The 61,556-nt window shown below is 29.6% G+C and overlaps 3 protein-coding genes across 4 annotated transcripts in view; 2 read left to right on the forward strand and 1 right to left on the reverse strand.

Annotated features, from left to right (window-relative positions):
* Positions 1-3,225, forward strand: part of LOC107451692 (signal sequence receptor subunit 1 l(1)G0320) — a 24,094-nt gene extending 20,869 nt beyond the window's left edge. For both annotated transcript variants that reach the window (XM_016067866.4, XM_071179435.1), the window contains one exon: positions 3,001-3,225. In XM_016067866.4, the coding sequence (XP_015923352.1) occupies positions 3,001-3,134 (134 nt within the window). In that variant the 3' untranslated portion in view covers positions 3,135-3,225. The remainder of the gene's footprint in view (positions 1-3,000) is intronic.
* An 11,649-nt stretch (positions 3,226-14,874) lies between these two features.
* Positions 14,875-29,439, reverse strand: LOC107451690 (gamma-soluble NSF attachment protein). The gene is made up of 10 exons (XM_016067859.2): positions 29,283-29,439; positions 26,725-26,792; positions 25,268-25,352; positions 23,323-23,340; positions 23,110-23,250; positions 22,058-22,124; positions 20,835-20,905; positions 18,963-19,121; positions 16,275-16,395; positions 14,875-15,182 (listed from the first exon to the last, which is right to left on the reverse strand). Exons 1-10 carry the CDS (start codon positions 29,342-29,344, stop codon positions 15,051-15,053), a joined length of 924 nt encoding a protein of 307 aa, XP_015923345.1. The 5' UTR covers positions 29,345-29,439; the 3' UTR covers positions 14,875-15,050.
* A 180-nt stretch (positions 29,440-29,619) lies between these two features.
* Positions 29,620-42,730, forward strand: LOC107451689 (uncharacterized). Its single transcript, XM_071179436.1, has 6 exons — positions 29,620-29,861; positions 31,888-32,070; positions 33,298-33,459; positions 34,145-34,352; positions 35,367-35,562; positions 39,968-42,730. Exons 2-6 carry the CDS (start codon positions 31,897-31,899, stop codon positions 40,152-40,154), a joined length of 927 nt encoding a protein of 308 aa, XP_071035537.1. The 5' UTR covers positions 29,620-29,861; positions 31,888-31,896; the 3' UTR covers positions 40,155-42,730.
* The last annotated feature ends 18,826 nt before the right edge of the window (positions 42,731-61,556 follow it).

Raw genomic sequence — 61,556 nt, forward strand, 5'->3', positions numbered from 1 at the left:
AATAGCAATTTGTTCATACTTAATCATTAGGAAACATCAACCTTAAACGCTAATTACTGAAACAAAATAATAATTTAGGTTCATAATGACATTAGAAATTTTACAATTGTTTATAGATATTTAAATTTACGATGATACAATTTATAGATATTTAAATTTAAGACAATATAATTTTTTAAAAAAATCATAAATATTTAGAATAACTACATTAAAAAATATGTTATGAAATTAGGAGAATTCCAACTATATACAATGTATTTTATTTATACTTTTTATTTACATTTTAATTTTCTTTGACTTTATCCATTTTTAAATTTTTTTTCACCTGCCTTTTTTTTGAAGTAACGAGGCGGCTTCTATTTAGATAATGAATTTTTATAAAAGTTCTTAACGACAGAATAAACGTATTGCTGTTTTATATTAACTGTGTCATTTTAGAATCCATTCTTTACGTAGCTGTTCATTTACTTTAGGGAACATGCGGAAAATTATATTTTTTATTTTTGTTTTTCTATCAAAATTTTTTCAAGTTGCAATCGCGCAAACTGGCATTTCGATAATAGTTTCAAATTCTTGTAAATTCACTGCAAAAACTGAGGAAAGTCATTATAGAAAATAACAAATGTCTTAGAATATCTCGCAAAAAGAAATGCTCCAATATTAGTTAGAGCTACTAACGCCGAACGCTCCGTTCTTGAAGTAAAAGCGCGAGCTTTGCGCCAAAGTGACGTCACCAGAGAAAATCGGAGGATTGGCTCGGCGAGAGCTACTTCAAAGGAGTGAACCAACCCTTCTATTCTCGTTAGCCCTGGGTACGCGGGTACCTGAACAGTTTAGCGGGGATATGCGTTCTTATGCAAAATATCTTGCAACAAACGAAAATTTCTTTAAAAACAAAGCTAGCCATGAAAATTTATGATTGCGTATTTTTCTGTTTGCTATTCTTTGCAGACTTAACAATTAATATTGAGCCGTGTCAACAGCTAGTTGTGATTTTTAACTTTTGTGCAATTTTTTTATATTAAAAAATGCATTCATTTTTTTATTGGTGGTGCACAGCATTAAGAAAAATTTAGAAAGGGTACACTAAAGTCAGAAGTTTGGGAAACACTGCTGTAGTGCATTCAAAAGAACATGTTTTAGTGTACGCACTTTACCCTATAGTGGAGATAGTTTTAAAATTAATGTATATTTCATTAAAAAAACACTTGTAAATATTGTTTTTGAAATAAATGTATTTTGGTTATATGTAAAGAAAGACAATTGCTAAAAAATGTTTTTTTTTTCCCTTCATATTTTTAAATAGAGATAATGTTTATGGCTATCAAAATTAGGCTTCACTTAGGATGCAGTACATTTTTCTGAAATCAACTAAATTTCATGGAATTGCAAAAAAAAGTGTGATAGTTTTTGGTATATTTGAAATATAAATGAGAGAGTAAAAATAAATATCTATAGTGGTAATTTAAAGTGTTTTTATTATTTAGGTGCTGATTTGTATTTTTATTCGATTTAATTAAATTGTTTTTAGTGTTAAAACTACCATATAGCGTCAGAAGATTATTTTTCAGCTATTTCATTATAAAATATAAAGCATGAAATACTTACTAAAGCTAACACAGAAGTAAGATATATGTATAATCGCACAACACTTAGCTAAGCCAAACCATACACTCACATTACCCCACCTTAGAAAATAAATCATAAGTGGAATTTTGTAGTTTATTCTTAATTTTCTGTGTAGGAGTCTGTTCTTTAGATGTCCCTCTACCAGTTTCAACTAAAATTAATAGTTTTTGCCAGTTTTAATAATATGAAAAGAAAGTTTATCAGCAGTTTAGACTGATATACTGTATAAGTTGATCCTGAACAGATAGTTTGTAAACATTAAACTTTTTATCAGTTACAAAAACTAAGTATAAAATGCTTGCCACAATGTCTCTAAATATAATGAATGAAAAGTATTTAATATTGATTTAATTTATGGAAATATTTAATAGGACTGAAATAACGAGACTACTGATCTAAATGCGATTGAATATAAGCCAAAACCACAATTTTAGATTTTAAAAAAAATCTGCAAATTTACAATAACTGCTTTCATTCAGAAGGTAATTTATAAATTCAAATTATTATCACATTGATTTCTGCGATCATATATATTATACGAACTTATAAATGCTATTTAAGTTCACAGATTTATGTTTTAAGGTTGAGTGTTGAAATGAAAATTCATATTTGAATAATATAAATTTAAAAAACACAATTGTGGCAAGGAATAAGGTGTTGAACGACAATGTTGTGAAATGAGCGATATTGTTGTGTTGATTCTCCAAAATATCAGGACAAATTAAGATTCCTGAAACCTGTTTATTTTGATGTAATCAGACGTAAAAGTATTGAAATTTTAAGAAACTAAATAAGTGACCTATTTGTTACTATAAAAAAAATCCATTTACGTGTGTGTTTCTCATTATATTATTATTATTTTTTAAAATTAATTTCTTTTCGTGTATTTCAACAGGGTTGCCACTCCACAGGGAAAACCTGGAAAATACAGGGAATTCAAAAATTTCCTAAAATAACACGGAAAATGCAGGAAATTTTTATTTTTTCTTTACTGGGAAAATACAGGGAATTTTGTTTCTTATTTTTGTCTTTTAAAAAATTGGGACCACTCAAAGCGTCATCTACGGGATATTTAAGGAAGATGTTTCAGCTATACTTAACTCTTTCATTTACTATAGCATTATTTAAGTATGTCGTGCTTTTTTCCAGTAATTAAAACTAATTAAAATAGTTACCCCAATATGGCTCACAGTAGAGCACAGTAATTGTTGTTTCCGCTTAATATATTGCGTATAATTTTCTACAGGGAATTTTTTTCCTAGGTCTGAGTGGCAACCCTGTTCAAATTAATTTTAATAATTAGTTTTTTTTATTTTTTAAAAAATAAAAAAAAAAATTAAATGCTGATTTTACTTAATATTTTCTTTTTAGACAAGTCTCCGCGCCGATCTGAAAGGTTGTCGCCCAGGAAGTCTAAGGCTCAGGGAAAGAATGCTCAAGTATCGCCACAACTACCCAAACAAGCTACACAGCGAAAAGTGAAGCGTGGTGCGAGAGATGAATGAACAGTTAGTTTTGTTTAAAATATGAAAGAATGTTGTAATGATAAGTTGTGATGTGATTAAAGAGTGGACCATGGGCGTGGTTTTTTATAAATGTGTCTCTTTTTCATTTACTTCGACATTCACTATCATCATTTGTTTAAAATATCAATGTGACTTTCCAACTAATAAGATCTTGATTTCCACGTGTTTAAAGTTAATTTTGTTATAGAATTATACATGCTAGAATTTTGTAACATAGTATTCAGGGATGAGATTTTCCTGCTTTTTAGTGGATTGCCGCCTTTTCCGTTTTTCTCTAGATTTTCAGCCTTTTTATCAAAAACTCCAATTCTCTCAAGGTTTCTCTTCTTTTTTTTTTTTTTNTTTTTTTTTTTTTTTTTTTTTTTTTTTTTTTTTTTTTTTTTTTTTTTTTTTTGAAAAATATTCCGCTTTTCTTAAAAAATTCAACCGTTGAAATAAAATAATTAATTTATTTCCGATTTTCAAATCTAAACAGAAAATTCAAACTACGTAGCTGGTTCCGCATTTTTTATTACTTTAGCTACTTTCTCTTTTACACGCAGAAAATAAGATTTTCGCATTTTTACCCGCCCGCCCGCCAGATCGCTCGCATTTTCGTAATTCAGATGTCGCGGCTTTTATGTTGTAATTAAGTGGCTGATTTGCGGTAAAAAATGCTTATTATAGCTAAATAAACAAAAACATACAAATAAGCCTTTAAAAAAATCTAAGCCCAGAATCGGCTAATATGTCGATTCTTATTCACGCGATTTTAATATCAAACATGGATTTTCGTTTTTACCTGATTTAAAAAGTGAGCGTTGCGATTCTTATACAAGCGATTTAAATATCGTACATTGCGATTCTTATTTACGAGATTCATAAATCCAACATAGCGATTCGTATTCACGCGAGTTTAAAATCCGATGTGATTCGTTTATGCGATTGTAATGTCAAGCATCGATTTTCGTATTTATACGTGATTCGCATTTTTGAAATCCAATATCGAGTTTCATATTAACGGGGGGAAAAAATGTTGCTAAAAGACAAAGAGCAGGGTTCCCACGGTCCTTGAATTTTTTTTTTGCTAAATTTAGGTCCTTGAAAGTGCTTGAAAAACATCTTAGGTCCTTGAAAAACTTGATAGGTCCTTGAATTTGGCCAATACTGCCGACGGCCCTTTTTATAAAACACCCGCGGTTCTTTCTGTTTTGTTCCCGAGCTCTCTCACGTGGTTTTTAACGCCACCGTTTCTAACCGGGCCTAGCGTCTTGGTGTCTGCCAAGCGCGCGGAGCACAGCAGACAATCAATGCGTTCGGGGCGAGACTCCACTTCATCTTCTGTCGCATATGCTTAGATCTTCTTTTTTCTTATCGAAACTGGAATACTCTCGAATTTCGTAACAATATGTACCTTGTAGTTTTCAATAAATTTGCCGTTTTACCATCCGCACTTGTCCTTACGTTTGCGTCATTTCAAAACTTTATTGTAAAGCGTATTCGCAAAGGCACGGCTTCGTATTTGTGTTATGTAGTTTAGACTAGTTATGCCTGGGAAGTGCTATTTTAATCCCCAATGGATGGATAATCAAGCTTATAAAGAATGGATTTTATCGATGCCCGAAAAGAAGTTCAGAGCCAAGTGCCGATTATGCATGAAGGAGATCGATATCGCGAAAATGGAAGAATCTGCTCTGAAATCACACATGAAAGAAAGGTAAAACAAAAAAGCAGTCTCATGCCCTGAGTTCTCTTTTTCCAAAGACATCAACATCTAATTCATCTGGTGTAAATACTCCTTCAACATCGTGTGCCCCATGTGAAACAGAAACTTTAGTGGCCGAGGTAACATTGTCTTCTTATCTGGTCAAAAGGAATGTGCTTGATGCTGAAATTCTCTGGAGTCTGAAGTGCATCACTAGTAATTATTCATGTAACTCCTGTGAAGGGATTAGTAAATTGTTCTCCAAAATGTTTGCTGATAGCTGTATAGCGAGACAATTTTTTTGTAGTGCCACAAAGTGAGCCTATTTGGGCTCCTTTGGATTGGCACTATACTTCAAAGGGATTCTTATAAATGAGCTGAAGAATGTTGATTGCTACACTGTACTCTTTGATGAGACGTTAAATCAGTCTCTACAATCTAAGCAGATGGACATTATGGTAAGGAATTGATAATAAAGTTTGCACTAAGTATCTTACCTCCCAATTTATGGGTCATGGAACTGCAGAAAATATTTTGTCCTCTTTTTACAAATGCATGGATGATGGTTAAAAGCTCTCTAAAATACTTCAATTATCCATGGATGGACCCTATGTCAATTGGAAATTCTATTAGAAGCTTCAGTGTGAATTAAAAGAGAAATATTCCCACCAGGTCATATTCATTGGCAGTTGTGGATTACACATAACGAATAATGCTTTTAAACATGGTGAAAATGGGATATGTTCCTTCTAATTTTTATTTTCAGAAAGAATTGTTGCTGCATAACATTTAGAGAAGGTTGTGTAAATTATGGATGAATAATTTCAGAAACGATGTTTAATAGAGGAGAGGAGGGGGTTATGGAATAGTCATGGAATATGGAATACCTAAGATTTAGCTCTGTCTTTCATGCAGCCTTCACATGGAAATACACAGGATTAAAGGATTTCACCATTAACACCTCATTACCATTAGTTATAGATTGTGCTGAAAATGATTTTGTGAATTAATATGTAAAACCAGTAGGGTTGTTTTTAAAAAAATATAAATTTTAGTCCATAATACATATACTCTCTTCTCTCTATATAGGCAAAGCATTTAGGTATTATATTTGAAATTAATTATTGCCACAACAAGCATTGTTGCTTCTAGTAAAATAGAAGAGAATAATTTTTAAAATTGGTCTTAGATTAAGGTCCTTGAAAATTTTGTTGAGGTCCTTGAATTTCAATCTCATCATAGAGTGGGAACCCTGAAGACTCAAATACACCAACAAAAAAAAAATGAGAGTAAAGAGAATAAAATTCTTACTGACAAATCAGAAGCTATTGCATAAGTTTCACCAAAGACCAAAAAAAAAAATTATTAAAAACTTCAAATGGGAACTACTGTTCTACCGTAAAGTACTCGATTTCGCGGGAAAGGTCATCGGGCTACCAAAGCAGAGGTGCATTCCCCTCTGCAGAGAACCAAAATTGCGATGGCTTGAATTCGGATCATCCTCAGGGATCTTTCCCAGATTGTCGCCAATAGTCTGTTACGCAGCTCGAGAATGACGTTAATTACGTATCTTACGATTATTGACTTCGTTAATGGTTTAAAAGATTAGTTTGCGACCTATAAAATATTTTTATTTCATTTCTTAAAAATATTATTCAGTATACATACAGGGCGTGAAATAAAAGAGGAGCTGTTTAAAATCCGTAACGTAAGATACAATCTTAATGGTTCGAGAATCTAACTTGAAATATGTTAACTATTAAGTGCGCTGCCGGGATAGGTAGTAGGGCACTGGGCTCATGTCCAAGTGGTCTTGGGTTCGATCCCCCGTGTGGTAAATGGTCACTGATGCACGTTAAATCTGTCAAAGTCCACCATGTTCCCATAACAAATCATACCTCTGGGGGTACTGATCCAGGAGTTTTCTTCTAGATTGGTTCAAAATTACAAGGCTACAAAGTTGAACATTAGCAGTCGTAAACCCAAAATTGGGTCGGCTGTTGAACGACGGTTATAAAATAAAACTTAAGTGTAAGGGCCCATATCCAAGAGTTCGTGGGTTCGATCCCCTCTGGCCGAAGACTCCCCGTGCAGTAAATGGTGACTGATGCACGTTAAATCTGTCCAGTCGCAAAGTCCTCCATGTTCCCATAACAAATCTATACGTCTGGGGGTACAGATCCAGAAGTTTGGATTGGTTCAAAATACATGGCTACGAAGTTGAACATTAGTAGTAGTAAACCCAAAATTAACCCCTATTAAGTGCGAGCCGCGGTGATGGCTAGGGGAATAGAGCGCTATCCTCGAAATGAGACAACCCAGGTTCGAATTCCCCAGATTACAGATCGATACGAATTCCGCACCGACCATAGTGCGGGCGCTAAATATATTCAGTGGTAGACTGATCATGGGTTAGTTTCCCCCTTGCCTTTAGGCTAACTGTGAGAGGTTTTCCTGTGCTCGTAACGCAAATGCGGGTTAGTTCGATCAAAAAAGTCTCCCCAAGGCAATTTCTCCCAAGACTTGATCCAGGAGCTCCCCTGTCTTCCGGGTTGAGTTCAAAATTGAGAGGCTACGAAGTTGAATATGAGTATTCGTAAACTCAAAATTGGGTCGGTTGTTGAATGATGGTTATAAAATATAACTTAATAAGTACGGAAAAATATTTTAAGCTACAAAATCAGGCACAAAATATTAAACCAATATATATTTTTTCAAACGATTCGCTTTTCTTGACTCTAAAAAAAATATGGGGGTTAACCGCTATCTGGAATAAATAATCTCAATAGTTTAATCTGGTGAGTGGTGGAATATTAAGGATACTTAATATTAATTTCTCTCTCTGCATAATTCGTCTTAACTCTAAAAGGGGGGGGGGGGTTAAGTGCCCATAATTATGAAAGTTGCTTTTCAAATGATAATTTCATGCTAAAAAATATATTATTTTTATAATTATTATAATAATTTATATAATTATTATTTTTAAATTATAAATTTAAGAACGGTTGAAAAACATAACATTATAAGTCATACACATTTTGTATATTATTTTTATAAATACAACTTTATATGTCAAATTTAAACGGAATTAGAGAAATTAAAATTTAAAAATGTATCTTTTTTTTTAAACTTCTTAACTCAGAAACTACCATTTCCTTTTAATTTTACATACATCAAAATTTTTAGACTATCATTAAATTAAAAAGTACTAAAGATTAAATTTTACATTGAATTATTTTTAAATAAATGTGTTTCATAATCATGAGCAAAAATTGTTTGATTTCCTTGAGAGTTTGCAGAGATAAGCTGAAGTGGCAAAAAACAAAATTAACAATAGAGGGTTGAAAGTTTTGGCCACTTTTTTGATTTAACTAGTGGAGCCATATTTTAAAGACCGTAATTGAACCATTAAAATTTAAAAGAGTCTGGATTTGCAGAGATAAGCAGAAGTAACAAAAAACAAAATTAACATTAGAGGGTTGAAAATTTTGGCCACTTTTCTGACTTAACTAGTGGAGCCATATTTTAAAGACCATAATTGAACCAGTAAAATTTAAAAGAGTCTGGATTCAAAATCTATTGTAAGAAAGTTATGTTTAATTTGCAGGAAGTACGTTTTTGCGTCTGATTCTACAACTTAAATTATTTTTAGCACAATTAATTAGATCATGAAACTAATTGCGCGACTTGAAGGCTTTTTAATATATTTTATTATAATCATTTATCTAAAAATAATTTTGCGCACAAAAATATTTAATAATTGTAATTTTTTTTATTTAATCTATTAATGTTCGAAAATTTTTTTAATAATGTATTTTTCAAGTCAAGTTATGCAATTTTAAATAACAACGTACAAAATTTAATCCTAATCAAACCAGTCCTTGAAAAATAAAAAATAAAGTCGTATTTTTAAATTTTTATTTCTTGGAAGGTTTAATTCCATTTTGTTGAAACATTGGATTTTATTTAACATATCAACTTTTTTATACCTTATAATGCAAACAGTTTCGATCTCCCATCATTTCTAAATTAAATAATAAACATTTTATTCAATCGTTTAGAGCAGTGGTCGGCAAAGTGCGGCTCCAGAGCCGCATGTGGCTCTTTGGCTCCTGTGCGGCTCTGGCCTGGCACAAATATCCACGGAAAACGCAATAATATTTTCATTTAAAAAAAACTTGGTAAGAAAAAAATTACATCTTATTTTGATAAATTAATCCGAAGAGCTATTTTGAGATTTTAAGAACAAAGCAGATATTCTGAAGAGAATTAAAGAGGTACCATTGTCTGCCAAAACCATTTAAGAAAGAACAATATCGAAGATCTGAAATTGGTTTCGGCTTTATCAATAACAGTTGACGAGTCTTGTGACATAAATGATACAGTGCAAGTTTCACTTTTAGTAAAATTTATGTCTCATTCAGGCCCTAAAGAAGAACTGTTAGGATTATTGCCACTCAAAGGTCAGACGTGTGGAGAAGATATCGCAAATGCAGTAATTGAGTGTATGGATAAACATCATATTCCCCTCGATAAAATTGTGTCGATTTCAACAGATGGGGTCAAAAGTGTGACCGGAGTAAGAAAAGGGTTTGTTGCTATTTTGAAAGAAAAAATTAATCACCAGATACTTGTTTACCATTGTATCATTCATTAAGAAGCGCTTTGTGCGCAAATATTTCCGGATGAAACTTATAAAGTTATGGAATTAGTGATTACCATTATCAACTCCATTTTAGCTACAGCTCTTAATCATCGTCAATTCAAAGAATTTTTATTTGAAATGGCGAGTGAGTACGCTGATCTTCTGCTTCATAACAAGGTACGTTGGTTATAAGAGGGAACGTTTTAAAACGTTTCGCGTCCCTTTTTCCGGAAATTAAAGCATTTCTCCTTGAGAAATGCTTTAATTTACTATCTAGGACTAACAGACGATCAGTGGATCCAAAGCTTTTGTTTCAGGGTAGACGTTATGTCTCATCTAAATCAGCTTAATCGTAAACTACAAGGGAAAGGAAACTTAATTTTTTCCATGTTAGAAGAAGTAATAACATTCGAAAACTAATTATCCATTTTCGCTCTTGATTTTTGAAAGGGAAACATTGTTTCACTTTCCGAGCCTGCTGAAGCATCTCCAAGAAAATAATTCTTTTATTGATAAACACCATTTTAAAACAATAATTTTAAATGTGAGGGAAGCATTTCTCAGCAGGTTTCAGGAATTTAAAAACAGCAGAGAAACTTTAGCATTTGTCAAAAATCCTCTTAATGCTACGATAACCGAGTTGAAATTTTCTCCTTTTGAAATTGACATTGGTAGCTTCGAAATACAATTGCTGGATTTAAAAAACAAGGAAATATGGCGCTATAAATTCGAACGTCTTTGTGTTGAGTTGGAAATATTGGAGAAGAAAAAATTTGATCTTAGTTCACAACACAAGTGGTCTGCTTTGAATGACCTGGAGAAGGAAGACATGATCATTTTCAAAGCTTGGAATAGTATTCCTGACTCTAACGATTAGCTGAAAAAGCTCGCGTTTGCTGTTCTTTCCCGTTTCGGTTCTACATATATATGCGAACAATCTTTTTCAAGCATGAACATTATCAAGAGTAAACTTAAAAGTCGTCTTATTGATGATAATTTGGAATCATGCATGCCTAAAATTAAAAACAACAACATACAAACTTGACTTATTCAAAAGGAGATGCAAGCACACTGTTCGCATTAATAAATATTTATTAAGTATGAAATTCAGTTTTATTTAGTGTACTACTTATTTAGTGTAATAAAAGTTTATTAAACAAGCAGATTTGGCTCCCAATTTTCTTAAAAAATTCTTGTAATGTTCATATTTTGCTCTTTGGCTAATAAGTTTGCCGACCACTGGTTTAGAGCAATATATTTTAAAACAATGCTTCCTTTTTAATTATAAATCTTGAAAAGTTACTTTCATGTTGGAAACGTAAACAAACACAGAACATTTAATTAAAGAAATGAACAAAGTTGACCATCACACTTTAAAAACTGTTTCAACTTCGAAATAAGTTAATATTACGTTGAGGAGTTATTATGGCGTTTAGGTAGGAGATAGTACTGAAAACTAGCAATAATTTTGCTTTGGGAAGAAAAAAAACAGGGGAAAGTGATGGGCTTATAGGGGGTTCTAAACTTCCTACAATGAGACAAAATAGTGTTTTTGAGAAAATGTAATAAAAATCATCATGGGGGAGAGGAAAGATAAACGCAACTCTTTGAAATTGGAGAATCCAAAGAAAAGAAGATGAGTTTGGGAAGTGGGATGCATTGGACGGTCCTGTTGCAATGAGGGATATTTCTGGATAGATGAGGGTAACTAATGAAAAGAAAAGCAAGGAAAATGTTTAGATGCAAAATATTGAAAATTATTATATTCAGCATCGATTTTTATTTTTTTTCCCCCGTCAAGTTTAAATCTTCTACTACATTGCTCAAAAAATATTTGTGCCCACCCCCTCGAGCTAGCGCCACTGGTGAGAGCCAGCCCTGCCACTACCACGATTCACCACTGATTGTCAAGGCTCTTTTCCTTAGAATTACGCATTCAAATATGTTGGTATAAAAGAAAATGTGAGAAATAATAACGAATTTTAATGAAATAAGAACATTAGCAACTATATAACGGTTTTCGAATTCTACGCTTATGCGTTAGACCAGGGTTGGGCAAACTTTATTGATCGAGGGCAAAAAATCGAGAGAGAAAAGTTTGGTGGGCCGAGTAAAAACTTCTAAAATAAAATAAAAAAATTTACAAATAACTCAAAAAAGCACTAGTTATTTCATGTATTTAATAATTTCACCATTATTTACTATGACATTATATGCGTGCAATCTTTCCTCCACGCGCAATTAATAATGATAGAACTCGCGCCGGCAGAATGCGCAGTCTGCCACATGTGAAGTACAATTCACCTACATTAGATTCTATATGTCTGCTCCTCGAGAAAGACAAACCCTCGTTGGAGTCAATCTACAGCTATTCTATGCAGAACTTCTGCTTTCAACATTTTACCAATTGAAGCTGTCTGTGCTATTTCCATCAATTTATGTTTTCTAGAACAAAAATAGAGAAAGTAAAAAGGTCACCAGTACTTTGCTAAAAAAGAACAAAAATAGCTTCAAACAAAGTAGGCAAGAAAATGGACGTATAATATATATATTCGCCACGGAATCAGCAATTGAAAATTCTCTCCGCGGGGGGCCACAGTTGGTCCGCGGGCCGTAGTTTATCCATCCCTGTGTTAGACAGTTGCTGTAGTTGTTAATTTACATCGCACTAGAGCTGCACAATGGGCTATTGGCGACGGTCTGGGAAACATCCCGGAGGATGATCCGAAGACATGCCATCACAATTTTGAGCCTCTGCGGAAGGGATGGCACCCCCGCTTCGGTAGCCCGACGACCTGCGCGCGAAGTCGAGCACTTTATGGTAGCACAGTTTAACGAGGACCAATACCGCACACCCTCGGTCCCTACGCAGACTGATCCAAGTGGTCACCCACCCGCACACTGACCGCAGCCAGTGATGCTTGACTTCGGTGATCTGCTGGGAACCGTGTCTTAACGATCAGTCCACTGCGGGACTCATATAGATCTATTGTTGAGTTTTGACCAGCTAATTTGGCCTGTCTATCAACTTCCTCATTGCCCTCATAAATGTAGAAGTAAGGAATGTGGAAGTAAGGTAATGTAGAAGTAAGGAAGAGAAGTAACGTTTTTAGTCCAAATCATCTGCAAAATAAGTTTTTCAATTTTGTAAATAAATTGGAATGCATTGAGCTTCGCACCCTGGACAAAGCAGTATGGTGGGCACAGTGAGGGAATGGCTCTATCCACAAGACATTTTGCAGGTTCCTTTAAACACGCTAAGGTTCAAACTAACTGTTTGCACATAGGGTTTATGACAGGAAGGCGGTTCCTCTAGGCGTCCGAGTCTCCAAATGTAGAAGTTCATAGATAGTCCATATCATGTGTCATTTTTAGTCAGAACATTTAAGAGGCGCATGGCCATTTTCAAGAGGATGTGTTGCTTTTGGTAGTACTTTTTTGCGTCGCACTAGAGCTTCACAGAGGGCTATTAGTGACAGTCTGGGAAACATCTCTAAGGATGATTCGAAAACCTACAATCACAATTTTATTTCTCGTCATAGTTCCCCCCACGAATGTCGAGCCCTTTATCATTGAACAATTTAATGAGGAAAAAGCAGTTTTTTTACAGTTAGCAGTTTTTTGCTGGGTAGTAACCTTTTTCTTTTTACATGCGAGATTTAAACTCATGGGTGTCTCTCACATCCCACTTTTAAGAGGGGCAAAATTAAAACAGACAGTTACAAAAGTGCTCAAAATTACATAAATTAAAAAAAAATTGTTCTATATTTGCAAAATTATTAATTATTTTTAATTTTTAGCTTTCTTTAACTGAACTAGATTTAAATCGATGTTTTATTATTTGTCTGAAATAATAAAGGGACCGTTTTAAAATGTCTGATATCCACTGCCAATGACGTCTATGTTAAAAACTGTATTTTTACTACAGTATATGGGAAATTATAATTTTTCAAAAGTTTTCAGCTTCTTCTCCCTGATTTATGACTAATACACTACTATCTTAAAAACACTCATAGACAGGGTTGCTAGACTTAAGCCAGGCCAAGAAACACTGGTTGGTTTTTTATTTGTTTGAAACCACTAAGAAGAGACCAGCTAAAATATAAAAAGACAGCTTTTATTAAAAAGAATAAAATGAGAATGAGAAAAACTATAATCTTTTCGATTAATTACAGAGGGTGTTAAGAACAATATGAAACAGCTTCAAACTTTAGAAATATTAATAATAATAATTTTCAACTTCTTGGAATTATATCAATCATTTTTTTAAGTTTTACAACCGAATATATTTTTGATATTCTTTTGAAGAAATCTTACAGTTTTATCAAAAATACCTGATGAAAAGAAGATTTAGCATAATTTTTAAATTTTTATTTTTATTTTGAAGCGATTGCACAATTGGGATATTTTGGAACATGATTGTAATACGTTTAGTGATTTTGGGCTTGTTTTGAGGTAAATGTATTATTAGATCATTTACGTCGCACTAAAGCTGCACAATGGGCTATTGGCGACGGTCTGGGAAACATCCCTGAGGATGATCTGAAGACATGCCATCACAATTTTGATCCTCTGCAGAGGGAATGGCTCCCCCGCTTCGGTAGCCCAACGACCCAAAGTAAATGGAATGGCATGCATCATAATTACTAACATTTTAGCCATTGTTATTCACATTAGCTGTAATAATATATTTTAGCATTTTTCTGCAATATTAGACAATTGCTGCATCATAATATCATAACAAATTTTAAATTTTTTTTAACAAATAGTAATAAATAAATTGAATTTCAGTATACACATGTTAATTGCGAATAAAAAAAAAGTTAATAAAGGCCGCCTTTTTTAAGTAAAAGCCAGTCTTTTTAATATTGACCAGGATTAAGTCAGAAAAGATCACGCTCTTTGCAATCCTGTTCTTAGAAAATTTCACTATGAAAATAGTTAAGAATTTTATTTGTAATCATAGAGGTTATTTTTTAGTAAAGAATCAAAAAGTAACTCAGGTAAAAGGTGGCTCAGGAGATAGAGTGTTCACCTCCCAATGAGGTGCCCAGGTCCAAATCCCAGGAGTGGCTAGTCGATACTTCACTCCCAACTTGCACCAATCACAGTGCTGAGGTGAAATATCCTCAGTGGTTGACTGATCATGGGTTAGAGTTGGTTAACTGGTTGAGGTTTACCTCTGCATGCAACCTAAATTCAGGTAAGTTCAATCAAAAAGTTCTTCACAAAGGCTAATTATGCCCAATGCTTGATCTAGGAGTTCCCTTGTCTTCTGATGTGTTGGGTTCAAAATTACGGAGCTACGGAGTTGAATACTGACAATCTTACACTTAAAATTGAGTCAGCTGTTTAATGCAGCTATACAAAATAAAATAAATAACCAAAGGTAGGTACACACATATTTAATGATTTCATGACTAAGTATAAATTAATCTCAGTTGTAATATACAAATTAACAAGATAAATTACGAAATAAATATCACAATGATAACATTATGCCTACAATGAGAATTAGGCTTTTGATTTACAAGTATATACAGTTGAGGGAAATCTAGTGGAATGATTAGAGCAGCCCTTCTGCATATTCATCCTCTTCATCTTGCCCTTGAGCATTAGAGGAATTAGCAGTTTTCTTTTTAGCAACCTTTTCAGACTCTTCAGTTTCAGCTAACAGGCTTCTAGCGAGTCTAGCGAACTAAATATGAATCATTAATTAATAAATAGTTAGAAAATATATTTTGTTATTAAACTTATAATTTGGCAACTTTTTCATTAGTTAAATAATTCGTCAGTTCCTTGAATTTTCTAAAAATTAATGTAAAAATATTTTAAATAAATCAAAGTCGAACTTCCTAAATTTTCACAATAAAATGTCAGTTTAATTTCTACAAGGAGAATTTTTTATTCCGTATTCTTTATTTATACTGTATACTTCTTTATTTTATTTTTTATTAGGAGTACTTTCTGTTTCTGTAGCAACAAAAACAATTTTTAAAATGACTTTTTATAGGAATATTAAAATTTAATAAGTTGAATAATAAATTACTATTGTATAAAATCCCTTTTATTATAGTATCCAAAAGTAGAATAAGCTTTAATGTATACCAATTAATGTTATTATATTTTATAAAAGTATCCAAATAATAAAATAAACTTTGATGCATGAAACTGTTTAAGTTTTATTACAAATTATTACAGTATTGAAAAGATTACTTTGAACTCAAATAAAAATATATTAAAATTATAAATCATTATGTTAATAAAAATTAATTGCTATATTAATTTAACTTAAAATATTAATAAAACTAGTTATTACATTTTAAAAATTAATTACATTAATTAAAATACCTTAGCTAATACTCCAATAAAAAATATAATATACGGTATAAAAATTTTAGAATCATTACGGTATTAAGAAGAATTAAGAAAATGCAAGTTTCTGAATCAATTATGTTTGATGAATGTCAGAAACCAGTTTTAGTAATTATCAGTAACTGTGATTAGCGAAAGTAATCATTGGAAAACTTTTTTTCCAACTAAAGAAATTAATTTCAGTTTATTATAAGAATTAAATTAGCAACTACACTTAAATTAGCACAGCACTATTTAATTGGTCTCTAAATATTGTTTTACGTGACAAGAGAATATGCTAGAATGAAAAAAATATATAAATATAAGTTGCATGGTAAATATAAATTATGTTTTATGCATGTATTTCATTTGAATAACAAAGAGCATAGCAGAAATATATGTATAAAATAATATTATAACACTATAATATTTCTACCTCTACATCCATGTGCTTTATAAATGGGCTGTTAAGTCCCCTGTTGAGCTGTTCAGCGTCACCTTGGTCAAAGCCTTCTAATATATCCAAAAGAGTGCCGCATTCATCTCTCTCACAATAACTAATAAGAAAAATTAATATATTGCACAATTTAGAATATTGTACTTTAGATTCAAAACCTGTAAACAATATAAAATCAAAGGAATGATCATTGTAAGTTGTAAGAAATGTAAAAATAAAACGTGGATCAGGGGCGTAAGGCTGTTTTCATACTTTACCTGACAACGCATGTGTGACTAATCCCCTCACTGTCTAGCGGCAGCTAGGCATATCCACGAGTCCATACACTCTCAAAAAGTTTAGAGCGAGAAATGTGTATATCACATCACGAAAGTCTCCTTAGAAATGCGAAGACAAGCCAGAAAGTGCTATGGGGATGCAATTTCCACTCCGCACTTTGCACAAACCCGGAAAACCCTGTTGCTATTACAAAAGAAGCCACTCCTCAGGTGGCCGCTGGCAAACTTCGACAGTGCCGTCTGGTCGGCTCTATCGCAGGGAAGGCCAATGTAGCCCCCAGGACATCTCTGCCAATACCAATCATGGAATGGAAGGATCTTCCAAGACTTTAAGTCATTGTTTTTCCTGAAGGAGTAAAGCTCGTTGAAAGTCAATGAGGAAACTGAATACAATGGCTCAACTGAACCTGACAACGTTGGAGAAATAAAATAATGGAGATTTTACTAGCGACATATTTTAGTTTGCAAGAAAAGTTGTGATACATTATGCATATTCATGTAAGTCAAAAAGAGAAATTCTAAATTGGAAATAATATAAGCACTTACATATAGTGAAGTAAAAAAATATATATATAAATCTTAATCTAAAGAAGATTTTTTTAAACCATTATTTATAATTACTTAAACTATAAACACTCAACATACTGCAGCACTGCATTAGCACCAGCTGTTGAGGAATAAGAGAAGTATTTTTGCCATCAGCAGATATTTTATTGCCAAAAATGTTTTTTTTAAAATTTCTTCAACAAATATAGAGAAATTTGAGAATATACGGTAAACAGGAGATAGTCGTAAGAAACAGGAGTCTCCCTTAAAAAACAGGAGACTTGGCAGGTATGGAGACAAGCATCATTATCATCAGTACTTAGCACTGATGATTAAAAACTTTTAAGGCCTCAACCATGGTGCAGTGTACTTGAAAGATTTCGGAAAATTTCTCTTTTAAATGTGCCTCTTTAACCATCAATTATACAGTTTATTCTGTATAAAGTTAAATAATTATCCATATAAGATCAAAATTTACAAAAAAGCAATATTTATTGCATTACATTAAAAAAACAATGATGTGAAATAAACTTTAATTAATTAAGCTAAATATTAGCTAATTTATTAAGCTATTATATAAAGCTAAAATATCTCCTGAGTATGCTAGCTATTATTTTCTTTGATATTTCCCTACAAAATTAAATCATACTAGAAAAAGAAAACTTTATTTTTCAACTATTTTTATATTTTTCAATAGAAGTGTCTTGGTATTTTTATATGCATTTTTTACATGAAAAAACGAATATTAATAAAATAATTTAATTGCAAATATAGAGTGCAAAACTTGAAATAAAAAGAAGTAATTTTTGAAAGAAAAGACTAAATTCTTTTACAAATTCAGCTTTTTCTTCTTGATTTTTGATTACAAAATTATTTTCTTCTAATTAGTGTGCTAAAGACTGTACTTAATTTCTTAAATATAAATTTTTTATACAAATTTTATCAGCTTTACCTATATTTCTAATATTCAAGTTGTTAAATGTTTTAGAAATTTCCAAAATAAGGTAAAAAGAATTAGTGCATTTTTGTAGATTAGTCAGTTACTTCCTATTACTTCTATTAAATGTGCTAATTTGTAAGAAAAAATTAATAAATAAATTGTTATATTTTAGAAAAAAAATCTCTTTAACATTAAAATATTGTGAAACTGGTAACAATAAAAAATAGGTTTATCAAAGTTGTGTGAATCGTTACTTTTCTAATAAATAAATAAACAATCACATAAAAATATTATGCATATACTGTTATATACCTAAAAAATATATTGTTCAAACATTATGTAAGTATGCTTTTAGCCATTTCAAACTCTTCTTTCTCCTGTGTCAGCAGAGATAAGAAAATTATAATCTTGCAAAAGAAAGTTGTAACACCCCTCTCTCCGTTTGTCTTTTACTTTAACTTTGGCATCAACTGTAGTATTCTAATTTTAAGATTGAATTCAGATCGAGGATGCAACTTTGCAAAAAACTAAATTCATGCTTCAAAACAAAATTCATACCACTTTTGCTGCAATTCTCAGCAAAAATAAGCATAATACAAACCCTTCTTTCAGTTAGGTACTTATGTTATATTTGAACAGACCGTTAACTGATTAAAAATTAAAAGAAAGGTGTGAATAATGATGAATAAAAATGAGATTCTATTTCAGCCAGAGTTCCAAGAATTATCTCTTTTCCAGTAGTTGTTAAACCAGGCTTACATTAGAAAATCATTATTACAAAATAAGCATCATCTAAGAAGCACACATAGCAATATAATGGTATTCATTACAAATTAAAGTTCTACTCATAAATGAATACTCTTAGCAAAGATTTCAATGTGAGTCATCAAGAGTGATACATACTTGCAGCCTTCTTTGAAAGCTTTATCAGCAGCAACATAATCCTCTCTCATTAAATGAATCAAAACCTGTGCTACTACAAGCCGCCCAGCAGCTCTTGTATTATTAGTTTGTAGATGATATTCCATTTCTTTCTTAACCATGTCTGCTGCATCATCAAACCTAACAATTTAGAAGAATAATTATCATTAACAGTTAGATGAGTATTATGAAAGGTGTTTTATGAAAGGTGTTTTATGAATTATGTTGAAAGACAACAAAGCTGAAAAATAGCAGACTACTTCATTTCATTTTTCTCTCTACATTTAAAACAAATGAATGAAAAGCAAAATGCATCCTCATATTCTTCATATAAGCTATTTTTATACATGAACCAAGATTTTCATTAAAAAAATAAGATCTGAGAAGCATAACAAATATAAGTATCAAAAATGTTTATGTCAACGAAAATTTATTTTAAAAGTTAGACAAGTCTAACAACACAATCATTAAATAAATCATTTTTTTATATATATAAAGGAATAAGAAGCAGAATCTAATAAAAAGAAGAAATTGGTATTATTTGCATGGCTCAAACTCACTGTTAGAGATCTTAACTGCAATTTTGGAGTCTGAATGAGGAAATTAATATAGTATTGAGCAGTTAATCTGAAATAAGGGGGAAAAATTTATTTGGAACAAAGTAATCAGTATTTTGAAAATTTCTCTTCAGTATTTGGAACTTAATGGCTTATTCTAGGTTTGTCTAAACTTACTTTTTTAACACTATAAATTTTAAATTACTTATGGAGATGAAAGAGAATTAGCAATGAAAAGTCTCTACCATGGTATAGTGTTTTCTTAAGTATCAATAAGTTGTTTTGATAGTATTGAGTATTATCAATACCTTTTTTCAATAGTACTCAATTCTTCGATTTAACTTGAACGAGAAAATGATTCCCTTTAATGATTTGTTATAGCTGTTTCGATCCAATTAACCGATATTAGGATTCAAAGGTGAACCGATTTTATTAAGAGTTTAGCCAAGAAATAATTTATTTATTTGTCAATAAATTCAAGATTTAAAAGATAAAAAGAATAAGCACAACAATATCTCATCTTTTTAAATTTTTTGAAAAATTCAATGATAAAAATACATTGCATAGTAAATTAAAAGCTAACACAATCATAAATCAAAATGGTTTGTTTCTTTTGTTCACACTTTTGCTTTAACAAAATATGTAAACTTAAGAAAAATGAGTTTTATTAAAATAAAAGTTCATTAAATAGGTTGTTAAATTAAATTAAATAGGTTCATTAAATAGGTTCATTAAATAGTTCATTAATAGGTTCATAAAATTCATAAAATAGGAGTTCATTTGAATAAAGGAAAAGAAAAAATATAAACTTTGGAACAAGCATATTTTTCTGAAAAAATAATGTAAATGTTTAACAAGAAAAATATATTGCATGATAAATCCAAAGTAATACAATCATAAGAAAACACAGTTTACTTTTTTCATTAAAAAAATAAACTAAATGAAAGTAAAATAATAAATAAATAAAAAGAAGGTGGTATTAAAATGAATACAATATCTTTATTGAATTTTGAATAAGGAAAGTAATACATTATGGAACAGGTAAGTTTGAGTTTAGGAAACCAGAAATCAAGAAAAAAAATATTTTGGAGCAAATATAATTTTTGAAGGGTAATATTAACATTTAACAATTTTGGAACAACTGGTATGTCTCGTAGTAACTAGTTTTAGATTTGATAAAGAAAGAGAATGCACTTAGAGACAAGTGTACAGTTAGATATTTAGAAAGCTAATATAAATGTTTGAGAGTCTATATTGATCAAGTACAATTATAACCAAAATTTAATAGTTATTATACCTTCTAAGCTTGACCAAAATCCTAGCAGCTTTCCCAACAAATTCTGAAGCTTGTGTGGGCCGATCTTCTATCTAAAATTAAAAAGACAAAATTTTTAAACTTCTTCAAAGAATGACAATTAAAACAATATTAGCAACAGAATAATATGATTGTTTTCACTAATTAATGAAAATTTCATAATACAATTTTTTTCACCTAGTACATAATACAATTTTTTTTACCTACCACTTTCTTTTAATGTGTCAAAAGCCTTCATTATTATTATTTAAAGGGTATTACATTTTAACAAAATTTCTCAGGTTATTACTCTGGTTACAAGATAATTTAAGAACAGCGACATGAAACTGCTTAAGCAAAATTGTTTTAATTAAATAGTTTGCATTAAAAAGTGTTAAATTTTATAAATAAATGTAACTTACATGTAATAACTTTAAAATTTAGTAATTACAAAAACCCATGATATTTCTCTCCAATACTTCTAAACTTTGCAACTTAAAAACACAAGTGCAAAGCACATACCACGATGTGTAACTTCAAAGATTTTATTTTGATGAGAAATAGGTAGTGTTAAACACAGTTTTTATAACAGTATAAAATATTTTAATACAATAAAATTGCTTTAAAAAAGATATAAAAGGATTTAAGGAATAAATCATTTGCTTTAAAGTTTCATTTGTTACATCTGTAAGAAATCATCAGATAAAATTTAAAATTGCACTAATGTTTGAAAAAAAAAATGAATTTCGCAGACAAAGAATAATTTAATAAATCATTTCACATCCTCTTTAAAATCCCATTTGTTTCAAATTTAATTTTAAGCTGCCTTATTTAAGAGAAATAAACAATTTGTTTAGACTTTCATTTAATTACATCATAGCTTAAAATAAAAATATATAAATATTATTGCAAATTACAAGAAAAAGATTCAAATTTTGAACTACAAGAAATGAATTGAGATTTTTCTGCCAACTAATTATTTACAATTTGCATTGTAATACATAAATTATTTATTATTGAACAAAATTATTAATATTTAACCTTTTATTTAAAATTATTATTTTACAGAGAGTATTATTTTCTGTTATTTGATGAATGACACTTAAATAAAACTTCTTTATTGAAATATTCATACAAACGAAATAATTCTAATATTTTGAATCACAACTGAAAAAAATACAATAAACATAAAGTAATAATGATAAAATAAATAAAGTTATATTTACCATAACTACATCTGCGGCTTTTATATAAAGTTGTAAAGCTACTTCAGGGTTTTTACTTTCAACCATTCTGAAAAAAAAAAAAAAAGCTTATTTCAAGAATATTTTTTGAGAAGTAACTTAAAAAAAGAAAAGAAACTGATTCAATAATCCTAGTACAGATTTTCTTGTAGAATCAAATTGAACATATATCTGGCATTAAAATCCTATTACATAAAAGATTTAGCAATCATAAAAATTTACCATTTACTTCTTTAACGAAAAAAAAAATTCACGATAAACTTTCTATTTTTTGTGACAAAACGTGTTTCAGGCAGATATGTCAAGAAACTTGCTTTAAAACATGTAAGTTAGATTAGAACAGTAATCAGGGTGCGCAGCCAAATCTTTCAACAAAAAATAAGCACCTTTTAAGTACTTTTTAAGCACTCAAAAATATTTTTAAGCACTATATACATTAACAAAATGCAAAATAATTTTTAAAGACTTTAGATGATCATGAGAAAATAACTAGTTCCTAACAAAAAACTCTTTTCTTGATTATATTAGCGGTTATAAAATGATCGAGAGATTTTTCATATTAGAGGGTGGTAAATGAAATCTGAAATTGAGAATATCTTGCAAAATGCAGCAGAGTTGCACATGAGAAGGCAATAATCTCACCAAACCCAGCTCAGTAGATACACATACAGACTCGCAAGTATTTGATCAAACATGCAAAATGATTGGCGCTTACATACGCTATGGACCGATGGTACACTGAAATGAAATGTGAAAACGTTGAATAAAACAATGTGAAAAGCACGCTTTTGCATAACATGTGGAGAAAATTGACATGGTAAAAAAAAAAAATCTCAGTTTTGAAAAGGGAAAATTAGGCACTTTTTAAAAACGCTACGCACCATGGTATACCTGTTTGTTTAATACATTAAAAGAATTGTTGCAAAGTTGCAAATTCAATGTGGTGCAAGTATTATTTTTAAACTATTAAAATGAGCAATTGAAATTATCAAAGATGGCAAACTTATAAAGTGAAAAGAAATATATATAAATACTTTGCTCCCCTGTCCAATGTTAAAGCTGCAGTATCGGGTGTACCATGCTCTCTAAATAGTTGACATGCTCGATGAATCAAGTCAATAGCAGTCTTGTAATCCTCCATACATTTAGAGATCAAAGCTGCCTGCTCATAGTTCCTAAAATAATTTTTTTTTAAAACAATGTCAAAAAAATTTATACAAATTAAATTTTTTTTATTAAGTACTTACTTTGCAGCTGAGAAGAAACTTTCTTAAATTAAGGACAACAACAAAAAAAAAAAACTTATAGACTAAATTATATTTAAATATTTAAAAACCAATACAAAGTAATGAAATAACTAGAGTAATAAAATAAAACTAAAATCAAAATTAGGAAACATTCTGCAATAAAATTTAAACATAATTACTTTAAAGCTTTTGTAAAATAGGTAAAAATTATAAAACAAGGGAGCATAAAAATTTTTTTTAGCTTCTTAAAGCATTGGAAAAAATGTAATTATATATTAGTTGCAGATATATAAAATATAAACACAGAAAACTACTAATGATTTTAGATTTATATTAGTTAAACAATATATAATAAATTTCTTGATGTTAAAACTTATCCTTTTTTATTTTAATGCATGTAATAAAATAAAATATGAAACAAAATATAAAGTAATATATTTATGTGATAGAAAAACCTTATACAGCAGAAATATAACTCACAATCTTAAGACTTAATAAATATTTTTACAGACAAATGTATATTTTTACAAGTCAATCCAGTATATTTTATATACTTGAAGTATTATTCCATATACTTAGATAATATTTCTTGCATATGTAGTATTTAAACTATCAAGCATATAAATCAGTTCAGATTAGAATGAAACAATATAAAATGAAATAATATAATTTCTAATGGTAATTTATAACAGAGAATAATACAGTCGTCCCCATTTAATGGCATATCGGATAACCAAATAACCCGCTTATACAAATAAAATTTTATGGAACCAAATCATTTTATATGAAACCAATGCTAAACTTCCCCGTTTATAGGAGTATTTGATTATTTATGTCCGTGCCTAATTGCATAAAGAGGAGGTACTGAAATGAATTTTTATTTTTGAGAAATGTTTCTCCAGCTAAACTGGAATTTCTGTTTTTCAGTTAAGATAAGGTTGTAATAGGTGGTCACTTCAATAGAGACTTAACTGTTCATTAATTGGTCTAAACAGGTGTTAGGAGTAAAGTTGAAAAATTAATCAAATCTTGCTGCCAGTTATACATTGAAATAAAGGAAGGGAGTTTCACCCTTCTTTGGCTTATTTCACTCACACATCGTTTAGAATGTACAAAAGGTACAGAATGATTTGTTTTGTGGTTAAGACTTGTGGTCCCCTCCTACTGCACTATTAGCTTTGATAAGAAAAAGTTTCACAAACCTAACACACTAGAGTACAGTGTGTCTTTCTCTTAAGTGGAATAATCATTGCTTAATCCAGTGAATAACTCTGAGTTGGTTGCAAGTTGAGAGTGAAAAGGAATGATTTGAATTAATCGGAAGAAGAAAAAAAGAAAAAAAATGAATCTTAGAAACAATAAATTAAAAAAAATCCCAAACTAAAATAGCACATTGATTTAAAATTTCTTAAGTTTTGAGGATTAGAAAAAAATAAATAAGTACATAAAAATAAAACAAATTCCGAATGTATTTGAAAGAAGCACAAAGGTCATGAAAGTATAAGCAGAAACCAAAAGGGAAAATCTATTTATCATAAATTGATGAATTAAAGGGCATAAAAACAGTTTTCAATAATAGATTTTTTTGGAAGGGAACAAATAATATTTTAGTATCTATATTATACTTTTCACTAACATTGATTTATTTTTATGTAACTTTAAATGACATTTATATTTTATGATACAAAAACAATCAGTTTTAATTATAATTATTTATTGTTCATAAAACAGAGTTTATTTAATCAAAACACTATACTATGCATTAAATACCATTAAAAAGTAAAATTTCACAAAAATTTAGAATTTAAGAATGAATATTGCATTCCCCTTTTAATCCAATAACCCACTTAATTGCATAGATTTTGCTGGAACCGATGATGGCTTTAAACGGGGTTAATTGTATGATTAAAAAGATGCATCAAATAATGATACACAATAAGGATACGAGTTATTTTTAGCATAACAGTCAGCAGCTTTCATAAAACTATCTCTGCTTTCAGTATAAAGCTTGCCAGATTTGAAATGGGTAGCTAAAAATAAAAAAATCATTTAATACAATTTACTAACAGTTGTATGTATTACATAAAATTAGAATTAACTTATTCTGATAGTAAAAAGCTTGTCAGAACTTAATTTAAAAATTTTACTTACCTTAAAAGAAAATCATAAAATAATTAATGTTTGGTAAAAATTAAATTGGTTTCATTAGATGAATCAACATAACTTCCTTCTTACTTATTTATATGTTCTTAGAAGAAATGTTTGTTTAATAACTTATAAACATGTGCTAATATATTGTATTAATGCAATAAAAAATATCGGATCTACGTACTATAGTATATTAAGAAATACAATGCATTACAATAAAAAAAAGTAATCATTTCAGATAAATATTGAATTTCAGAAAATATTGTTTAGAACTCTATAAACTTATTATATTTCGTTGAGAGAGAAAACATATTATCTAAAATTCTAATGGATTTATCAGTTAGAATGCAGTTTACCCAATATTTAGACCAATCTTTAAAATGAGAAAATTTTTAATATTGCAAAGAATAAAAATTTTTGAACGTCCTTCTAACAGTGAGAAGGAAATAGTTTTTTCATTGCACTTAAATGTTTTTTTTTTTTTTTTTTTAATGTTTGGTAAATAAAAAAAAAGTTAAAAATATATTTTGGAAAATTTTAATTCTTGAATCTATAATTTGTACAGACTGTTTTTTATGAAAAACTTTTGCCACCACAATACGAAAGATAACATAATGTTTGATGTTGTAATGTTGTAACATAAGCTTTAATAACAAAAATATTAATTTAATTGTGAGAGATTCACACAAATATTAATCACGATTAGGCATCACAAAATTTATTTCATATAATTTGTTTATTATATGAAAAAGATTGGTGATATATTGTTGGAATGTAATCAGTTAATATGTAAAACAACTTGCTTTGATCTTAACAATGTAACATCAAAAACAAAAACTTTCAAATGCATGCATCTCTGCCGCACTAAAACTAATCCTTTTTAAATGTGAAGACACAGATTTGCTATTCACTGATTATATTGGTAAAAATTACGTGAAATATAAATTCTAATCAGAATTTTGGAACTACAGTTTTTGGTTAAACTTGGCAACAATCCTAATTAGTTTAATAACTAATTTGGTTAGTGTGTGATCAGCGAGATTTAACCTCACATATTATTGCTCTTGTCTACATTCTCATTTCACCCTGAATTTGAACTAACAATCATCGGCTTTGCAGTTAGGTAAGCTGACAGCTTGGTCAGCTGGCTAGGTAGATATTGCATTAAAAAAAAAAAGATCAAAAAGTGCCTAACAAGTCACTGTTTTCAATCAGAAATAGTATACATTATTACTGCAAAGAAAATAAACTCACCAGCTTTTACATATTCACTAGCTGCATTGTCATAGTCAGGCTTCCATTTTAAAAATGAAGTCTTCAAACTATAAAATAAAGCAATGTATAAGTATAAAATCAGATGACTAAAAATTTTTTTTCTGTATTATTCAAAATCCAATTGGTAACTAAAGTTTTATTTACAATAGTATACATGAAATTACTATTTTAGAATACCAGCAATATATAAATGAAAGATATTAATTTAATATAGGGTTCTCTTAAAATACTGTCAATGAAAGATTAAAGTTTTAATACTTTAAGATCTTAGTCTTAATATACTAGCATATTCAGAAAATATTAAACTTAATTTATACAATTTTATTTTACTACATGTTTGTAAATGAAAACAATTTAGTGACTAGGATTTCCAATAGGCTAGCTTTTCATTTGCCTAACTTAGCAGTTCAAGATTTTAATACATTTTAGAATTTAGATTAGGTTTTATAAATTTATATTTTAATCTCAAAATTTATGATCATTCAGGAGGCTATATACATTAGAAAATTGCTAGATATAACAATTTTATTGTACTCAGGTTGCAAAATATATTTTAACATCCATTCAAACAAATAATCCTTACTTCCTTAAAAAAAGTAATAAATAAATAAAACTTGCATGAAAAATACAACAAAAAGCAAATGAAGGAAAAAACATATTTTTAATAAATAGTTGCAAAACTAATGTAAAAACAAATCTAGAACTCAGCAAAATAGTTTTTTTTCTGTCATGTTTGTACCATAAAAATGCATAGGTATCAAAATTAGACATCTTTAAATCATGTTTTTTTTTTCTTTCTTTTTTGGAAATGATAGATTAGAATTCTAGAATAGCATAAACTAGTTATAATTGCTTCATGCTTTATATTTTGCAAGAAGGAAATATATTATTTTTTTTCTTTTCTTTCCTTTAGAAAAATTACAGAATTGATGACCAAAGAAAAATTGCGCTCTATCATACAATTTTTTATGGAAACACAAATTTTATTTTAACAAGCATTTTGATTGTAATTAATCATATTTGATCAAAAAAAATATTAATGAAGGAAATACCAAGCAACAGTCTTATGAAAAAAATAAGTGCAGAGAATACCTATGGCTCTCACATGCATGAATAGTTACCATCCTAGTTATTATTATTTGTGTATGGCAATTAACAAATGCCATATTTATGTATTTCTTCTTAAAAATAAAGTAAAAACCTATTGGTTGTACCAAATAAATACAGTACAGTTATAGACTTAATTCCTTTTTTGGGAAGACTTGGAAAATTTGCCGTATTATCATTGCCCCAGGTGAGGAGTGTGGCAACAGGTATTATTGCTATTGTTATACTAATTAAAAATTTCTGTGGTCATAGGTACTAATATAGTTATTCTGTAATTAGTAATGCTAATATAGCTAAGAGATAAGAAATTTTTTTTGACCCTAGAAATCGAGAAGTGTAATAGTGATTTCCAAATAATGGGGAGATTTCCGTATCGTGATCTGTGGTAGAATAATCGCCAAGTCTTGGAAACTTCCGGGCAATGGCCCGCGAGTAGCAAACAAAAAAAAAATCACAGAAAGGGACCAACTCAAAAGGTATAACTCGTAGCCACCCCCGAGCAAACATCTGCATGTTTTTTTTAAAAAAATATTGCAAGTTTAAAATCTATTTGGCACCTTGGAGATTGAAGTTGGCGCGACAGATCACAATACGGAAATATCCCCCAACTAATAGTGGCAAACCATGCCTGTCCAAAATATGAAAAAGAAAACATATTTCATACATAGCTGCTCAATTTTCAGCATTACATTAAATGCCAAATTTTTTATCCTTGTTGGCAACAGGGGAGATTTTCGTATCGTAATCTGTGACAGAATAATCGCCAAGCTTTTTGCAACTTCCAGGCAGCGATTTGAAAGTTTAAAATTTGTTTGGCATCTTCGCGATTATAGTTGGCTCGACAGATCACAATACGGAAATATCTCCTGGCAACATACAATTAATATTATAATAAGCTGATATATAGACTTTTCTGAAACTTTTAAGTGTACATAAGATACTAGTAAACAATGAAAAATATGCACATTCAACATCCAGAAATGAAAATTCAAGCAAAAGTTTCCTTTTTAGTTTAGCAACACAGTTTAACCATATAAATACTATATATATTGGATATTAAATTAGAGAAAAAGATAGCGACTTCTTAAGATATAATCCATAATGCTACTTATTTCAAAGCGTTTTTTTAAAATTTAAACGGTGAATTATGCAAATAAAGACTTTTCATATCGAACAAAAGAAATTTTAAACATTAAGTTATGCTTTCGACAGAGGTACTTCAACTTTTAATTTATAATACAAAATCTGCAAAACTCCAAGGCCTTACAAAATAACAAATGTTTATATAAGTAATCTTTCTATTTTAGCACTCAGAGCTGAAGTAAAGAGAAGTAAAATTATATTTATCGTACGTAATCTCAAATTATTTTGAAATTAACAATTTTAATAATTAAGGGAACGAATTAAAGAAAAACTGATATCTTTCGTACAATTTTTCAGCTTCTCTAATACTTTGATTTGCTTGGTCTAAATTTTTTGATGGACTATTCATTTTTTTGATGTTAAATCCTAGATTACGGATCCAAATAAAATGTCAACAAATCTAACAGCTGCAGTACAGATTTTATTAGTTAGGAGTTGGCTTGAACTCTATTTTACTACATATGATTGGTTTATTTTTTTTTTTTATTCTGTAACAAGTATTTGTTCTTCAATATCTTAATTAAAAATTTTAAATATTGTTTGTTTCTGTATATCTTAAAATGACCAAAAATTAGTTTTCTGACATAACTTTAAATTATTATTTTTTTTTAATTTATCGTAATCGATTTCTGTCCGCTTTCTGCGTATGTTTTCTTTCGGTTTTAAACTGCAGACTGCGGTATAAACATTGAACTATCAAAATGCGCAACTATATTATATAATTGATAATTATATAAGTAATTAGATTTCATGTGACAAAGAATGAAATTTGATAATTCATGTGAAAAATCTTAAGAAAGGGTGAACTCAATCGGAATTTTATGTGTTTTAAAATAAACTGTTTAGGACGTCTTCGGTAAAAGTAGGTAGGTGTCCTGAAGTGTATTTTGACAACTATTTGCAGTAAACTTGTAATGTTTCTTGTAAACGACACTATTTTTACTTTTCATACTTAATTGTGTTCTTGGCAAATCTTATAAGTTCGAGATTTATGTATGTTCATGGAAGGAAGTATATTATAAAAAATAATATGTAATGTTAATATACTCATTCTACTCTTTTTGTTAATATACAAATTCTACTGTTTTAAGTTTTGGTGTTATGTAAGTATGCAAGTTATATACTTGCAGATCTTTTACTTGATTATGTTAATATGAAGTTTAGAAATCTACCGTTTCATATGTTTTTAAATCTATAATTTAAGAAGCATAACCTGTTTTTGGAAGTGAACTGCAGAAAAAGAAATTTTCTTTACGTATAATTTTGATAGTTGTTAGATTTCATAAAAACTGATAACTTGTTTAGTGGCGTAACTACCACTACAAATGTTAAATACCAAATCACTAGTATATAAGACATGTTAACTTGATTCTATCAGGAGGTACCTTTTGAAGGTCGATTTACTAATTCCCTTCATTGGTGACCTGCGGACGTGATAAGAACATGCCAATATGGATGAATGATACACATTAAACAGTTGATTTGCTTAAAAATATAATGCTCGAAGAAAAAAAAGTCTGGTGAAGTAAAATAAAGTCTCCCGGTCAATAAGCAATATTGAAGAAGAAAAGAGAAGTAATCAGCGAAATGCTATAAAACAGAAACAAAAAAATGAGTGAAACGCTATAAGCAAGAATTAAGAAGGAAAACAAAATGAGGGAAATGCTAGAAATATATATATATAATAAGCAAAAATTGATATAAATAAATTAACAGCATGAATCAACTAGTGGTATTCGTTCATCGAATTCTATCACAGATAAAATTCTAGAAGGGGAGTAATGTGGTGTAACTACCACTACAAATATTAAATATCAAATCACTAGTATATAAGACATGTTAACTTGATTCCATTAGGACAGTGTTTCCCAAAGTGTGGTACGCATACCCCCAGGGGTACGGGAACAGTTTAGCGGGGGGTACGCTTTCTTATGCAAAATACAGGTATCTTGCAACATACGAAAATTTCAAAAATTTTTATTTAAAAACAGAACTAGCCATGAAAATTTACAATTATGTATTTTTCTATTGGCTATTTTTTTGCAGAGTTAGCAGTTAATAATTAGTGGTGTAAACAGCCAGTTGTGATTTTTAACTTTTGTGCATTTTTCATAGTAAAAAATACATTATTTTTTTATTAATGGTACATAGAGTTACAAAAAATTTAGAAAGGGTACAAAAAATTCATAAGTTTGGGAAACACTGCATTAGGAGGTACCTCTTGATAGATGAAGGTTGATATAGTCTAAGATTAATTCCTCTCAATATCTATATGTCTCGAAAAAATGTAGAGATAAAATATGAGTTTAACCTTTTTTAAATTAATAAATAAAATTATATAAATTTTTCTTTTTTTTTTTAATAAAATTAAATTGTTGCTGGTTTTATATTATCTAGAAGAGACTTTTTGAAGAAATAGTGCCAGTACAAAAACTTTTTGTCGCCTTCAAGGTAGTTGTTGGCACGAACAGGTACCAATACAGAATTATCCCTCATGTCTTGGCTGGAATGATAGTTTTTTTCAGAGCGACATGTTAAGAAGAGACTTTTTGAAGAAATGGTGCAAGTACAAAAACTTTTTGTCGCCTTCAAGGTAGTTGTTGGCACGAACAGGTACCAATACAGAATTATCCCTCATGTCTTGGCTGGAATGATAGTTTTTTTCAGAGCGACATGTTAAGAAGATAATTTTATGTCTTAAAGTCATAATTACATTTACTTATAAAATTGAAATATCTTTCATCATTAATTGTCTTTAATTTCTTACTGTAGCTAATGAAATACATTATTTCAAATGTTAAACTTATATTTTTATTTTACCTTTCACATTATGATATCACAATTAAGATATTGTTTAATTATCACAATTAAGATATTGTTTTATGTTTTTAGATACCAATCATGGCTGTTTCAGTATTGGATGATGATCATCTTTTAATCAGTCTCATTATAACTGTTATTATGCAGTTCATATTTTTTATTATTGCTGCTACCTTTCAGTTTGATAAAGTTACAGATTTTGCTGGCGGTGTCAACTTTATTATCTTGGCTATTTTAACTTTTGTACTATCACAGGTGAGTGCAGCTTTTAATTAATTTCTTAATTTTATTTAACTGTCTTCTTAAATTTTTTTTATGTAAGACTTTTCTTGTGTGGAAACTTTTTATTTAGTTATTATTTTATTCAAAGTTTTTTGTGTTTTAAATATTGAAAGAACATAATTATATCATGCTGAAAAATTTTATTTTTGTAGGTTCTAAAATAGTGATTTTTATTTATCCTTTTTTTTTTCTAATTTTTTAGCATTGTCACCAGAGCTGTTGTATTTTTTGTGGCTAAAATCTGCAAAAAGTTAAAAATTTCATGAAAAAATTGAAAATCTCTCTTGATAATGGAAACTTGTATCTAAATTGTAGATAGATGCTGAAAAGTTTTATCATATAACCTTTAGATTTTGTTTTCAAAGATATATTTTTAATTGAAGAAAATGTGGTTTTTATGATTCTACTGCGTCTTAGATTTAACTTTGTTGTGAATAGTTTATTACCCTCATCATCTAATCTAACACATATGCATCTACAATTTCTGCAAGGGAATTTCTTTTAAGTTCAAACTGCTTTTGAAAGCTCATAGGAAGTAAAATACTGTTTTACTTTGATTTTCTGAAATTGAAACTTTAGAAAGAGTCACAAAGAACAATACAGAGTTTTGTGATTGTAGCAAATAAAAAACTTCAAGTTTTGTGTCTTTTTAGCCATCTATATTTTTCAGTCTTGTGTTCAGAAGCTGTTTATTTGAGTTCTTTCTTTTTTCTTTCAAGAAATTGTAGACAATCAAAATTTTTACAATTTAATGTAGTTTGAAGGTTTCTATGTCACAGAACTGTGACATTGAAACCATATAAACCTTCATATAAACCTTCATGTAAACCTCTGTCATTGTTGTGACTCCTCCAAAAAATTGATAAAGTAAATCATTGAAACCCATTATTTTATGTATCCTATCACATGTTTTCAAATAAATAAAACTTATGAAAAATTTTAGATTTTCAAATAAATATTTTCACATTATATAAAATAATGCACTTTAATAAATTAGTTTCCACAATATTTTTGTTTTTTGAGCTGCATTATTTTGGCTACCATGAAAATTATATCAAATATTTCGCTTCATTAGCATTCATTATATTTGACCTAATTGGATTTTACGAACTTATGTAATAAAGTTTGATTCTAGAATTGCTTGAACATTACTTTTGTATAATTGTTGACCTTTGTAAAATATTTATATTTTTATTTCAGACCTATGAATTAAGGCAAATTATGGTAACATCGTTTGTTATTTTATGGGGCCTCAGACTTTCAGGATTTCTGCTGTATAGGATAATTAAAATTGGTCGAGATAAAAGATTTGATGACAGACGGAGCAATGTTATTAGATTTGCTGTTTTCTGGACTTTCCAAGTAAGTTTTTTTTATTTATGAAGACATTTTGGATATAAAACGCTTATTAACTTCTATTGTTCTTCAATTGCATTTTTTTTTATCTTACTTGTGTGTGCTTCTCTAAAATGTTTCAGCAATTCTTTTGTCCACAGAGGTATTTTTAAGTTATTAAAAACTGTTGGTTGCATTTGATTTCTTTGTTTTTATACTTTTAAGACTATTATTCACAAAACATGTCATTAATTTAATTTATGTTAGTTTTTATGTGAATAAAATTTTGTACAATTTTTATCTAATGCATGTTTATAGTATCTACTTACAATTTTTAAAAATATAAGACTAAATTAGTATTTTTCTACCATTTTTAAAGGAATGACATTTCTTTGAATAATCCAATACTTTTTCTGACAGTTGAAATAAAATAAATTTTAAGAAGTTAAGGAAAGTTTCTTGATTAAATTTGGGATCTCCTAAAACCAGAGCTCATTTTAAATTGTATCATATTTATGTTGAAATGTTTTTCATAAAATTTATTTAGATTTTTATACTTTTATTACCTGTTGTTTGCTCTTAAATGTATGTAAAGTTTCATTTTTACTCCAAATATTTTTAAAAAAATTTTCAGTAAATTATACTCTATATTTGTTTCTAAAATATAACTTTTTTTGCTTCTTTTACACATGTTTTTTCTTTTCTTAACTAGGCCATTTGGGTATTTATTGTTAGTCTTCCAGTAATCTTCATCAACTCACCTAAAAAACAGAAAGAAATGAATCCAACTCCCATGACAAATTTGGATATTGCAGGAACAGTCATGTTTGCTGTTGGCTTTTTGTGTGAGTCTATATCGGATATACAGAAATTCAAATTCAAGGAGAATCCAACAACGAAGGGACGATGGTGTGATGCAGGTGCTGATAAATAACAGTTAATTTGAAAGATATTAACTTGATCTATTTTGTATTGATGAAGAAAATATAATTTACATTTTATAGTTCTTATTTCTTGAGTAGTTGTTAGGACTGTTTTTTAAGTTTTGCATTTTGTTTCTGTAAAGGGAGTTGGATATTTAAATTTTTTTAAAAATTGTTTTAATTTTGTTTATTTAGCAGTTTGGTGCTGGTGGCATGCAAATACTACATAATAACTTTCATTTTTTTTGCGTAGTACATGGGGAAAAATTGGAAATATAATTATTATCTTGTTGTTATTTTTTTTAAACTGATTGTTATCAGTGGCAGATATTTTAATCTGTTTCTTGTTTTTGGTATAGTTTTAAAAAATATTTTGTGCATAGTAAAAATTTATATTAAGTTCTGTTTTACAAGTAATACCTCTGTGAAATATATAGTGTTACCTCTGTGAAAAGAAAACTCTTATAAGGTTGTCTAGTGTAAGAACTAATGAGTAAGAGAAAAAATATTTATAAAAAGTTTAATGTTAATATTGATTATAATTATTTTGCCACTGAATTTTCTAAATTCAAAATTTTACAATCTTCTATTTTTATTCTTTTTGTCTGTCTATTAAACACAGAAAATTTGTAATACAATACATTTGCAATTAACGTTGAATTACGTATTATTTTTACTAAGTATTTTTTATAATTTATTCATTAATTATCATTGCATTTTTTCTAATTTATTTATAAAAAAAATTTTATAACTAGTTTATTTTCAAAAAAGGTATGCATATGTTTTTTTAAGACAATATAAATTAAATAATTACTATAAGTGTTTCTATCGATATTTCAATATAATATACTTCATAATAAATAACTTCATAATAATATAATTTTATTATTAATGATATGTTAATTAATAAAATTATGTAAATTAGTGTAAGTGTTCATTACCTTAAGACTTAGTAATTAAAGAAATACTTTTGAAATATTGGAGTGCTAAAAATTTTCTTACATTTTTTAGGATTGTGGAAATTTTCACGTCATCCAAACTACTTTGGAGAAATCCTACTATGGTGGGGTATATTTGTTATATCAATTAATGCCATTCGTGGTTATGAGTGGATTGCTATTTTGAGCCCTGTATTCACTACTTTAATTATCCTTTTCCTCAGTGGAATACCTCTACTAGAAAGAAACTCTGACGAAAGATATCGCAAGTATGTTGAAATTAGATTATTTTCAAGTATAATTATAACTGTTAAACTTGGGCTATTTTTAATAACAGCTAAAAATATAAAATTTCATTGAGTATTTAGATTTTTGCAAATGCTGTGCTTTTTTATTATTCTTTTATTTTGTATTTTATATAAAACTTCTGCCTTTCTTGTACTTAATCATGCTTTAATGTTAATATTAGCTACTATAATGTTTTCAAAAGTATCTGATCAACTACATAACATACTAAAACCATGAAAATATTTTATTGTACTTCCTTTTTAAAAATTTATAGCATGTGTATCGATTAATTTCGCTAGATAATTTGTTTTGTTTATTTATATACGTAGCACCACATTGCAAAGTAACACTCTTATGCAGTAATACTAAAGTGAAATGTGTTTTAAAAGGATTGGAAAAAAGATTTGTATTTTAAAGTAGATTTTAAAAAAAAAACTTTTTTTTTTTCAATTTGTGCAAAAACAGTTGTTGTAGGCTGTTGATATATAATTTTTAAGTAAAGACTGATGCACTAATGAGTTTTTTTTTGTACAGAATACCTTTCAATGTAATATTATTGAGAGTTACAGTGAAACCCTGTGTTAAGCAAACACTCTTGAGATCAAAAAAATTATCTGTTTTTGAGAGTTGTTCATTTACATGAAAAGTACACTAGTTACGAAGGCTGACACCATGAATTGTTTTTAATTGCAATGATATAGAAATAATTAAGTAATATATTTTAACTATTTATGTTGATATTTATTTAAACTTAACAAAATTATAAAAATTTACAATACATAAACATGGTGCTTAGTGTTTTTAAAAAGTACTTAAAGGTGCTGATTTTTGATTTCCGTTTTTTAAAAGCCTTTAAAGGTCCTTTTTTCATTGGGTGTTTTTAAAAAGTGCTTAATTTTCCATTTTCGAAAAGAGATTTTTTTCTTTATCATGTCTATTTTCGCCATTTGTTATGCAAAAGCGTGCTTTTCACATTGTTCTATTCAACGTTTTTACAATTCATTTAACCACAATCCATTTCGGCTTACCATCGGTCAGTAGCGTATGAAAGCGCTAATCATTTTGCATGTTTGATGAAATACTTGCCAGTCAGCATGTGTGTCTACTGAGCTGGGTTCATTGAGATTCTTGCTTTTTCAAGTGCAACTCTGCTGCATTTTGCAAGATATTTCAGGCTTCATTTTCCACCCTCTGATATCGAACCGAAAAATCTCTTGCTCATTTTATAATAGCTAATATAATAATGATAAAAAAGAGTTCTTTGACAGAAGCTAGTTATTTTATCATGATCATGTAAAGTCTGAAAATTATTTTGCATTTTGTTAATGTATAGTGCTTGAAAAGTACTTAAATGGTGCTTATTTTTTGTTGAAACATTTTGATACGCACCCTGATGAAGAATAGATGAAAAAATTTGATATGCATATTCATGCTTTTGTTTTATATTTGTGCACTCAAAAAAAAATGTGATAGAAATTTGTTTTAAGGGGCTGTTACCTGTCTTTTTAAATGCTTTTTCATTTTTACACCAATTTCAACATTTTTGGATACAAAAAAATTATGACAAATAGAAATTTTTAAGTCTTATTTGTTTCCCAATAGTTTCAATAGTAAAGTTTCAAACAATAGGTTTACACCCTGAACACCTTCCAGTCACTTGATAGAAAAGATAGCAATATCTCTTTAAAGGTAAACATCCTGTGAGTGATGATAAGAGAATGTGGCCATACCAACCTGTAAAGAACCTAGCCCAAAGGAATTGTTATATTCACTATTGACCAATTATCAAGAATCTTCATAACTATTTGATTTGCATGAACAGCGCTATGACTAAATTTCTGTTCTCTCTCTCTCTTTTTTAACCCTGCCGTGTCAAGTACAGACGTCGAATTTATTAGAAGAAAAAAGGAATTTTCAGTGGAGAAGGGAAATTGAGATCATTTGATGTTTCATTTCAACTTGTAGGGTCTCGTAACCTGTGTTGTCCAGATGAAAAGATCAAAAGATGCTGCAGTCAGCAATATTTTCACATGAGCTCTGTAATTTTCTCCCTTTTCTTTGCAAAGATAAAATAAGTAGAGACTGAATATAATGTTTTGGGTCATAAATGACTGTCCATGTCTGGTTACAGGAATATTTGCTGGAGAGGGTGCATAATGGATTGTTCATAAGAGATTCTAATGGAAGAGAATTAAAAAAACGAATGTCTGTAATGAGAGGCATCCATTTTGTAGGAGTAAGGTTTCTCTGTATTAGATTGGTCAAAAAGTTATCTGATTGAATGCATACTAAATAGGCATGTAATTTGCATTGAATTAAAATTCATTGGGTTGAATGGTCTGGAATTGAAAGAACATGAGACTTGATTTTTGTGGTCAAATGCAAATTTTATTGAAGAAGCAATAATATACAAATCTAATCTTAAGCTGTTTAACCAAAATTATGATTTAATAACAAGCTTATTAGTAAATTTATATTTAATTTCAACATGTATTCTAAACAAATATGCTTTTAAAATAAGTTTTTTAAACAAAAATTCTTAATTTGATTACCTTTTTTACATTTAAACTTTGAATCTTATTGTTTGATTAAACTAAAATGTGATATGAGCTTATTTATAGTCAAAATTGATATTTTAATTGTTTAGAAAGTCTCCTTTTTTCTATAAGAAATCATCTTATTTCAGAATCTCTTAGCAATAACCATTTTTCTACCTATCACTTTGTGCTTATTCTGTTTTAAATATTGGACAGTTTTTATTTGAGTAAAATCAAGAAAAATCTTTTTTTTTTTGTTTTGTTATTATAGCTTGTTGGCAATATATGATATTTTTTATAATCTGATGAGTAAATTGACACTTATATTTAAGTAAGAAATTAAACTATCTGAGAAAAAGTAAATTATTTTCAATATGAATTATAATGTACTTTTTTTTAAATTATTTTGAATTCATGGTAATTTATTTCTTTAAAAAAAATTTTTTTTTAAGTTTTGATTTTATATTATATTATTAATTTCTAATTAATGATGAAAAATTAATACAGCACATTAGTATAAATCCTCAAGAAAAAAACAACTTATTTGTTTCGTTTCTGAACTTTAAATTAAAATTATAAAGGCTAAACTTTTTAACAATGATATCATGATAATGTGAGTTACTAGTATTTAAACCATCTGATAAAACTGAATATATAATTTTCTTTTCACTTCATCATGAGTTATTGAGAAATAAGAAAGTTGATTATTAAGTACTAAGTCATAATTATTTTTAAGCTTTTAGTTGTAATTGTGCATATTGCGGATTTCATTGTGTTTCTTATACTAGCTCAACCTTATCTATTAAGTTGTTAAATGGTTAAGTTTAAATGAAGAAACTTGTGACGTTATGTAACACCTAGAAAACTTTAAGTTTTCAGAATTTTAGTTATAAGTATTTTGTATGTTAAGTAACATAAAATCATGCCAACTCTTTATATAAAATTGTTTATAAGAGAAATGTTTTTTAGTAGTTTTTTTAATTGTATGGTGCGCAAAAATTGTAAAAACAGCACTATGAATAACTGTTGATCGAATGATTGAATTTTTATACATAAGGACTTGAATCATAATGATTCAAGGGTCTAACCTAAATATGATATTTTTAGTTATGAAATCAAACACTTACTTTCTCTAAATAAACATAAATTTTTTCCACAAATTTGACCTCCTGACATGCAAAATATTGAAGATAATTCGGAAAATATGGTCCTAATAGTTTAGGCAGTAGAGTAGTTAAAGTTTGTACCCCTTAATGTTAACCTCTCTTTTTGCACCTAATTTTAACAATTTTTTATCCAATGATGATTCAATGTAAAAAAGAATTATTTATCATTTTTATAATTTTTATTATTAAACCAGTTGAAAAAATTTTAAATTGTGAAGCAAAGAAACTCTTACATAGTATTAAAGTATGTAATTTTAAACTGTAAATTACACTATTTGAACAAATATTCCTCAAGAAATTAAATTTTAAGTATGCAACTATTTAATATTGTATAGCTCAGAAGTTATTGGACAAATTTTGTATTTTGCCATCTAAAATTACATACGTTGAAACTTTCTAAAAATATGTATACAACTTTTAATTAAAACTTTCCCTACTATAATTGAATAAAATAATATACAGTTTCACTGGTTTTGTTACAATGTATGCACTATTGTTTTTACTATAGATTATGAATTTTCTTAATTTTAGAGTAGGAAAGAATATTATGTTGAAGCTTCTAAGTTGTGTTAAACTCCAGAGAAAAAAAAAATTTTAAGCACAAAAATTGCCTGCACTTTAATGTTAGAAACATCTAACTTTAAATTTTAATTAACATTTCTGGGTATTTCTTTATTTTACAGTATTGAAGAATACAGAGTTTACAAAACCACAACCAGTCCACTTATTCCATTGCCTCCTACTGTTTATGCAGATATTCCAACATTATTCAAAGTTCTCATATTCTGGGAATTCCCTCTGTACAACTACTTAGATCCGGAGAAAGGTGCCTCAGACAGAGCTGGAGAAACTATTCCTGTTCAGACATGAAGCAGTTAGACATACTGTTTCTGTTCAGTCATGAAGAAATGAGGCACACATGTGAGGGTTGAATTTGAAAATTGACTATAACTTTTTCTGTCTATCCAAAAAGCATTGCTTCATGGTAGAAAAAATGACGATTAAAAAATTAACTCATATGCTTATTTTATTAGTTTTAGTTCCTTTTAAGTCATTTTATTGCTTTTAAGAATTTTCTTATCTATTTTTTTTATTTTAGTTGAATATGTACTTAAATTAGTTATGATTGATCAAATTTTTTTTTGTCTTTATATATCTGTGGTTTATAGGTAATTAAGATTTGGTTGAGTGGCTACAAAAAATCAAATTTGAAACAATTTTATTTGTATGAATAGTAAGTTTTTAAAAGCTTACAGCTCCTAGATAAATTACTGTTTATTAGAGTTAGTTTCCTAGATGGAAAGGCATGTTCAGTGATTCTGCAAGACTTTGGTTACTACGGAGCCTAAAGACTCAGTGCTTCCGAATTTCAGGGTCCCAATTTAACCTCTTTGGCCCTAACGTATCAATTGGGCGGAAGAAAATTAATGACTGGTTAGATACCCTGTATTAAATGTAAGCATCTTGAATATGAAATGTTATTATATTGTGCTAATTACGAAAGTAAATAAAAAATTTCCTAATAGTTGTACAGCAGGCTATAAATAAGCTAAGAATAATGGTTTTTAGTTAAAAGTACAGAATTTTCTTTTAAAAGTACTCAAGTGGGCATAAAAAAATCTAATTTGACCAGGAAATAATTTTAAGATGCAAGGCATAACACTTAATATTTTGAAAACTAACAAAAGTTGCATTTACCTTTTAGATGCAAATGGACTTATACTTATTTCCGTTATAATTTTTACTTATATATAATTTTTACTTATTTTCTCTGTTTTAGAAATGCTGTTGTCAACTGAGCAAATTTTATAGCGTGCTTTTATTCTCAGATGTATTTTATTAGTAGGATACTAAGTTTTGCGATAGAAATCTTAAAAATACAAAGTATAGAGTAATGTATTAAAGTGATCTAGTACGTGCTAGGACGATAGGGCCAAAGGGGTTAGAATAATATAAATCATTTAGAACATTCTTAATTTTCAATAATTATGAAATTCTGCTTGAAATAAAACGAATTCCTGCTTCAAATGTTTTCTCAAAAATTTAAAATAAGTTAACTAGAGGAAAATTAGACTTCAAGTTGTGAAAAATATTGTTCTGTAATATTGAATAGATAACAAATTCTCTACCTCTTTACTCTTCTATTAATATGCACATCTATAAGGATTGCATATATTTATAATCAAAACAAAGAATTTGAAAGCAAGAATAAATTTATAATTGATATCAAATTTTTTAGTTTGAACTGATTCAACAATTGCCTTAAATAAAAGAACCAGTGTAATTTTGAGTGTCAGTTTTATTTTCAATAATATTTATTTAATTTTCTATGAATTACATGTCCCAACGAACCTGTCAAAACTTTATTTTTGCATCTTCACTTTTATTTTTGGCATATTTGATGCACTATAGCGCTTAAGTGGAATTACTTATGTTGTGAAAGCACCAAATTTTGCTATAACTCAAAAAAAAAATTTTTTTTCATTTTTTCCCTAAAAACTACAGATATATGCAGTCTTATATTAAGGTATCTGACTGGGTTCGGCTTAATTTTTTTTTTGAAAATAGCCTATTTGAGATAAAAACTACACATTTTTTATGTCAGGAATACAGCTCTACAACAAATTGTAATGCAGAAATTTCAATTTTTTTTTTCTAGATGAAAATTATGATTACCTATGTTTTGAACTAAAATCTTTAAAAAATTTCAAATAAACAATGAAATAAGACTAAATATATTGCTGAGCATTTATTTTTGAAATAAAAATTCTAAGCATTCTTAAAACATGATGAATTCACGATTAGACCCCATCTATTAGTTCAAAACATACTTAACATTATGCAAAATCTACATACAAAGTTTCAAAGAATTCTATATTTAGCATTTTTTGTAATGTGTGTTAATACAATGAAGAGATTTTAATATAAAGAGAGTTTCTTAAAATCAATGTTTTCCTGAAAATGCATTTAAAGTATGCAATTCGTGATTGCAAAGCTCGAATAATCCATCTGGGGAAGAGTATTGACCCTTTCCTCTCCTCCTCTTCTAAGTTGTATAGGAATGTACTAATATATTGTCCCTTAATTGTCAAAAATATTTTTTAAAATTTCCATGAGGCTTTCTTTTTGAACTATGTTCAATGCAGTTTTCAGTTCCATAATGTTTCCTAACTTAAAAGTGTTTGATCTAGAAGTGTCTATGTTAAGTCAAGGCAGAAACTAACTAACTTCCTTCCTTCTTCTATGACTCTCCACACGCTAATGGTGAAAGCATGCGATGTGTTGCCATAGGTAGAGAGTTCTGCTCTATGCCAACTGTAGCCCATTTTGATAGCCAATTGCTATTCTGCTTCATTTGTCAGCAAGAGTGTAAAAACAACTAAAACTTCAATTCTAAAGATTGGAGGCCAAAAATTTAAATGTAGACAGTAAAAAAAAAATAAAAACGAATTTTTTTTTTTCGAAATCGCCGATTTTTATCCAGTTAGATACCTTCATTTTTCTGTAACTAAATTTTATTCCATTACACATTATCATTTCTTTTAGTGTTTGTTATATGTATTTTTGGTTTTGTATTTGGTTGTTGTATCAGCTTTAATTCACCTAAGGTTTGTTCATTTGAGGTGATATTAATTAAGTGCTTTGTATTTTAAAATGCAATCAAATTTTTTAGGAGCACACTTATGAACTTACAGTTGTTTAAAAATGAACTGGTTAAAATGTCAATGACCACTACGGAACTGTATTAATATAAAACTTGTCTTTGCAAATGTATATAACTCTCTAACTCTTCCTTATCCTTAGCATGTGCCTGATATTGGCCTTGACCTTCAACCTTGGCCTTCAACCTGATTGTGGCCTTGAAAAATAAATAAATCCATTTGTTTTAAACTTTAATTTTTACTTATTAAGTATACTTCCAATTAATAGGAAATTTATTTTCTATGTAGTAGAAGTGTCCAGAAGTCCTTCAGTTATTACTTCCAGAGTTGTACAAAATGCAATCTAGTTGTTGTATTTTTGCTCAAATTTTATTGTAGTTTATGGGGTTTATGTGTGTATTTACTGAAGTATTATATGACAATAATTTAGTAGGCAATATAGTATGTAATTTAACACTAGATACTTAAATGCTGAATTGCCGAACAGTTTACTTATAGGGCTATTTTTTGCACCATAAAAACTTGTTAACCTTATTCATGGCATACCCTCCATTTACTTAAGAATTTCTGCAATTTCAAAAAATATTTTCCCCAGTTCTTTCATCAAAGATAATATATTTGAAACTTGTTAGAATTAAATAAGTTTTGTGCCTCACTACTTATACATATTTAGCTGATATATATGTTGTTGTTTTTTTTTTTTTTTTAAGTTTTTGTTGAAATTTTTATAAAAATTCTATTTGTTTCAAAAATTTCTACCTGAGTTCATTAGCACTAAAAAAAATTTTTTTTTTTAAGTCCCTCAAATGTGTGTTGGAGGGTATGTTACTGAGGGAAGTTGTATTTAATAGTTGAAACTTCATATTTGAGGCTACCAGCAACCCTAAAAAAACCCAGCTCCCTTGAAGCCCTTGTTAGCTCTTCATGCCAGCCAGAGAGCACACATATGTTTTTACTTTTTTCAGCTAATCAAACAGAAATAGTGAATTATTTAGAAGTTTTTGGTTCTTGAAATTTTTTACTACAGCATGCATTGTTTTAAATTTACTTAGGTACCTGCAGTGAAACAGTTTTGGCCTTTGCTCCAATCATATTAAGCTTTGGCCTTGTAACAGATTATAATAGCAGAAATGCAATTAATTAGTAGAAACTAGTTTTTGTATTACAGAGAAGTGCAAAGTCTTAAAACTTCAAGTACGCATTGTAGTTTATTAATAGATTCCAGATTTTGGTGATCATTTATAAAAATGCCTTTAAGGTTAAACTAATTCCTATTTGAATTTCCTAAGTTTACATATGTTTTTTAAAGTAGAAACACTTATATATTTAGAGAAATTAATTCAATATATTTAGAAAAATTAAATCAATTTTTATTAAAATTTTAAATGTTGTAAATTGCTAAATACTTAACCAAAAGAAAACATTAAATGATACCAATGCTAATTAATTACATTTATGTAAATAATTGCAATTAAAAAAAATCACAAAAATTTAAAGGATGAACGAATATTACAAAAATTTTAAAACCTAAAAGAATGTCTTAAAAAATTAAATATAAAAAAAAAAATGCAACTGTCATCGAAATCTGGACCGTGTTCTTAAACTATATTTTGAATTAGAAATCAGATAGTTGACTGAAATTATTAGTTTGATGTTAAAGGTTATTTGCTTTGATTTTTTTCAAAATTTGAAAAAGAAAAATCCTTAAATTTTTTATGTATGTTGGCAATTTATGTGGTGTTTCTTCAGGTATCTAACAATTTTTATTGTGAAACTTAAAATTGTTGTATATGATGTGTAAATAGTTATATATCATTGATTATTTTTAGGAAAGAAAACAAAACTCTCTGCTCACATAAATAGAATAGGAAATAATAGTTAATTCCATTCTCATTCAGTATTATTTAATTTATGCAATTAGAGATAATTTTATTTATGCAATTAGAGATAATTTTATTTATGCAATTAGAGAAGTAAAGTAATTTACTTTAAAATTGTAATACCAATAGAAAAAAAAGCTAGTACAATAATTGTTCCTACTATTTCTTCTTGTTGCTGAGGGCTATTTTTGTATGAATGCAAAATATTTAGTGCAAACTTTTATTCTGTATTTATTAGATGAATTTAGCTTTAATTTAATAATTTAAATTTAATATCGTTAGTTTAGCTTCAAATTATAATACCTCAAACCAAATTTACTTTTTTTACTCGTTTTTTGATAATTATATAATTGTTGCAATGCAATTTTTCTTATTTCAAAATTTTATTGAATAAAAGTGACCTTTTTAATTATTTTAATATACTGTTTGTTATACAATATTCAAGTCACATAAATATACATTCAATAAAACTTAAACATGCCTGCCATTTTAGTATTATTTTTAATTTTTTTAACTTGTCATTCATTATTCCACAAGTCAGCATTATTTTTTTAGTGATAAGTTTTTTTTAACAGTGTATGTCAGAACTTTTCTCTATAATAACTTTTTAAGTGTATTTTCTTCACCAGGTGTAATGCATTCAGTTAAAAAAAATTTTATTTAAATTAATATATTGTTTCTAAATGTCACAGAGAATGGAAAATAAATATTTTCAGGGACAAAATATATTAAAATTTGCCTTCAAATGTTACATAACTTTCAGAATTATTGTCGTTCGAATGTTTTATTATGCCATGATTTATTAATATCAAGACTTTTGACATTACCTAATTTGTTAATCTAATATCAGTTCCTTATATCTAGACAATTTTAATATTCTTCTTATTCGGTACATTAGTTTTTTCTTAACAATTTTTATTTGACTCTATGGTATAACGATCATTTTCAAGAAATGCATCAATAAAAGTTTTTTTGTTTAACTATTTCAAATTGAGAAAAGAAAGCAATTTTTTAAACCAATTATACTACATATTTTATTTTTTTCAAATTTAGCCTTTTTTTTCAATTAAAGAAACTTTAAAGAACTATAAATTGTTTAAAAACAATATTTTGTTTGTTATAGAAAATTTTAAAGATTATTTTTAACAACATTTTGTGAATGCAAAATTTGACTGTAACCTGTTATTACCTGTTCTACTGTAAACCTGAAAGTGTTAGGAAACAATTCTTTTAATAAAATTATATTATTTCATGTCATCTCAATAATAAGTTTATGATTGTATGTGAAAAAACCTAAACAATTTCTAATGACCATAGGTATTTTCAATTTATGATAATCATNAGTATCAATCTGAAACTATTGACAAAAGCTAATTAGAGACGCTTACAGATAAACCTAACCAATATTATTCTTTCAGACACTATTTAAAAATAAATGTAAGTGTATGAATTTCACATAAAAGATTATCATGTTTGTGTCAATCTTTGTTCAGTATTTTAAGAAGTTAAATTGTTTTAAGTATCTTCTAAGTATTTTTAATGTTGTCAAAATCATCTTTGATTTCAAGTGTGTTGATACATTATTTTTATACCTTTTTCTATATTGAATTTTTCATACATTTTTGTGCCAAAAACAATTCATGCAATATGTTTTTTCCATGCATTGTTATTTACTTTTTTAAATGATATAAATTTTATAAAAAAATATTTATCGGAATAATTATATATATATATTAGATTGTATATTTATTGGAGTAACTGTATTGTACCTATCGGGATTATATAAATGTGTATTTATGAAGTGTTATAAATATGTGTTTATTAAATTTGTTTTAATTTGATATTGATCATAGAATTAAATGGCTTTAAAATAAAATTGCTCTTTATTTTTTAGAAATTCAGATTATTATTTAGGGAAAAGAAAATTTCTTGAAAATATATATACTTAGGAATAGTTTAATGTAGGCATAAATTATTCTTCAGTAATAAATGCTACGGCACATATTTTCATATTTAACGATTTCTAATAAATCTATGCAACTGTAAAAAATATATCTTTACTTTTTATATATTTGATAATGCTTTTTGAATATTTGATTTAATTATGAGTTCATTATATTATTTTCATAATGTTTTTTTAAAAAATATTTATAATGCTATATTTGAATTTTTAATCTGTTCAATTGTTTAGATTTTTATTGTTTATCTATTTGTGGGGCATTTATTACCTCTTGTTTACCATTTGCTGTTGCTATTTTGCTGGTATTATATTTGTTTGTACTCTATTTAAAAATATTTAGAAACAGTTTTCCCTCTATTTAGTTTAGATTTCATAACAATTTTGGAAATATTAATAAATTCAGAAAGTATGCATACAAAAAAATATATTTTATGAATAACTGTTTACTTTTATATAATTAATTTTTTCAGTATAATTATTTTGTAATTAATTATAATTATTAATTTATTATTCTTCTTTGTAAAGGAACATATAATTTGTATAAAATTAAATTTTATTTATTTTATATTTTATAGTAAGGTTAATCAAATTTATTCATAAAGGAAAAAAATTGCAGTTATTTTAACTGTTTATTTTGTATTTTTAAGAAAAAAATATTCTTATTTTTAACTATAAAAGAGCTAAAATTTATTTTTTATTGTAATCAATCAAACATAGTAAAGATTGTAGATTAAATGGAAAATGAAAATATTACGGGTAAAACTTCACTTTGGTAAAACTACTTACATTTTATCTCAAATTAAACATTTCTTTGAAACTAACTACTTAAAAAGAGAGAACATTAAATTTTAGAATTCAGAAAGTTAGAACATCTACGTCAAATTTAAATGTAAGCATAATGGAGCCAAGGGGTAATATTTGACCCTCAAATAATTTATTTTATAGGGAAGTCAGTCTTATTGTTTTACTTTAAAATTTGTGTAGATCCGTCCATAAAGTGTTTTTTGTCTTTTCTTTTTAATATGATGTTATCATTATTATATTTTAATATTGTCTAAGTGTTAACTTTTCAATCAATATTTTACACTGTAAAAAGTTTCTGGAATGTTTCCAAAATGCACGAGTTTTGCACGAGTTAAATTCATGAAAAATCTAAAAAGCATTAAAATTCGGTATTCCTTGCTGCTGTTTTGTAAGTTTAGGGATACCATGATTTAATTTTACATACATTTCTTTTATCGCCTATCTACCTGTTCCACTGCGAAGCAGGCAAAAATAATGGGATATTATTTTTCGAAAATGCCGAAATAATGAAGTGTTATTTGTTTTATTATCTGTTATAACTGTGTTTTTTAAAACCTTTTTAACATCATGCAACTGTTCTGTGACAAATCATTGGAATGACCAGGGTACATTTTAAATCAGTTTTAGATTTTAAATCAAAATTCATAAATCTAATACAGTTTTGGGTTCCACCAATGGTAGTGAGGTAATACCATGTGAGATATTAACAGTAACAGGATTCAAACCATTTAAGAACCTGTACAATTTTAATGTGGTGCAGTTTTTTATTCCTCCAATTACTGGGTGGCCATTGTAAAGTGAGACGTTGGTGACAAGCCTAATCCCATCATTGAACATTGGTTAATATAGGCTGTAAAAGAATGTGGTGAAAGTTTCAAAGTGTATTGAATATCAATGAATTCCCATTAATTGGTTTAGTGTCAATAAAACTGAGTGAATAATGTGGGCTAGTAAGCATTATATTAAAACAAGCAAAAGAATTGTTTCAAAGTCAGATATGTAAAACGATATTTATGTTAAATATATTGAACAGTATTTAGAAGTATTACAATGTAGTGTAACATAAATTCCACACTCTTTTTTACATTATATTTCCAAGAGCTGCCAGCTCAGAAATGTTCCGTTTTATAAAGAAGTAGGCTTCTGCAGGGTTAATTTAGTTACCAGAGCCCCAAAGCCCACATATGGGTGGGGAGCGTTATTTACAACAATTATCTGATCTTTTATTTGTGGTAATATAGTGCACACGGGCACCAGTATTGTTTACCGTTCATCACAAAGGATGAATCCTAAATCGTGGTGGCTCAGGGGATAGAGCGCTCGCCTCCCAATGGGGTGACCCAGGTTCGATCCCAACAATAGCTGGTCGATTCGAATTCCGGCTTGAACCGACTACAATGCTGACGTAAAATATCCTCAGTGGTAGATGGATCATGGGTTATAGTCCCTTTGCTGTGAGGCTAACCGTGGGAGGTTTTCGTGATCTTCTCCATGTAACTCAAATGCGTGTCAGTTCCATCAAAAAGTTCTCATGGAAGGTAAATTTCGTCCGGTACTGGATCCAGGAGTTCCCATTGTCTTCTATTAATGTAAAATTACAAGGCTACGGAGTTGAACATTAGCAGTCGTAAACCCAAAAATTGGTCGGCTGTTCAACTACCGTTATAAAATAAAATAAAAAGAATGAATTCCTTTGGGCTAACCGTGGGATGTTTTAGTGATTTATCTCCTCATGTAACGCAAACGTGGGTTTGTTCCATCAAAAAGTCCTCTATGAAGAATTGTTTGTCCTAGTGGTTGATCCAGGGGTTCCCTTGTCTTCTGGGTTGGGTTCAAAATTAAAAGGCTACGGAGTTGAACATTGCTAATCGTAAAGTCAAAATTGTGTTGGCCGTTTTTATTTTATTTTATAACTCCAGTTATTAAATTAAATAAAAAGTATCAATCTGAAACTATTGACAAAAGCTAATTAGAGACGCTTACAGATAAACCTAACCAATATTATTCTTAATAAGTAGTAGGAAACTCCGATTTCCATTTTATCAAAATTTTAATTTATATTTTTTGGAGGTATAGTATGAAAATGTCGAAATGCGTTATGGGCAACATTTCAGATTTTTTTTACAGTGTGTGCATTGTCTAATTTGTTTCAAATAATTTTATTAATGCATAGATTTTCCTCCTGTTGTTCTTTAAAAGGAACCCTTTCTACTCCACCATGTCTATACATCTCCGTAAGTTAATAATTGTAGCCTTTACTTAGTGTACTACTAGTAACATCTAAAATATATAATATATATTGTTTAAATAGATCGATTGATGCTCTACTGTCTGATTTATGAAATTCAACTATGTTCAGTCAATTAAAGGTGATCCTTAACGACTGTCACAACATTTTTAGAAATATAAAAAGTGGAATCGGAGTTGAAAGGGTTAACATTGAAATTCCAAAATTGTTACTAATTACGAATTGGTTTAACATGATGTTACTGTTTACTATAAAGAATAAATATCATTGATTCGGAAACTGAGCATTGTTCATTTTCTTTTCTGTATAGTTTATTTTCTCAATGATCAAAAGTGAGTTGAGATGTAACAACCCACTGTCGATTTCCATCAAACTTGGGAAAATGTTACTTTCCTTGATACTGATTCCTTGATACTTGAAGTTCCTTGATACATGAAGTTCCTTGATACTGGATGCTTGAAAATGTTACAACCCACTGTCGGTTTCCGTCAAACTTGGGAAAATGTTACTTTCCTTGATACTGGTTCCTTGATACTTGAAGTTCCTTGATACATGAAGTTCCTTGATACTGGATACTTGAAGATGTTACAACCCACTGTCGATTTCCGTCAAACTTGGGAAAATGTTACTTTCCTTGATACTGGTTCCTTGATGCTTGAAGTTCCTTGATACTGGATACTTGAAGATGTTGCAACCCACTGTCGATTTCCGTCAAACTTGGAGAAAATGTTACTTTCCTTGATACTGGTTCCTTGATACTTGAAGTTCCTTGATACTGGATACTTGAAGATGTTGCAACCCACTGTCGATTTCCGTCAAACTTGGGAAAATGTTACTTTCCTTGATACTGGTTCCTTGATACTTGAAGTTCCTTGGTGCTTGAAGTTCCTTTATACTGGATACTTGAAGATGTTACAACCCACTGTCGATTTCCGTCAAACTTGGGAAAATGTTACTTTCCTTGATATTGGTTCCTTGATACTTGAAGTTCCTTGATACTGGATACTTGAAGATGTTGCAACCCACTGTCAATTTCCGTCAAACTTGGAGAAAATGTTACTTTCCTTGATACTGGTTCCCTACCTACTGACATGGGTAAACTAGTATGGATAAGTAATGAAAAACGTGAGACAACTTTCTTTGTGTACGATCATCAGCTCTTGAAAATGAAAGTTTTGGTTACTAGTTATGCAAGTTGGCTATGCAACCCTTACTACTTAAAAAGTGAATCAGTTTCAACATAAACCAACTAAGAAAAATTACTTCCTCATTTATATATCTGATTTATTAGAATCTTGTGGTAGTCAGTAAAGTAAGAAATTTTTTTTTCTCCAGCGAGTAAGATATTTTCTAAGAGACTATGTTTAATCTGGTCACATTATAAGTAGTTTGTGTAACTTTCTTGTATAACGAGCTGCAGTTCGTTATACAAGAAATGGTGATGAAGAATGCAGCTTGTTATACAAGAAAATTATGATAGCCTCCCCAGGGGGGGAGTTAAGGTCGATAGAAAATGAATTAAAATTATGTCTACATTTAATCGATTTTATTTGTTAAAAAAATCATTTTTATAACTTTTGGATAGTTAGTGGAATTTTCATTCTGTAAAGTGTTACGGCAATAGCTCGATGTTGTTGTTGTTGTTAATTTGAGTCGCACTAGAGCTGCACAATGGGCTATTGGCGACGGTCTGGGAAACATCCCGGAGGATGATCCGAAGACATGCCATCACAATTTTGTTCCTCTGCGGAGGGGATGGCACCCCCGCTTCGGTAGCCCGCGACGACCTGCGCGCGAAGTCGAGCACTTTACGGTAGCACAGTTTAGAGAGGACCAATACCGCACACCCTCGGTCCCTACGCAGACTGATCCAAGTGGTCACCCACCCGCACACTGACCGTAGCCAGTGATGCTCGACTTCGGTGATCTGCTGGGAACCGTGTCTTAACGATCACGGCAATAGCTCGAAGAAATCGCTTTAATTATGTATAAAAGTAAACTGTAACTGTGGAATACGCTTATTTTGAAGAAAGAACATAGCTTTTTTTCATTAAGTTCGAATTCATCGTTTGCCAAAACTGGTAATGTAGACGAAGGTTTGAAAAGCTGGCTTTCTTAGGTTGATTGCTCCAATGTTATTTTACAGCGTCACATTTCTCTCTTCATATCTTTTGAATGATTCGTAAAATTACAAGAAATTTTTTCACAAATAGTTATAATCCCTTCGCTCAAAGACAATATACTGATGAATCAATAATTTTTATTAATTTGTTAATGAACCAAAACGTTTTTGGTTATCAACTTAATTTTCATTTCATCACCATTCCATGAAGAAAAAAAAACATACATTAGCTCGAAAAAATGTTCGTACACTTATTTCTTATTATGAAATATTGCTCTATTCATCAATTAGAATGAAAATTTCAGGACGGCTATAAACTTTTGCACTGTTTTTTAAATATTCCATGCAGTTTTGTTAATATATTAAAGATCTTATTATTAAATAACCATTCTGAAATATTCGTTTTAATTAATGAATAGAGCCCCTTTTCATTGAAAGTTATAAGTGTACGAACACTTTTGGGAGTCACTGTATGTTGGGTGCTAAGAAAAACGCTATAAATTTCATATGCCATTCAAAATAAAATATCGAAGTTTTATTACTTAATAGTTATTCAATGCCATAAAGTAAAAGAATTATATAAACAAATTATGTAAAATCAAATAATTCGACGAACAATCCCAAACTTAATAATTTAAGTAAAAACAATATCATGAAGTGTTTTTTATTCTTTTTTCTCAGACATTTTTATATAAAAAAATAAAAAAAAAACAATAAAAAAAAAACTTTTTTTTTTTTTAAAAAATTCTGTTTTCTCAGACATTTTTATGGCCCGCAGTGGACTGATCGTTAAGACACGGTTCCCAGCAGATCACCGAAGTCAAGCATCACTGGCTACTGTCAGTGTGCGGGTGGGTGACCACTTGGATCAGTTTGCGTAGTGACCGAGGGTGTGCGGTATTGGTCCTCGTTAAACTGTGCTACCGTGAAGTGCTCAACTTCGCGCGCAGGTCGTCGGGCTACCGAAGCGGGGGTGCCATCCCCTCCGCAGAGGATCAAAATTGTGATGGCATGTCTGCGGATCATCCTCCGGGAAGCATCCCAGACCGTCGCCAATAGCCCATTGTGCAGCTCTAGTGCGACGTAAATTAACAACAACAACAACAACAGACATTTTTATTGACTTTATGTTACCTGACAGCCTCTTAGGTGAGACGTTAATAACGAAAAAAAAAAAAATTGCGAATCGAGATTGTTAGCTTTCATGGTATTAAAGCACTGATAAGTTTTTTTTAAATTTTTTTTTATATTCGCCTAATAAAAGGAATGCGTCAGATTTTGAGAAATATTTTTGACTCAGTGAAGTGTCAGCAAAGCAGAATATTTGATTTCCAATTTTTTTTTTTTTAAAAATTACATATTTTTGGTAAAAAAATAGAAAAATTTTAAATTTTATGTTTTGATTTTTACGGAATGGAATATGACATTTTGAAGATATCTGCTACGTATAAAAAAATATGTAGAGTCTTATACCAAAGCTTTCCTTGATTGCCTAACTTGAAATTAGGAAATTTAATTTGTAAAGACAACTTTATAGGAGTGTTACTCACAGCACATTAGCTCGTAACTAGTACGCGCTTAAATAAGTGTTTGGAAACTTGTTGTTGACGTATGCCTCTTTAGGCAGAGAGGTGCGATTGTTCTTGCTTTCCAGTGGCGCCATCTGTAGCCAAGAATTCGACTTCTGCCACACCCACACGTCACACCCGTTTATAGGGCGGACCCATTCATACATCCATTCATTCATCCACAGATCGTAATTTTGACCTGAATCAGAGAACGATCTATCTCCAATCCAGTACCCCCAAAGGTATTGATTTGTTATGGGAACATGGAGGACTTTGCGACTCGACAGGTTTCACGTGCATCAGTCACCACTTTACTACACGGGGAGTTTTCGGCCGGCGGAGTTCGAACCCACGAACTCTTGGACATGGGCCCTGCACTCTACCGACCAGACTATCCCAGCCTGTTTGGAAACTTGACAACTACAATTGAATGCTGCTGTTGCTCTCTTGTTTATGGCAGAACTAAATATTTCGACAAGCGTGGAGAATGATGAGTTTTGCGAGTTTTGGCACCAGAAGGATGTGATGACCTCTGGTGGTGATCCGAGTTCAGATAGAACAGACAGAATGGCTTGACAGTTGAAAATATGTTCAGACAGTTAATTGGGTTAGAGGGTAATGCCTAAAGAAATTTTCTTGTCTTTGAAATGGCCCGTACAATCCGGGACAATTCTACAATTCTAGAGCAATAGAGGATTTTGTGAAAGTTTGCTCTTGGCAACAGCATTCGCGTCATCAGAGGTGACAGAGAGGAGGTCTGATCCAAATTGACTGAAATGAGCAATATTAAGTTGAAATTTTATTTAAACTTTGAAAATTAGCAGTAAAGATTTTTAAAAATATCATTCTTTCTCATTTTTATAATTCTATTTTTTTTTAATTTAATTACTTAGATTCAGCCCTTTAAAACGCAAATAATAAAATATCTCTTATGAAGTAAAACAGCTTTAAATTGAAATTATCTTTTAGAATCAACTGTGGTCTATGTCTACGAAACTGAAAGAACTTAATGACCTATTTAAAGTAAAAAATTTTAGGTTTCGATAATTTATAATTTAATAATTACTCCTAAATTTATAACATAAATCTAATATACTATTTCCTAAACAAAAAATTACCTGTAAGAAAAAATTATGGAGAGTGGCACTCTGGGTACTTTCCTTGTAAGTGTCAATAATAAAATAGAACCTTCTACATAACACAAAAAGTGGCGGAAAAGCAAACGATCGAACTACATATCAGAACAATTTGTGATTTATTCTCTTATAAAATTTATCGCATCGTTCTCACATCTTCAACACTTGGGAAAGACCATTTATTTTTCAAACTTCTAAAGAGAAGGATGTAAACAATAATCGAATGCTCACTAACCTTTGAAACAATTCATCTTCATTTTTCAAGACTGGTAGTAGCATTTCTGGGGAAAAACATTGCACCGTTTTATGTCCAGCTCCATTTCTCTGATTTTTTCCCCCTCTGGGGAAAAACAGGAAATCGCACTTCAGAGTGGAATTGTTCTCCAAACGACTTCGTCTAGCGAACAACTGATAATGACATCGAGGTATTTGCTCATTGCCCGTGAAAGAGTTACTTTAGTGATGCATTTTGTAAGAACATATTGACTACTTAAGACGAGACGGCTGAAAAAGAAGCTTTTCCTGATTCCTGTTTTTATTACCGACTTATTGTTTCCGTAATTAAATCTTTTATGGCTGTGTTTGTTTAGCTTCAGCAACTAATCATTTGATTTAACTTCAGAAACATGTAAACCTTATTAGAGTTAGCATTGACACCACTATATACAAACAATTTAAGCAAATATATAAGACTTGGTAATCATGCAGTGCAGTTTAGTGTTTTAAAAACAAAAATAATATTTAGCTTATTTTAATTGTTATTTCGCTGGAACTTTAAATGTTTTGAGATTATCTCTATGAATTAGGGTAAATTCTTTAAGATTTTTAGCGAAACTTTCATATTAAGTATATAAGGTTCTTTCGAGTCTTACAAATTTAAAACAATTGTAACAATGAACGATAATTGGGTACTTGAACTTCAAGAAGAACAAGAAGATAACAGATACCCACACATGTGATCTATGAAGTTAGTGCCAGCTGATTGTCTATAAGCAAAGTGGCGTGTTTAAGATGAGCTAAGTTACTCTAAATGTTAAGTTAGGAGTTTAAATTTAGAATGTTAATTGACGTGAAGTTAATTGAATATAGGGCCGTATCTCACATCGAGTTTGTTGAAATATAATTCTTTCTCCTCTATGTCTTTTACTTAACTTGGATTTATTATTTGTCAATGTATTTTATTGTAATTTTGATTTATTTTTGTTTTGTGTACCTGGCAACTTCGATGCATAATTAGTTTATGTTCTACGTGCCTTCATATCTCTCTTTGCATTAAGTAAGAAATATATAGTGAAAGAATTTAAATCTTTGTTAAAGAATATAGAATATATCACTTAACAGAATTGATACTTAAACGGGCTTGGCCTGCTCGAAATAGAATGGAAAGAACAGTTGCCAACGTAGGCAAATGCTACGTTTCAACAACCAATCAGGTTCGAGATACCTACACTACGCTTCTAGCAGGTATCCCATTGCATATCTGCTAGTGACGTCATCGTTGGTATATCGTGACGTTTATCGATTTAGACGCTGACCAGGTTCGACACACACGCGTGACGTCACTTGCAGGTATCCAATTAAATCTGATTTAAATCACATGGTTAGGCAGACCTCACGTTTTCTCAAGATGCAAGTACCCAATTATAGCAAGAATTTCGCTCTTTCTTTCTTCCTTTTTTTTTAAAAGATACCACTCTAACGTTTAGAGATCTGGCAGATTGGAATTCTGAAACAAGACATCCTTTACGTCCTGCAGAAGATTCATTAAGGAATATAATTACTGTCGCAGTCACAAATGTTTACTTTATTTTAGTCACCAATTTTTAAAATTAGTAAGACTCGTGTGTTATTTCGAGAATTTGAGATCTAGTACATAATAAATTATACAGAATATATATTTCAAACTTTTGTTCATTATTCTATATTAATTTTGGTCAAAATAAGTGATAAATATTATATTTCACATTTTTATAATTTATAGTTATGAAATACAGCAAAAAAACACTGGTGGCTTTTTCTGCGTTAAAGGTAAAATTTTCCAAAAACGGCTGACTCCAAGCAATAATTTCATCATGAATTTGAAGGATCGTTGTGGTGGTTCCTTACGGTCCTTGTAGCCTAAAAATAAAAGTAGAGGGAGTTATTTCGGGTCCTAGTCTTGTCGGTTGGTTGGGGTGCCTGAGGCCGGGGTGGCCCTTTACATGGAATGGAGGATCCTTGAGGTGTTTCCTGGCGGTCCTTGTATCCTAAAAATGAAAGTAGAGAATTAGTTACGAGCACATTGCTCGAGAGTTATATCATGAAATGATACATTTTTAATATATACATATGCTCACCGGACAAAAAATTAGTTACATTAGAGAGCAAGCACCTATGAATCGTTAGGTTTCCTTAATGACGTAGTAGTCAAATGACGTGATCAACTGCGTACCCACTGCCTCAACGTGATCAAAGGCAAATAGCCATCAATGGGATATTTTTGTTTTAAGCGGAAATTGTGTGTAAATATAGGAAAGTGTAAGGATGAGACAGAGTGGCAAAAAGTAGGGGCAATTGTGTTTGACCGTGCCCATAGTCATACGGTGAATGAAGTTGCTAGATTTGTTGGTGCTTCGATGCGGACTGTTCAACGTGTTAAAAAGCAGTGGTGTAATACACGTTGTCACGAAAGTCGACATCAGAATTGTAACTTGAAAAAGATCCTGCATGAAAGGGACCGAAGACGTGTTTCACGACTTGTCAATCAAAATTGCTTCCAAACCCGACAGAAATTGCTTCAGTTAGTGAATGAAGATTCCTTCCAACCTATTAGGAAGAAAACATTGAGACGGGAGCTGCATGCAAAAGAACATTTGGAGTCGAACACCTCGTAAGAGGCCATTGCTCACACAATCGCATAAAGCTGCGCGACTTCAGTGGGCTTGAAGTCACTGAACGTGGACAGTTGCTGATTGGCGGAATGTAATATGGTCTGACGAATCACGTTTTTGCCTTTGCTCAAATGACGCACGTCGTCGAGTACACGTAAGACCAGATGAAGCATTTCATCCTGACTGTGTGCAAGGTTAGGTTCAAGACAGAGGTGGGTCTGTCATGTTTTGGGTTTTTTTTATATTATGGATTGAGCCCCCTCACTGAGGTGGCCACTAAAATGAACGAAAATGTTTATTTGAACACTCTGAATGATCAGGTGTTGCTTTTCAGTGAACATCTTCATGAAGAGTATGCTGACGGTACCCCTACTTTTCAAGATGACAAGAGCAAATACCATCTCGCTTGAAGAATATGTGACTGGTTTTATGAACACTCAAGGTCTGGTTTCTTAGGACAAGCGCCTTATCTGGGCGTCAGCGGGACGTCAACGTCCCGCTGACGCCAGCAAAATACTGGTTTGTTAGCTCAAGGCCTGGTTTCTTAGAACTAGCGCCTGATCTGGGCGTCAGCGGAAAGTTGACGTAGAGCTGACGCCAAAAAAATACTTTTTTGTTAACTCAGCGTGAGCAGTCGGTCCAACGCAGACATTATCTCTCATTGCGCATGCGTTAATAACGTAAACAAATATTTATTTTGAATTTGTATTGATTTTGTGATTGTCGACCAGTGTCTTAGAGCACAAATAATGACTTTGTCCAAGAAAAAACACATTATAGCTGAGCTTAATGAAGAGTGCTATGTTTAATTAAGAAGCTATGTTTAATGTCAAAATCAAAATCTTGGCTGATTTCAATATACTGCTGGATGTTGTCCGCCATTGCTTCTGTGGTTAACGTCACGTTGTAATCCAATTGCAGTTGAGTTGGACGGCAATTGTAGTTCAAGATGAGCGTTCGATGACGTATACTATCAAACTCACAAATGGACCAATCAGAGGTTAGCGCTGATTTCCAGCTGACGGCGTCCTGTCCTAAGAAACCAGGCCTTCAGACACATCTCGACTGGCCTGCAAAATCACCTGATTTGAACTCCATTGCAAATCTGTGAGCCATGTTGGAACAACGGGAAAGATGTCGAAATCAGCGTCCTTGCTATTTGGTGGATTTGTGCAATCAAATCCTCAGCGAGTGGCTTAAACTAGATTCGACATACCTGCAAGACCTTGTGGATTCACTTCCTAATCGAATCCAGGCAGTTATCGAACCCAGAGGTGATGTTACACGTTATTAAACAATGTTTGTTATGATTACTCTAAGGGTGACTAATTTTTTGTCCGGTGTGCTTATAAGTAAAAAAATAAATAAAAAAATTACTGGAGATTTATCGCGTGTAAAAAGAAAAATAGTCCTACGTTAGAATTGCTTAAAAAAAATCTTGGTAGTTAAGAAGATTTTAACTCTCCCGAAAACAAGCTATAATGAAATGATTTTCTTACTAGTTTTTGTTTTTTTCCGTCTCGATATTTATAATCTTTCAACCCCGCGAGCGACGACCATTAAAATATTGAATACATCATTTTACAAAGTCATTCAATACAGCAATATAGCACTATATTTCAACTAGAACTTGTAGACGCAACTAACAATTTGTTGTGCCCTCTAGGATGACTAGAAAAAAAAATGGTTATAATGTATATACAAATAGTTGACATTCTAACTTTTGTAATTTAATGTGCTTGGGATATTTTTATTTACTTCTGTACAATTATGTTTGTAATATGAATGGATAATACTTTTCTGTGATTTATAGTTCTGAAAAGAAGTTTTTTTGTTGCTTTATTTCAATAAAATTATTGAATAAATATAGGATTATGTAAATTTATGTTAGTGTTTTGAAATATTTTCAAACTGTGCATTTGTGTAAAAACATCAAATTTTTTAATAAATTCCAAATTTTTTTTCTATTTAAGTTATTAGTTCTGTTATTTGCAAAAAATGCTTCTGAAATATTTTTTATTTTCTCCTGTTCGTTTCATTCTGTTAAAATTCTACTATAAAAAGACAAAAGAAAAATTCTACATTGATTATGCATGAGTAGTAGCAATTAGTCAAAAAGCAATAGCGGTGGAGTCATTCTTTTGAATTATTTTATTTAACATTGAAATAAATCTAAGAACAAGAAAAATGGTAAGAAATTAAAATATTTAAAAGAAATAACTTTTTTTTTTACAAAAATGCACTTTTGTTTTCATTAGCGAAGTTATCATCTATGCATAATGCTATAGTACTAAAATTAAATAAATAACAAAACGAATACAGTGAACTTCATAAATTCAATTAAAAATAATAAATAAAAACTATAAACTACATAATCTAACTAGTAACAGTAATTAACAGTTTTTTACCGTTGTATGGCGCTGAAATCATTTGAACTAAAGTGTTGCCAATTAGCCATATGTTTTGAAGGAAAAAAACTTATCGTGTTTTATTTGCTCTTGCAATAGAGTTGAAATTCTGTATCTATTTCTCTGTGGCATTGCTTTAACTTTTTTTTTCTTAACGAAAATGATCATCCAGTCTTAGAAGGTTGAATTGCTTAATAAAGAAAAAATTATAAAAGTATATTAAATTAATTGTACTGGAATAATGACTCTTTATTTGAATATCGTCATAAGTAATAAACTACATAAATTGGAATAAGTTTTCAAGAATAATTATTTTGCTATATTCTAATAATGTTTCGGTATTAATGAGATGTAAATTTGTTATCTTAAGATTATGTATTGCATAGATAATTCATTAAATGGAACTAATTTAAATTTTAACTAAGCTTCACAAAGCTCATATCTCAATTTCTAACATTCCTTCGTTAATTATTAGATCATTAATTATCTTTACAAGTAAAATTCGAGTCGTTTTTTCTAAACATTTTTTATTTATTTATTTTATTCTAAAGAAAATAAATATCATGATTAACTATTTAATTAGACTTTATTATCGAAATTTTTCTCACGTAATGCCGTTTAGTATCATTAACATAATCAGAAAGCAAACTTACCCAAGAAATTTTTTCGTCTGTGAACTATCACTTGATAAACTTTGGGAGATTAATTTAAAATTTATTAATTTCTTTACACTTTTCACTTTTTTATTTTTGGTTTTCTTTTCACCTTAAGTTAATGAGTGATTAATTATTCAATTTAATTGTGTGAAGTATAATATTTCAAACGCTGTTTTTCTCATGGTAGAAAATTTTTTAATTATTCATAGTTATAAAAATATTCTTTCCTCTAATCGTCCAACATTAATTATTTATCTTATTAAATGGTTGGATATATATCTAGACACCTAAAATACCATTTATTAATCAGTATTTATTATTTGTTATTAACAACCCAAACTTAATTTGTCTTTATTCTAACAACTTCTACTTTTCTTTTGGTAGTGTTTGAAAGATTGAAAATAAAGAACAGTTAATTTAAAATGTGTTTTGTTTATGTTTTTGTTAATAGAAAACAGTGCAAAATTTAATATAATCCTAATTTTATTCTAATATAATCCTAATTAAATTTTTTTTGTCTAGTTGCCATCATTTTTGGTGTTGAAGTAAACTATTTTGTCACTTTTACATAATGTTTTGTACGATAGATTTAATTCTGTACTTCAAAAGCTCATTTAGTTTACTTACTTCAGCGTCAAAAATGGTGGCTACTATGCACCAAATTTTTTTACATTAGTGTAATAAATGAATGGTATAGATATAAATTAGTCTAAAGGCCTGGTTTCTTAGGACAGGACGCCGTCAGCTGGAAATCAGCGCTAACCTCTGATTGGTCCATTTGTGAGTTTGATAGTATACGTCATCGAACGCTCATCTTGAACTACAATTGCCGTCCAACTCAACTGCAGTTGGATTACAACGTGACGTTAACCACAGAAGCAATGGCGGACAACATCCAACAGCACATTGAAATCAGCCAAGATTTTGATTTTGACATTAAACATAGCTTCTTCATTAA

This window comes from Parasteatoda tepidariorum, chromosome 4 (genome assembly GCF_043381705.1).
Source record: "Parasteatoda tepidariorum isolate YZ-2023 chromosome 4, CAS_Ptep_4.0, whole genome shotgun sequence".
Classification (NCBI taxonomy): Eukaryota; Metazoa; Arthropoda; class Arachnida; order Araneae; family Theridiidae; genus Parasteatoda; species Parasteatoda tepidariorum.

Excerpts from the sequence above, each read along its gene's own strand:
- LOC107451689 (XM_071179436.1), top strand. The coding sequence starts at position 31,897 with ATGGCTGTTTCAGTATTGGATGATGATCATCTTTTAATCAGTCTCATT. Across the intron at positions 34,353-35,366 it reads GGGACGATGGTGTGATGCAG|GATTGTGGAAATTTTCACGT; the intron begins GTGCTGATAAAT and ends TACATTTTTTAG. Across the intron at positions 35,563-39,967 it reads TCTGACGAAAGATATCGCAA|TATTGAAGAATACAGAGTTT; the intron begins GTATGTTGAAAT and ends TTTATTTTACAG.
- LOC107451690 (XM_016067859.2), bottom strand. The coding sequence starts at position 29,344 with ATGAATAGTCCATCAAAAAATTTAGACCAAGCAAATCAAAGTATTAGA. Across the intron at positions 25,353-26,724 it reads TAGTGAATATGTAAAAGCTG|CTACCCATTTCAAATCTGGC; the intron begins GTGAGTTTATTT and ends TTTTATTTTTAG. Across the intron at positions 19,122-20,834 it reads ATTTTGGTCAAGCTTAGAAG|GTTTGATGATGCAGCAGACA; the intron begins GTATAATAACTA and ends CTAAATTGTTAG.